General features: G+C 41.2%; 6 protein-coding genes across 9 annotated transcripts; 5 read left to right on the top strand and 1 right to left on the bottom strand.

Annotated features, from left to right (window-relative positions):
- Positions 1 to 6915: 6915 nt before the first annotated feature.
- Positions 6916 to 10532, top strand: wdr45 (WD repeat domain 45). 2 transcript variants are annotated; one of them, XR_002197767.3, is made up of 11 exons: positions 6916 to 7047; positions 7320 to 7475; positions 7600 to 7674; positions 7760 to 7864; positions 8252 to 8357; positions 8670 to 8764; positions 8867 to 8946; positions 9193 to 9401; positions 9570 to 9671; positions 9855 to 9995; positions 10127 to 10235. XR_002197767.3 is itself a non-coding variant. In XM_010878159.4 (11 exons), the coding sequence occupies exons 2-11, from the start codon at positions 7427 to 7429 to the stop codon at positions 10234 to 10236; spliced, it is 1077 nt and encodes a 358-aa protein (XP_010876461.1). In that variant the 5' UTR covers positions 6916 to 7047; positions 7320 to 7426; the 3' UTR covers positions 10237 to 10532. The 2 variants fall into 2 exon arrangements, 1 of the variants encoding a protein (XP_010876461.1); XM_010878159.4 differs by having other exon boundaries at positions 9850 to 9995; positions 10127 to 10532.
- A 2931-nt stretch (positions 10533 to 13463) lies between these two features.
- Positions 13464 to 15749, top strand: LOC109616625 (complement C1q tumor necrosis factor-related protein 3-like). Its single transcript, XM_020053663.2, has 3 exons — positions 13464 to 13803; positions 15094 to 15222; positions 15371 to 15749. The coding sequence occupies exons 1-3, from the start codon at positions 13545 to 13547 to the stop codon at positions 15652 to 15654; spliced, it is 672 nt and encodes a 223-aa protein (XP_019909222.1). The 5' UTR covers positions 13464 to 13544; the 3' UTR covers positions 15655 to 15749.
- A 201-nt stretch (positions 15750 to 15950) lies between these two features.
- zgc:100918 (uncharacterized protein LOC449549 homolog) lies at positions 15951 to 21373 on the top strand. 3 transcript variants are annotated; one of them, XM_010878155.5, is made up of 6 exons: positions 15951 to 16265; positions 16981 to 17052; positions 17277 to 17370; positions 18573 to 18791; positions 18955 to 19083; positions 19507 to 21373. In XM_010878155.5, the coding sequence occupies exons 2-6, from the start codon at positions 17000 to 17002 to the stop codon at positions 19594 to 19596; spliced, it is 585 nt and encodes a 194-aa protein (XP_010876457.1). In that variant the 5' UTR covers positions 15951 to 16265; positions 16981 to 16999; the 3' UTR covers positions 19597 to 21373. The 3 variants fall into 3 exon arrangements, with proteins under 3 accessions (XP_010876457.1, XP_010876455.1, XP_010876456.1); XM_010878153.5 differs by having other exon boundaries at positions 15968 to 16265; positions 17277 to 17403; XM_010878154.5 differs by lacking the exon at positions 15951 to 16265 and adding an exon at positions 16441 to 16545 and having other exon boundaries at positions 17277 to 17403.
- Positions 21372 to 22488, bottom strand: LOC105015199 (EKC/KEOPS complex subunit LAGE3). The gene is made up of 3 exons (XM_010878156.4): positions 22372 to 22488; positions 22122 to 22250; positions 21372 to 21875 (listed from the first exon to the last, which is right to left on the bottom strand). Exons 1-3 carry the CDS (start codon positions 22419 to 22421, stop codon positions 21761 to 21763), a joined length of 294 nt encoding a protein of 97 aa, XP_010876458.2. The 5' UTR covers positions 22422 to 22488; the 3' UTR covers positions 21372 to 21760.
- A 2217-nt stretch (positions 22489 to 24705) lies between these two features.
- Positions 24706 to 45463, top strand: LOC105015196 (cGMP-dependent protein kinase 1). The gene is made up of 21 exons (XM_010878152.5): positions 24706 to 24978; positions 25393 to 25592; positions 25769 to 25901; positions 25999 to 26065; positions 26916 to 27015; positions 28573 to 28686; positions 33245 to 33350; positions 33579 to 33642; positions 38088 to 38165; positions 38247 to 38341; positions 38578 to 38643; positions 40900 to 40974; positions 41263 to 41359; positions 41882 to 42021; positions 42324 to 42413; positions 42581 to 42722; positions 42926 to 43089; positions 43604 to 43726; positions 43844 to 43906; positions 44353 to 44419; positions 45144 to 45463. The coding sequence occupies exons 2-21, from the start codon at positions 25397 to 25399 to the stop codon at positions 45240 to 45242; spliced, it is 2079 nt and encodes a 692-aa protein (XP_010876454.4). The 5' UTR covers positions 24706 to 24978; positions 25393 to 25396; the 3' UTR covers positions 45243 to 45463.
- Positions 45464 to 48934: 3471 nt separating this feature from the next.
- stc1l (stanniocalcin 1, like) lies at positions 48935 to 51197 on the top strand. Its single transcript, XM_010878151.4, has 5 exons — positions 48935 to 49149; positions 49299 to 49441; positions 49610 to 49717; positions 49877 to 49980; positions 50062 to 51197. Exons 1-5 carry the CDS (start codon positions 49029 to 49031, stop codon positions 50354 to 50356), a joined length of 771 nt encoding a protein of 256 aa, XP_010876453.3. The 5' UTR covers positions 48935 to 49028; the 3' UTR covers positions 50357 to 51197.
- Positions 51198 to 53039: the final 1842 nt, after the last annotated feature.

The following is a 53039-nucleotide window of genomic DNA, read 5'->3' as shown; positions in this document are numbered from 1 at the left end:
CAAGTTTTAATACTCAGAATGTTTCAATGTTTGTAGGTGAAATTATAAGGAACAAAACTTATGACGCAACATATACGCGTGTGAAGCCGATCCTGCCCTTGATTATCCTACCAGCTGCTGTTTGACTGTGACAACAGCATTGAAACAATCAATGTAAAATTTGAATACATAATCATTCTGTTAGAGGCCAAGCACAGGCCCCCCACCCGATAGTCATGCCACTGATGAAGCACATCCACGGTGAAACACGTTTTGAAGAACAAGAAACCAGGCAAGCCTAGTTCAGCCAGACCGCAATAGATAGTACTGCCCTTTGAGATTCAAACCCGGGTCCCCCACGTGAAAGGCTGTGTCGCTAACAACTACACCACAGAGGTCTACGTTTGAGGGGTGTCAGTATAGCCTCGTGTCTCTATGAACAAATCCTCTGGGCGTTTTAGCAGCTAATTGACCATTTGTGATTGATATTGATACAGTTAAACTGACTAACGTTTCTTACTAAGTTTACCTCCACCACAAATAGCGCCTACGAACTGTTAGCTTTTGCCACTGGCCGTTTGAACAGCTTATTAGCCAGTAATAGGCTTTACCAGTATCTACTAACTTACTGGAATAGTCATAGAAATTGAGCAATTGCTAGCAAGTCTGCCAAAGCTATTTCAATTCATGGCATAAGAACATGTTTTTTTCTTTCATTCGTGAATGACATTGATACAATAACTATCAAGAAAGGTGATGATATCTAACTTTTTCATCAAGTGAAATGACGAAAGAATTGTGCAATCACAATAGATTAGAACTTGTGCCTTCCACGTGAGAGGCACTGTCTTTAACCATAATGACACAGCATTACGCATTTCACCAGTCGCTAAACACTGTTTATTGAGCATTGTGTTAAACTGACTAACATTTCACCAGAAACAGTCGCTCTATAACCGTAAACTGTTTTATTTCAGGCATACTATATTGTAGTCACAGGAGGTTTTAGCCAGCAACGTTTTCGTCTATACGGAATAATTCATAATACGTACTTCGCTTGCGAGGAGATACAAACTCGGGACCTATAGTTCGCAGGTCCGCTTCTCTAACCACTATGCTATTTAACAAGGGGCAGCCAGTCAATCACTCAGTAAGAGACATTCGTTCTTCTTAGCCGGCTCCGTTGACAGGGTCCGGCAAAAGGATATAAAACTATAATAAAAACTATTATTCTCACACGCACATGAGAATCATATCTAGCATGTAGACCAATAGAAATGGAAGGATAAAAGGTAAATTATCACTCCGCGTCAAAAAGGCTGCCGACCCCGATGGACTACGTTCGATACCACGGTACCACAAGGCAGACATGGCCCAAAACTCTACACAAACACACACATACACTCACAGCATGTTTGTTCATACGTAGTATGAAACCCACGTATACTGATGACCCACCGCTTCTGCTATTGCTACTGTTTATGTGCTATCCATTGCTGCCCTGATCTATATGCACATACACCTAAACAACCTGTATCCCTGAACAACGACCCAGTACTAATGGACGCTATAAATCGTCAAGTTACTATAAGTAAAATACTGAACATTTTTCATATAGGGTTTCAGTAGTGTAGCTAATACACTTTTGTATTTGCTAGCTAGGTTATTATTATGTAAATTATTGGCCGAATTGTAAATAGCCCTGGTCTATGCTGTCTAAATTAATGCCAGGCCAATTAGCCACATGGTGGCGCTAGAGCAAACACTGTGGTGTTTTATTTGCTCCGCCTCCACACAAGGAACAAACTTGCCTCTAGGACCTATTAAATTCACCATGGTGTATATTCCATTTTTGAAATTGTCTTAAGAATACCTACAGTGAATTCTTCAAAGTGTCTAACAATGTTATATTTTCCAATCAACATTAAAAATCATTGCCACTGCAGACAAATACATTTTTGGTCTAACCCACATCACTGCCAAATTGTGTAACCCTATCAGCAGGCCTGGCTGCAGGACGCAATGACTGAGGGGGCATTTTTCATAAATGAGGGGGCATAATTCATATACCATTTGCAGTGTTTATGGGGAAACAAAACTGAGGGGGCACAGAATCTGGAGGGGCCTGCCTATCAGGGTTGTTTCAAGCTAGCTGTGGAGTGTGCTTATTGTACGATATTAACTCTGTTACATAGAGACATAGGGGATTATAGGGAAATGTCTAATTAATTTGCCTTGACGGTGGCACAGTGGGTACCCATTCATTATTTCTAGCAATTTTTTTGCTTGGACCACTGTGAATTTATATTTCTTGATTAAATAGCTTCTATTTTTAATGTTCTTTTTTTTTTTTTTTTACCTACATTTACATAATAGGAAACATTTCAGTTGATTATTGTACCTCAGCTGATTGTCATGTATGAGTTCCATTGAATAAGTTCTATCTTTGCTATATTATTCTGTAAGTTTGTAAGGTAATATAGTAGACGCTGCAGTTTAATGCAAAGCAAGAGAGGAAATAGAATTATGCTAATGAGCCCCAAGCTATTCAGTAGAACACACACCCCGGTAAACCTTCCGAAAGGAGAGGAGGGAAAGTAAGAGCAGGGGACGGGGCTTGAAGGAAATACATTTGATTATGTATGTGTCGCGGAGACAGATTGGGACTGTGTCGCTTTGTACATAGAGAGATGGAGAGGCAGTGTTACAGAGGAGTAATGAGGAATTTGTAGTGGTTATGCAGTGAGAGGAGAAAAGGTCTGGCCTTTTCTTTTATATGTGCTGGCTAGATGTCAGAACCTGTCAGAGAAGTCTTTCTAATGGTGTTGTTTTTTCTGTGCGTTGTTGTGTCTTTGTCCCTTTCAGTTTTGCTCTTCTATTTGCAATTTATCTCTTTTGCTGTTAGGAATGTTGATATCTGTTATAACCAATACTTATTGGGATCTCAGTCTTTCTAGCAGCATAGCAGCACAGCTCACCACCTGAGACTATATCACCCTCTACAGTACATAGAGTATAACTATGGCAAAATTATATAGATTGTTAGAGGATAGAATGTGAAGAAATTGAAGGCGTTGTCGTGGAAATTACCACAAATGATAAAGTAAAGTCTGAATACTCAAATTGAACTTTTATTAATACAGCAATTGCAGCAAGCAGTTATTAGTCCCAATCCAACACACTGCCTGTTGGATGGTGTCCAGACCCTGGCCAAATAGGAGTCACCCCAGAGGGTCGCCCCCCTTCCCAGAGCCCTTGAGCTTTATCTTTGCACAATAAAGAACAAAGAACAAACAGACAACAACAGTCCCTCTGACCTAGCCCTCTGTCTCTCTGACCTGGCCCTCTGTCTCTCTGACCCGGCCCTCTGCCTCTCTGATCTAGCCCTGTGTCCCTCTGACCTGGCCCTCTGTCTCTCTGACCCGGCCCTCTGCCTCTCTGATCTAGCCCTGTGTCCCTCTGACCTGGCCCTCTGTCTCTCTGACCCGGCCCTCTGCCTCTCTGATCTAGCCCTGTGTCCCTCTGACCTGGCCCTCTGTCTCTCTGACCCGGCCCTCTGCCTCTCTGATCTAGCCCTCTGTCTCTCTGACCCGGCCCTCTGCCTCTCTGATCTAGCCCTCTGTCTCTCTGACCTGGCCCTCTGTCTCTCTGACCTGGCCTTTTGTCTTTCTGACCTGGCCCTCTGTCTCTCTGACCTGGCCTTCTGTCTTTCTGACCTGGCCCTCTGTCTCTCTGACCTGGCCTTCTGTCTTTCTGACCTGGCCCTCTGTCTCTCTGACCTGGCCTTCTGTCTCTCTGACCTGGCCCTCTGTCTCTCTGACCTGGCCCTCTGTCTCTCTGATCTACCCCTCTGTCTCTCTGACCTAGCCCTTCATTGTTATTTTGTCAAATATCAAATTTGACTTTCCACAGCATCCACCATTTTACAATAGTAAATGGAGTGGGACTCCACCCTTCATTGGCTCATCCCTCCTCATGACCCACTGATCCCAGTGACTGATCCCCCCTGTTGTCCCAGTTTGTCATTTCATCATGACTCCAACCATGTCATCAGTAAGGATCCACCACTAATTATACTGTGATATAGCTTCTATCAAAACTGTTATTTATTTTATTTTAAAAGCTGACTTGTGGAAGGAAAGTTGTTAAAACTGTCTTTTTCTCAATTTGAAAAACTGACAACAGCCTACTTTTGTGGTTATTCTACTCACATAAATGTGTCCCTCTCACAAGATGCCATAGTCTCCTGGATAGGATTCAGCTGACTCTGCTACCTCCTCATTGCATTTTCACAAGAAAGCTGTACAGTTCCATAAAAAATGAAACATCTGTAACCAAATATTATATTGATCCAACTGTTTTGCTTTATAAGAATTCAATTATGTGGTATGATGATGCATTGATCAGTTATACAGAATAAAACTGTAATATTTTGCATTTTTGCACAAAGTCGGCCTTTAATATTGATCAGTATAAATAGCTGCTCCTTTTATTTCACCTTCCTGAGGCTGTTAGGCTAGTAGGTGGCCATAATGCAGGAGAACTCAATGTACCCCAATAACTCACCAGCTTGATCCCACATACATTAATTTAGGTTGTCCCCTTTCCTCTACATTAAATCACATTTATTACTTAAAACAATCGGAAAATGCTACCGAAACTGTCTAGACTGAATTATTTTGTAACATGAGGGAGTACAGCAAAGCGGAGTAGCCAGCAGTAGGTGATATTAGAAAATGGAATGGCTGCAAATCTTTTCCCAGAACATTACTTCTCTAGACAAGGGCAGCAGATAGCCCAGCAATTTAAGAGTTGGGCCGATAATCAACCTGCTTGTTTGAATCTGTGAAGCTCGCATGATCATTGGAAACTTTGGAAAGCAAGGGGCAGGCAATCAGTTTCTGTTCTTTTCAATGACTGAAGGAAAACTACAATGATTAAATTATCCCAAATGTAGCTTCATTGGTGGTTAAAATGCGACTTGTCTTTTCCAATCTAATGTCTAGCGTGCCCTACATCTTTTACATCCTAAATAAGCCGACACAGAAATGTATTTACAGTGTGTCTATATAGTGAATATATGTCCATATAACATAGCTATAATGTCTATAATTTTACTAAATCTGGAGAATGTGAAGGGGTCTGAATACTTTGAAAAGGCACTGTAAAGACAATATAATTTTTTGGGGAAATGGTGATATGAACAGAAACAAACACTAAGAAGTCCCAGATTGATGGTAAGAGGAATGTGCTGAGAAACAATGGAACTGCCTAAGGTCCACATCATATGGCCTCATGGGAAATACGGTGCACAGGTTGTTATGGCTTAGGGCATGTCTTCATGTCTTCATCGATGATGTAGGCCTGCAGCAAGTGATGCCTGCTCATCCAGCAACATGCCCAGTTGATCCGATCCCCTCCTTCCTCCTCCAGACATCAGTGGGGACCTTCTCCCATTCCTAACCACCTTCCGCTACTCATTCCTACCCACTGGCATTCCCCCCCGACTTCAAGATAGTTGGAGGTGACCAACTCAAGATAGAGTTGGTCACCTCCAAAACATACAACACTTATCTCCTCTGACATTAAAAATTACAGATAGGTATCCCTTCTTTCTTTCCTGTTCAAGCCACGTGAGTATGCGGTCTACAACCAACTCTCTTGTCATCTCTCTGAAAAAGATCTCCTTGACCTTAAACAGTCAGGTTTCAAGACAAGACACTCAACCAAGACTGCCCTCTATGTAATTGAAGCTCTTCTCATTACTCAAGCTAACTCTTTCCCCTCTGTTCTTATTCTCTGTCCGCTGCCTTCAACATCAGATCCTCCTCTCCACCCTCTCAGAGTTGACATGAAGAGGATTCGTGTCTGCCTAACAGACACTTTCTACTGGTGTTCCCCAGCACTCATTTCTTGGTCTTCCCCTAAAAGTGTACAGACACAGATTTTCTCTGTTAAAGTACAACCAAATACCTCTCAGCACGACCATTACTTTCAAACACAAGTGCACTGCAACTAGTCAACATTCAGTTGAACATGCATTTCATTTGCTGAAGATGTGACAAAAAGGCAAAAGTCCTGTCAGACCATCACCAGAGAAGTTCCCCAGCATCTCGGGGAGTCAGTAGGTCATAGATTTCAGGCAGATATTGCTTGCAAAGGACATGCAATAAAATACTCAACAGTAGCGCTTAATCTGGACATTTCCGTATGGTGAAACCAATATGTATACATAAACTCTCAATTGAAAAGCTGAGAAAATAAACTTTAACATAGTAACTGATTAATTTAAGATCCAAACTACAGAAAATAATTCACTGGAACTGAAGTACATTACTAGGCAGAAGGAAGACGCATGCAGATAATGTACCTACTGGAGCTCAAAATGTTGTGGGTACAGATTAAGAACAGAGGGAACTACAAATGCCACACACACACACTTTGCTTTCTGTAGTGTAGTCCTGAAGCTATCCTGTAATTACATTAACATTTTAGTAATTTAGCAAACACTCCAGAGTGACTTACAGTTAATGCTTTCCCTGCATGCAGGAATATACAGGGTCTACCATAAACAAGTAATAGACTGTCGGGTGGGGGGGTGAATGATGGTTGTGGTCCCCAGGGTCTTTATGTGTACCCTTAAGTTAGTAACTGGCAGGGCGTGTAAAAGGTAACATGCTCTGTACAGAGTAGCTCTTCTGTCTGATTCAGCTTAACCTGAAGTGTGAACTCAAGCCCTCTGCTTCGCGTGTAACTGACTGACCTATTGAAACATCTGTACCCATACTGAAAAAATTCCTTATTCACGCTAAGCCTAAGGACACAGTCAGAAAAAAAATCATTTTCCAATAGTTAAATCTTACTCATGTTACGCTAGATGGCGGTGTGACAACATGTTTCCTTTTCGAAACGAAGAAGTCAGAAACCGGAAACACGTTCTCGACGTCACAATTTGCTGTGAAAATAACAACAACAAAATATTTCTTCACTGTGTAGCTTTGTTGTTCGTCTATTTTAGCTGTGTTATAGCCGTTGAGTCGTTTTCCCAAAGTTTTTTGACGCCTCATGGTAAGCTTTTAAACATAATTCATTGGGGTTCCTCAAATATAATACAGCAGCCATAAAACTGAAGCATTAACAGTTTAGTTTAACTTTTGCTTAGCTAGAGATAACAGAACTATCAAATAACGTTAGCTAGTTTGTAGTTAGCTTGTCTTGAGTGTTTGACACTGCCGTGGCTTGTTTACAATCTACTGCACAGTACAGTACAGTACATACAGTATTTTGTGTTAAACCATTCCTGTTGTGTGCCTTGTAAAACCTTAGCCTTCTGTCTTCAGGATGACTCAACCAACCGATGAGGCAAGACACAAGCCTGTTTTCCTCTGATCTGTAAATAACTATAGAACGTTAGCTGGTAACATCAGACCAACAGCAGTCCTTCAACATGGCCCAACCGAGGGGAGTCAATAGCCTACAGTTTAACCAGGACCAGAGTAAGAATAAACCATCTTTTGAAGGCAGACATTTATCTTTAAGAGAGAGCATTGTTTTTTTTACCAGATTTTTTTTCTTTTTCCATCATTGTTTCTCTCCTTATCAGTCTGTGTATTTTTCCAGGTTGTTTCTGCTGTGCCATGGAGACAGGCGTTAGGATCTATAATGTGGAGCCCCTTATGGAGAAGGGACACCTTGGTGAGTGGAATCCAAACTTGTGATACCGATGTGTACATGCGTCCCTGTGTTTGTGCAGTTTACACTGTGTGTTCATGTGTTTCAGACCATGAGCAGGTGGGCAGTGTGGCCCAGTGCTCCATGCTGCATCGTTCCAACCTGCTGGCTGTAGTCGGAGGAGGAGTCAACCCAAAGTTCTCCGAGATCTCTGGTGAGTGAGCGACCACCACGCTTAGGGGTCAGTGACATTTCAGTTTCAGTCAATTCACAAAGTAAACCGTCCTTCAATTTCAAATGGCTGTAATTGAAAACTGGAATATCAGTACACTTTCTCCATTTATTGGAATGGAAATTGGATTGACCCTAACCCAGGTACCCACCTTCCTTTTGAATAGCCTTTTAGAGTTTTATAGGAGTCCACTACTGTCTTGTATCACACTTATGCTGCTCATGTCAATATCTCCCTGCTGGGTCTCAGTATCCATGGTGGCTGTGAATTGAACCGATTGTGTATAGAACTTAGATAAATGGATGGGACATGTAACCCTTCTCATTATGTATTGTTTTCAATTAATAATTAATATTATTTTATTCCCAGTGTTGATTTGGGATGATGCTCGGGAGGGGAGGGACCCCAAGGACAAACTGGTGCTGGAGTTTACGTTTACCAAGCCTGTTCTGGCTGTACGTATGAGACACGACAAGTAAGTGAGCATCAGACAGCTCTTTAACGTCCTCATGAACAAGGGCCAACTCCCAATTGTGCTCCTAGCAGCAGTGGTTCCCAGTTTCGTATACTGTGTTCTGTTGTTACTATTATTACGCCTCTTAAGAGTATTCAAGACGTAATAACAGTACCTCTTTGAATTGGGTTCTAGTCCGGCGCTACAACAATGTGCTCTTAGGGGTATTCAAGGACTGAAGTTAGGAACCACTGACCTATGGGAGAGTCTTAAGAGATGTTGTACTAACCTGCTCAATCTCCACACTCTGCTTTCTGTTTGTCTTTTTCTCAGGATCATCATCGTGTTAAAGAACAGGATCTATGTATACAGTTTTCCTGAAAACCCTTCTAAACTGTTTGAGTTTGACACCAGAGACAACCCTAAAGGTACACACACACACACATGCAGGCACATATACTTACAGATAGGGATATCCATTTGTCTGCCTATCTAATATCTTCGTCCCTCCCCCACTCTCTCCCTGTTAGGACTGTGTGACCTGTGCCCCAGTCTGGAGAAACAGCTGTTGGTCTTCCCAGGATATAAGTGTGGAAGTCTGCAACTTGTGGTAATTAATCCATGTCATTGAATAGTTTAATCCATTGTACTATGCTGTGTTGTATTGGAAGCAGCACAAATGTTGAAATGCTCCCTTGTCCTGCAATATAAAATTCATTATCAAATATCATAACTGCACACCAGGCAGGCCTTTGAAACTTACTGACCCTGGCCTGTGTGTGTTGCTGGTCTTATTACCCACAAGATCCCATTCAATGCTCCTCTGTGGGTTTTCTCATCCCACTCTCCACCGCAGGACCTCTCCAACACTAAGCCTGGCACGTCATCTGCCCCCTTCACCATCAATGCCCACCAGAGTGAAATCGCCTGCCTGGCACTCAACCAGCCTGGCAGCGTGGCAGCCTCGGCCTCCCGCAAGGGCACACTGATCAGACTGTTTGACACCACCACCAGAGACAAACTAGTGGAGCTACGCAGAGGAACGGACCCTGCCACACTCTACTGGTACTGAGGGGTGGCGGGAGCCGGTGCAAAATGTGGAGGTGGAAGTGGTCCTGAATCTCTTCTCTCTCTCTCTCTCTCTCTCTCTCTCTCTTTTCGCCCACCCTCTTTCTCCCTCCTCTCTCTCCCTCCATCTTTCTCTCTGTCTTCCTGCCCGTCTCGCACTTTCAGCATCAACTTCAGTCATGACTCTTCGTTCCTGTGTGCCTCCAGTGACAAAGGCACTGTTCACATCTTCGCCCTCAAGGACACTAAACTTAACAGACGCTCTGCGTAAGTGTGGGGTTGTGGGAGTGAGTGAGTGAGTGGGTGAGTGGGCGAGTGGGCGAGCAAGAGGGATTAATCAGTGTATCAATTTGAGATTGTAAGTTATCTTGTGTACACATCAAATCCAAACCGGACCATTTACTGTTCATTTCTTGTTCAAGCAGCTGGTTCCCTTTTTTTCCAGATTAGCTCGTGTCGGGAAGGTGGGTCCAGTGATTGGTCAGTATGTGGACAGCCAGTGGTCGTTGGCTAGTTTTACTGTCCCGGCAGAGTGCGCCTGTATCTGTGCATTTGGGAAGAACACCTCGAAAAATGTTAACTCTGTCATTGGTCAGTACAAACAGCAATGTCTCTTATCTAGCAGGCAATACATCTATTGTCCTAGCTGGGGAATTAATTGTACAGTAATTGTACAAAATTCCAAACTATTTACATACTTTATACATTCCTCCCATTTTTAGCCATCTGTGTTGACGGGACGTTCCACAAATACGTGTTCACCCCTGATGGCAACTGTAACCGAGAAGCCTTCGATGTTTACCTGGACATCTGTGATGATGATGACTTCTAAAAAGACAGGACAGAGGGGTGGCGGGGAGAGATCTGAGGGTAATACAGGACAGAGGAGCAGCGGGGAGAGATCAGAGTAATAAAGGACAGAGGAGCAGCAGGAGAGATCTTATGGTAATGGAAGTTATATTAATGATGATGTTGAATCTACAATCAAAGAGGTGAAGTTAATGAAGTAGAGATGTTGTACAGGAAAACATAGAGTTGGTCTGAAAAAGTTTGTTTTACATGATTGTTTTATGTTTTTATTGTAATTTTGTGTATCTATATTAAGATTAAAACCATTTAACCTGCAGACTTATCTGGTCACTTGACTGAATGTATATTTTCCTAGTTCTCACTTCATTTTAGGAAAACATAATGACATATAGTGCTCTTTTCCAATGTTAGAGCTAGTTAACAAAACAGAAATAACAGCATAACTACCTCGTCATGGGTGAAAGGGAAGGTAAATCATGCAGTGACCAAGAAGTATAAAATCTAGACGAAAACATATTTTCATTTAGAATCAGTTTAATCTGCCTTTCTGGGAGGAAGTGAAACTGAGAGAACAATTTTAAAAACCAAAGAAATGCTTGAACATGATCTGGTAGAGAATTGGCAGTCTTACAATCATTTGCACAGTATTGGCTATACCATATATATTGGCTTATTATACAATAACAACAGGGTGTATTTAGCGTCAATTATCAATGCTTGTGAAACTGCGCTATAAATTATCTGACTTCATGGAGAATACTTACTGGACTTCACGGCCAAAATGTTACAGGGAACTCAACATACACTGCATGCACAATTATTAGGCAAGTGAGTATTCTGATCGGATTATTATTTCTATGCACATTTTCCAACACCAAACCATATAAACTTGAATGCTCTTTGGATTGAATAATTTTTAGGTGATATGTATTTGTGTAATGAGGGAGGGTGTGGCAACAGTGAATAACACCTTATATCAAGGTGTGCATAATTATTAGGCAACTTCATGAACTCAGGTAAAATGGGCCAAAAAAGAGATTTAACTGACACTGAAAATAGCTGAACTATTGAGGCGTGACCACCGGACACTCAAAGTTTTGTTGCGAATAGTCAACTGGGGGGCAAAAAATGCACCTACCTGGAGTGTCCAGAAGTACATGGTGTACCTTGGACCTTTTCGCATTGAAGATTCAACTCCCATACAGAAATGTATGTTTCTGTAAGATACTTTCTTCAAACAGTGGTACAGGACGAAGTCCTCAGCATTCAAGAAGGTCATGTACTTCATGCAGGACAATGCTCCATCACATGCATCCATGTACTCCACTGCTTGGCTAGCAAGCAAGGGCCTCAAAGATGCCCGAATAATGACCTGGCCTCCTTCCTTAGAGTTTGTGGACCCTTCTCAAACATGAGATTTACTGTCAGGGAAGACAACACACCTCTTTGAACAGCATTTGGGAGGCTGTGGTTGCTGCTTCAGGAAAAGTTGATCATGAACAGATCAAGAAACTGACAGACTGCATGGTTAGAAGGCTCATGGCAGTTATTGAAAATAAGGGTGGCTATATCGGTCACTGAATATTTCTGGCCAGAAATGTTATTTCATTTTCATTTTGTGTTACTTATTTGTTGCACGTACTCTAAAAATTTAGAATAAACAAGTGAGTTGGGGAAAATATTTTTGTAGTTTTGATGCCTAATAATTATGCACACTAATTGTTGCCTAATAATTGTTCACACTTATGTATTCCACTGAGAATGATCCAAACAAATTTTTCCTTTGTTAAACATTCAGGTTTGAGGTTCAATTATATTTTGGATTGTGGAATACGATATGCCTAATTACTGTGCACACAGTGTAGAGGTTGGCCTTTATAAAGATCTGAACAATTTAATCAGAATAAGATAATCTTTTTATTCAGGTATTTCTTTGAAGTATTCCAGCGAGGGTTGATACAGTGAAAACTATCGATTCAAATGTGTTTCAGCCGATTTATCATAGAGTACAGTTACTCAATATTGTGTAGCACAGCGTTTGGCCAAAATAACTCCTATCCGTTACTTCCTATAGCCATGTCACATGTGAACAGTCCAGCGTTGTCTTTAACCCTTTTTGGGTGCTTTCTGAGTGTGTTTGGGGTCATCGTTCTGCTGGATGACCCATGATCCATGACCTTTGACAGAGACTCTCTTTCTGACATTGTGTTGTGATGTACATGTTCAAGGCATTCAGTCCAAGAGGCAGCAAAGAAACCCCAAAACATCACTTAACAGCCTTCATGTACGGAGATTGTGGCATGTTCAAGTGTGGCAAATTGCGGTCAGGCTTTCTTGTGTCTCAGCAGTGAGTCTCGTACCATACATACCCCTTTCATAGAGTTGGTGATGTTTCAAGTTGAGGCTATTATTCCTTGTGACTGAAGTACAGTTCAAATCTGTGTGGCAGTTGATTATGGTGCTTTCTCCACTAACTGAACACATTTTCACAGCGATGTCATCAACATCACAGTACCCCGTGACAGAAAACGTTTCCTTTCCCTCTATTCAAACTGGCTGAATGAATTACTTTCATATTGCAGGCACCTACAGTTCACTTGATTAAAATCTAATTATTTTTATTTACTTCTAGAAGGTGCCAATAATTATTGGGCTATTTTAGGATTTCTTTGTTTTTATGAAAAGATCTTACCTAGTGCAGCTTTAAGTGGTTAACTATTATCAGATTCAAAGTGGTGGTATAAAAAACATGTAATTCTTTGAAATGTTTGTAGAATGACCCTGGAATTATGTTTATGTGTTGTATATAGTGTTTATTTTTATTCATATGTTTTACATTTATGTGGTTTTGAGTGTTGTTCCTTCTCTTGCAACTGTATATGGGGATTGAACATTTTAATTGTATCAGTGAAAAAACGAATAGTGTTTTTATGACATACAGCTCCGGAAATAATTAAGAGACCACTGCAGCTTTTTCTTTCCTTTCCAAAAAAGTTGAAAAGGAAAGTTTTGAATGAGGATCAGAAACTTTCAATTTGCAGTGGTCACTTAATAAATTTTTTCCAGAGCTGTATAGCCTAAATCATTTTATTTTATTATACTAAAAGATATAACAGGTTTAATAAAAGTAGCATCTGCTGTACTTTGTTGATTGTACTACTTTGGATGATTACCAAGAAAGCAAAGAAACAACATTTGACAAAAGTTCCCCGCCCATGAACATGAGATAAGGAGTTATCGTTTATGCTTGGGCTAGTTTCAGTTGGGTTATCTACAGTCACAAAACAACCCTAAAGAAGTATTCTAGAACTAGAAGAAAACAGCAGAAGAATGAAGTGTGTTGTATCTGTGCTAGTGTTGCTGTTTTCCTGTCTACCTGGGGCATGGCCTCAGCAAGACAGGGATGATAGTGTGAAAAACATTCAAGAAACATGTCAACCTGACATCCATACTGTTCTGAGAGAGATGACTGCTTCCATGGCAGAGCAGAGAACAGAGCTGAAACAGACACAGGCACAGCTGCAAACTTTACTGGACCAACTGAAAACCACTGAAAGCCAAATGGAGGAAGTAAGAAAACAGAATAGAGGTAAGCCTAAAATCAATGCAAGGGCGAGGACCAGACAGAAGTGGATCCAGGTCTTCCCAGCTACAATGCTGTCCATGATCAGTGTACTTACTGCCTTGTTTTGACCGTCACCATCATGATTGACATGTTATGGTCTGCCGTTGCGGTTTCTGCGCAGTTATCAATGTTTTATTTTGGTGTTTCTTTTGCAGAAAGTAGCTTATTGAGTTAACGTTATCCCCTACCTACATTCCTTATTACTTCATCATGTCAGACACAACCTTTCTTGATAAATATAATTTAATGGTCAATATCAAATACATTGAAGCACTTTGTTTGTCAGAGGTGCACATGATCTACCCTCAGCCCTTACAAACCACTAGCCAACTTCCTTCATCTCAGACCATGTCTCTCAACATGTCTCTCATTAAAACAAATACCACCCTTGTCCAGCTATCCTGTTGAGTATTCTCAGCACACTCCTGTGCCAGAGCTGCCTCCGTGGTATCTCTGCACACAAAGCATCGTAGGCCACACTATAAAACCTTAAATTCCTGTACCTGCTTTGACATCATCAGCTTTACCTTCCCGGCACATCGGTTCCTTTCAAGGGCTTTTTTCCATGGCATTGTAGCTTCTGCAAGCATTCTTAGGGTCTAAAGATGGATCCAACCTTTAGCATCTGTCCCTTAACCTATATTTCCTTAAAGATGCATGCTCCAATTTATGACCACTGGTTGAAAAAGTGGTGCTGTTGAGCAAAAATAATAATTAAGTAATTCCACTTATAGATTAAGCGCATAAAGTCTAAACAACATATTACACATCCAGTGGGAAGCTTGAACTATTGGTTGTTCACAGAATGCGTCTAGAACAGCTCACTTCCTCATCATGTCAGATTTAACTGGAAGTTCTCTTTTAGTGGACTGCCATCACCACTGCAGTCTAACTCCTTGGCATTAGGGTGATGTCTACCTCAGACACGATTCCAAACCTTTTACACTCCACCCCTCCAGATCATTCATCTAAAGTACCTGGCTTCATCTTCTCCATTCTCCTTTCCCCTTCTGGGTTCTAATTCTCACATTCAGTTGATTTCTTCAATAAATACTGTACTTACATTTTATTGTCTTGTCTTTAAACGCCTGAATTCCTTTATAGAATTAGTTTAATTCAGACCTTTTCAAGACAACATCTTAATGAATTAAATTAAAGGCCCTAAACAGAATTGTGTTACCATGGAATAGTATGCATTTATAGGCAACTGTAGTTATAAATGGAAAAGATTAATTATTGTTAGTGTCATTGCAGAGCAGTCAAATGTGGCCTTTGCAGCATCTTTGGGAGTGCGTGGAAATACTGGACCCTTCAACACAGATACTACGGTGGCCTACAGAAACATCTTCACCAACACTGGCAACGCTTACAATTCAAACACAGGTGCATTTTTGATGTCCATACAGTCTTTTATCCATTTGACAGGAAGAGTAACATTTGATTGCAGAGTGATGTTTGAAAACAGATTTGTCATTAGATTACTTTGTATGATGCTGTTAGTGGTGTTGGATGTGTGTTCCCCTTCCTTCAGGGATCTTCACAGCACCAGTGAGAGGACTTTACTACTTTAGCTTCTCCGGTTGTAACCAATCCTCCAAACCAATGGGTCTGCAGCTGTTTAAGAATGGGGTCAAGCAGGTCACTGTGTACAACCATGCTGGAGGAACCACCTATGAGACTTCCACCAATGGGATCACACTGGAACTGTATGTGGGAGAACAGGTCTACATCCGCCTACTGGCTAATACATGGCTTGCTGATAGTGAGAACAACCACAACACTTTCATTGGCCATCTGCTTTTCCCACTCATTTGAGTGGCAATCCGACTCCATGATGTGTTATCTTCACAATGTATTGTGCATTCTGGTGAGATATAAGAGAACTCAATAAAGCAGCAGCCATTAAATTCCACTGTTGTCCATGTCGTTCTGTACCCACAATTTATCTTCCCTAATTTCCCTTCCCTTGTCCTAGAACTAATTTCAGTAAACTGATGAAGACGGGACGTGTGTCAGCGTCTGCAGGCACGTCATATCATTGCAGTATAGTGGTTTTGCAGATCCATTTTGTTTATGAACTCAGACATTGTTTTCCAGAACTTAGAATTTCAAGATATCGAATGAAAACGAAATATAGTGTAAAAATGTAACAAAACAGAACTAAAACAAAACCTGTCTTTGAAAGGCATGTATTGACTTGGAGACACGTCAACCCCCTCGTGACTCTGCCATATTGAGCAACAGCATAACAAAAAGCGGATGTTCATTGCTGTTACAAGGTTTTATCAAGCTAGCTAACATCCTTAGCTGGTTTGGATTTTTACTTTCACTTCTTAAAAATTTGCCAGAGATCCCGGTAAACTGACGTCAAGGGACTAAGCTGTTCAATTTGTCTGCCGTATTACCGCCGTTTGACTATTGAACAGGTACAGTAATGTTAAAACAGATTGACAATATTATTCTTGGAGTTGGCTACATCATAAATAGCTAGTTACATCATCTGAACTAGCTATGCTAGTTAGCTACAGTACCAAAAGCTAATGTTAGCTTGCTTGCTAGCTAGCTAAGGAATAATTGTGTTAGGCATACTGTAACTTGCTAGCTAACGTTTGGTGTTTTTGTGACATTCTGTTGCTTGGCGTGCTAAGTCGAGGATGTCTTCAGGATATGATGAGCGTGCTTGGTTTCAAAACCCAACTAGCTAAGGTGAACGATTAGCTAACTATAATTAGCTACGTACTGTAGGTAGCTATTTCAGTAAAGAGTAACTTATTTGACAGTTCTTGGAACGGTCTGTCTACTCGATGTGTGTAGTTAGCTCAGTAACGTTGGCTAGTGTAAACGTTAACGAACACTACGAAGCTAATTATACTAAACTAGCTGTTAGATTCCTACTAGAACTCACGGCAAGTTATGTGGATCTCTATGCGTTGACTAGCGTCGATGCCTGTAAAGTTATTAACATTTTGTGTTACGTTAACTTTACACAACAAATCAAGATCACAGTTTTGGGCCTTAATGTTTTAGGTGTTAGTAGTTAGTTTTTAGCAAGCTAACACGCTAAGTCTGTATCACGTGATGTTTCACAATGTACAGATGCAACCAGTTGCCCACTAGTAATATCTGTATTTTTCTAAGCAGAAAAGGGTCCCAGGGAAGGATGGCCTCCCGTAAGAAGGTGTTGCTGAAGGTCATCATCCTCGGAGACTCAGGGTAAGTGTACAGAAGATGAGTGTTTGCACAACTAGGCCGATTTGTACATATTCTGACATATATGTACTATTTTTGTGAATTTATGGTTTTTGTCAAGAAATCAGGACCTTTCTGGCATGGGTAGTAATGTGTTAATTGCAGGATCAGCAAAGCAATTTTTTTTGCTGTTCTCAACCAAATCTCTGTGTGTGTGTGTGTAGTTAATAAGTATGTTTTTTCCTCAGGGTAGGAAAGACATCTCTGATGAACCAGTATGTGAATAAGAAGTTCAGTAACCAGTACAAAGCCACTATAGGAGCTGACTTTCTCACCAAGGAGGTGATGGTGGATGATAGACTTGTCACCATGCAGGTGGGTTGTGTGTGTGTGTGTGTGTGTGTGTGTGTGTGTGTGTGTGTGTGTGTGTGTGTGTGTGTGTGTGTGTGTGTGTGTTTGAAGAAGCAATGTGGAGCACACCACTGCGTAAGTTCAGTCTACTCAATTAATTAGTTATTGATAAAAGTTAATACTGGAATGAATAATAAACATAGCCCACGTTAGTTTACAAAGACAACACAAGGGGTGGCTGTAGTTATTTCAGGTACTCTTTGAAAAGGCAGGGTATTGGATTTGTCCTGAAAATTGGCAAAGATTCTGCTGTCCTAGCTTCAAGAGAAAGATGATTCCACTACTGGGGTACAAGGACAGGGAAGAGTTTGGACTGGAAATCCTGGGTAGGGATGTGGGGTTTGAACATCGCTTGGAGACAGAGGGGGAGCTCCCATGGCTATTTTGTAGGCAAACATCATGGCCTCATAGCAATTTTCAACTGGAGTGGAGTGAGCAGAGGAGTGGGATGACATGGGAGAATTTAGGAAACTCCAACACCAGACGGGCAGCAGCATTCTGGATAAGATGGTGACAACCGCCGGGAGCCCTACCAGCAGTGAGTTGTAGTAATCAAGATGTGAAATAAGTACCAGTGCCATGAACAAAGATAGTAAACCCTAAAAATTATGTCCTCATGCTTTTGGGCAGGTCCCCACTAGGGAAAATGCGATTTTCAGATTGGGGAAAAACATACAACTGAGCATAGTGTTAGAATTAGAATTACTTTTAGGTTTAGGCATTACTGGTTAGGTGTTTAGGCATTACTGGTTAGGAGTTAAGTTTGGGCATAAATTAGTTTGAGGTTAAGGTAAGGGTTGGGTTTAGGACTAAGGAAGAGGGAATATGGATTTCTTGGTTAGGTCTCAGTTCCCCACAAGAATAGAATGACAAATGTTTGTATCTTTGTGTCTATGAATTATATGGTTTCATTCCCTCCATTTCCCTCTCCCACCTGCTTTTTCTTTCTCTCACCCACCCACATTTTCCCTATCTTTCTATCCTACCTACCTGGTCCCCCTACCGTTCTCTTCCGTTCTTTTCTGTGAAAATAGACAAATTTACTTTTCATGATCTTACCACCTCTTTGTGTAGTTCTATATAAAAATAATATGACAAAGTACTGAAAGACCAAAAATGTTTTGTCCTGTCAGATATGGGACACGGCGGGGCAGGAGCGGTTCCAGTCTCTGGGCGTGGCATTCTATCGCGGAGCTGACTGCTGCGTGCTGGTCTATGATGTCACGGCGCCTAACACCTTCAAGACGCTGGACAGCTGGAGGGATGAGTTTCTGATCCAGGCCAGCCCCAGAGACCCAGACAATTTCCCTTTTGTGGTGCTAGGCAACAAGATTGACCTTGAGAACAGACAGGTGTGTGTCTCTCTGTGTGTCTGTCTATTACCCAGCCAGAACAGACGGGTATAGTCAGACTCTGTCAAATGTTTGTTCAGCAGACATGGTTCCATGTAAAATTAGGAAGTGGTTATAAGACAATGGTGGCAATGAGCATATGGTCTGGGTTAATGTTGTGCAGGTGACGACAAAGCGTGCCCAGGCGTGGTGCGCCAGTAAGAGCAACATTCCCTACTTTGAGACCAGTGCCAAGGAAGCCATCAATGTTGACCAAGCATTCCAGACCATCGCTCGCAATGCCCTCAAACAGGTACACGCATGGAAAATATATCCAGTTAACACAGTCCGAATGTAACCACGCTCCTGGAAGCAGTGTTGCTCAACCTATTCAGAAATCACCTCTCTCCCTGACTGGGAAACCCCTGATTGACTGGTTCACGGAGCCTGCTCTGGAACTCACCATGTCATGGCAATAAACTCTGTATTTGTATGCAGCCAATGTTTGACTCACCAAAAACAACAGGGAATATTTCCTTCAGAATTTTGGACTTGTGTGTACTTGTGTCGGGGGTCTTCCGGTTTTGGGGTCAATTTAATTTGAATTCCAGTCAATTCACTTGAACAAATGCCGATTTCAAATGAGAAGCGGAAGACACTTGAAATTCAGTTGGTTTTTGAATTGACTGGAAACAAAATGGATCTGACCCCAACCCTGTTGTGTGTCTGTGTGTAGGAATCTGAGGTGGAGACATATGACTTCCCAGACCAGATCAAACTGAGAGATGACCGGCCGTCCACCTCCAGCGATGGCTGCTCCTGCTGAGACTGAACCAACTGGATGGATGGAGGAGAGGGAGAAGACCAGAAAGACATGGGGTGCATCTCAATTGTCCTCCTTGTCTCCTATACTCCCTCTGCGCTGGTGTGAAAGACTAACCAGTGAAGCTAGTTCACCTAGGCCATCTCCCACCGTGTTCCGTTTGTCACATCAGTGCAGATGAATGAGAGTCTAGAGTAGGAAGTCACTTTTAGACAATTGAGATGCACCCATGGGGTGAGACTGAGACCACACCCAACAGTCCCCCCCCTGCTTTCTCAGCTACATAAGATTCCAGATGGAAAAAAGAAAACACTTAATTTTCTTAACTCTCCGACTCGTGGCAACCTGACCAACAGGAAAGAAAGGAGGAAGCCCACTTGCACAGCTTCACTTTTTAAAAAGATAGAAGAATTGTTGATACTATGGAAAATACAATCATGATGCACCTATTATACGGATATCTTATGTCATGTCTTTTGTTCATATTTTAATTGTTTCTTCCTTGTTTCCTTTTGTCTGTGATCTAGTTAGTAGTCCTTAGCTACAGGTCTAGGGTCAGATGTCTTCTTCCCCAGAACCTAACCTAATCTATTATAGGGGTAAAACAACTGCTCCTGTGTCAGTGGTGCGGGGGAACATGTACTTAATGCCACTCACTCGGTGCCTTTCATCTCATGACAAGTATTATTGCGGCAGGCCTGTCTATATAATATGTGTATTTGTCTGTGTTTATCTGCATTTTTGAATCCTTATGTATGTTGCCAAACTTTCTTTCAACCCTGAACTTTTTTTTTTCTTTTTGAACCAGTTCTGTTTTATTTGTTTGTGCAGGGAGTGCAAAGCTTACTAGACACAATGAAGGTAATGTGCAAACAAGATACAAAGACATGCGTTGATTGTTCGTCAACCCAAAAGCAACCCTTTGCAATACAAGTCCCATAAGTTTGTTCAGTTCCTTTATACCTGTAGTGCGGTTATATCCATACTGCACATGACTATCATTTTATATGTAGAGGTTGGCCATAATAAGATGAGCAACCACTGTGGCTCTATCATGTTAAATCCTAGACCTATAGCTTAACAGTGATGGTCTGTCATACAATACTTGTCAGTTGTATTAGGAGGCTATCTAGATGTGTCAAGGAAACATAGGATAGGAAGATCTTGGTTTGGAACAGAACCATAGAAAAGGATAGACAACTATCTGGTTCAAATTATTCCAGAGTGAAAGGTCAGTGCCATTGAGGAAATCTGTTATAAAGTAGTCATCTATGAATTCCAACATAATTGATATCCAGCTCCAACCAGGTTACTGGATGTAATCATAAGTCCAACTGTTTCATCAGTTGTGATCATGACTATAAGTCAATAAGGTCCTACTCAGTTGACTATATTAAAATTACCCTTACTGGCAATGTCCATGTTAAAACATCCTTTTGGTCACAATAGGTTTCTGTCCTTCTCTATGTCCCGTTCCCTAATAGTAGTGTCCTCCCCTTTGGTCATACGGATTGACTTTGCCAATCTCAGCCCAGATGCTTCCATTCATTCCACTGTGTCTTAAATCTGCCTTCCTATTCTATGCCATCAATTAGTGTTGCTGTATGTAACAGATACGAACATGTGATTTGTTTAATTCATGCCAACAACAAATGAACAAAAATCCATAGTCCTATCTACATGATGATTTTAGCACAATTCCTACTTCAACTGTCATCTTTTGTTGCATAATCTCTTTTTCTTCACCATGAAACATAAATAAATGTTTACTTTACGGACATTTTTCAGTGGTCTTTTTTTATTTACAATTATTGGAATTGCTGCTCAAAAAGTCATTCAGTATGCTGCGATGGGGCTTGCCATTAAAGTAGTTGTTTAAGACAATGCCATTTTTATTCTGCATTACAACCACATTAATACAAAAACAAAAATACTATTCAATGAAAAAATGAACATGTATGCCGAATGACTTAAATGTAAATCCATCTGTATTTAAATAGAAGACTGAAAGCCCCTCTTCTGAGTATGACAGCATTCCTTTGTTGGGTCTACTGAGAGTTCGGCATAAAGTACGGGTATGTACTTTTCCTTCTGGTTGTCTTTACCCCCTTCTCACGTCACTGTGACATTTAATTGCTAAAGCAGATACAGTGAGCAGGGCGTGTGGTCACACAGGGACAGGGGGACCAAAAGCTTCCATGGTTTCCATCACCAAGGTTAGGTGGTCCATAAAAGACCCCACAGAGACACGCAGGATACGGGTCTCATCTGCTCTCCACCTCCTGATGGAATGTGGAGATGGAGAACACAAGAACAGTGAATTTAAACATACTTAAAAGGGGTACTGACAATCCACCTAAAACCGGACATTCCTATGATATACATTGTTAAATTATGCAATTTGACAACGAATGTGTGTAATTTAAGTAATAATAATGTACCCAGCAATGCAAAATTAGTGTAAGAAATATGTTGTAACACAAGTCAACTAAAAACCTGGTTAAAGATTATAAGTAAAACACCCTCACACAGATAGTGTGCTGTCGGATACGGTGATCTCCTTACTGATGCCTCCTTTCCGAGGCTCGCGGTCTGGGATGAGGGACTTAAACGCAATGGACGCTTCACGAGTTGATGGAAACGGAACGTCAAGAGCACTGTGGAAATGTCAAGGATACCTTTAATTTCCATTAAAAATGTGCACACAGTTTCAAATAAACCACACGTTTTAATGTTAAAATAGGCTATATTAAAGCTGTATGTTAGGTCAAAGGATACAATTCCAGTTTGCCTTGTTTGTGATTGTTTTCCTCCCCGGGCACCGCCATGATCTTTTCGTAAGCCTCACTGAAAAGTACTTCCGGAATACGGCATTTCCAGATATTTCTGAATAAAAGTCCACAGCAGTGTTGCCAGATGGGTCGGTTTCCTGTCAGATGGGTCGATTTCCTGACAGATGGGTCGATTTCCTGCAGATGCTTCGGTTTTCTGCCCAAATGGTCTATTTTTCGTGACAGTGTGGGGGCAAAAATTGGCTTGGGTGGGTCGATTTACAGACAGGGTTGTATACAGAAAATAGCATTCGGTCCTTTTTTTGTGGAATCCGCGGGTCATTTTGCAGTTTACAGACAAATACATTTGGCAACCGTGGTCCACATTGTGGTAGAAGGAAGGTGTCAATAAACTATTAATATTCGGTGTGATCTGGTACACCTGGTAAATCTGGTAAAAATCGGTACAAAGAGGGTTGTATCTAAAATAAATGAATTAGCATTGCCAGATAAATAAGCCAACCAACTAGGTGGCACAGAGAGGCGTGGTCGCAAATTGGTAAAACAATGACAAGATAGTTAGCCAGAAATTATTATAGACTTATTTAAAATCTGTGAAAAAAAATTATAATATCCGAAATGGCCATTCAACCATCACTTTACTAGTGAACAGCATATTTCAATATATTTCACATTCACGCTTCAATAATTGCCGTAAAATGCGGTAGCCCAAAGTGTGGTACCCCAAACATAACACCAAAATCGATTATCTAATTGCATTAGATAAACAAATATTCACGTAATTGTAATATTTGGTTGTGAATCATATCACTCCTAACAGGCTTTGATCACACCATTTAAAACAGAAAAAAAATCCCTCTCTCAGCAACGAGCTATTTTAGCTAGCTTAATCTACACAGTTGAACTTGTTTTATTATAGCACCGTGCTGTTGACATTCTGCCCATTTGTTTTGAGCGAATAAAGTAGGAAATAATGCTAGTTTTAGCAACACTGTCAAACGTCCCACATACTGATAATTGTAGCACCTTAACTAGTTGTAAGATGTCACAACTAAGATGTGTTTATCAAATAATATCAATAGGCCTATATCACATTATTTGCAGAGTTTGGTTATTTCAGCCTGTGTCAGGCAATGCACCGCACTGTATTATCTAACTTAACTTATTTGAGCTTATGTTCCTCCAATTTAAGTTTAATATTAAAACAGGTGAGGGTTATGGCGGCTTAACGTTAGCGACAAGCACCTTGGTCAGATGTACACCCTCTCCATTACACAAACCAATCACATTTGTTTCTGCTTTCTGCCTGTAAGTCATGTTTGAGTAAGTGAAACTCCAGCATGCACCCTTTTGGTTAGAGTAGCCTAGTGGTTTGAGTAGTCTATTGTTTAGAGTAGCCTAGTGGTTGGAGTTGCTTATTGGTTGGACAAGCAACACCAAAGGTTGAAAAGGTGAAAAATCTATTGTTGTGCCCTTGAGCTCTTGTAAATAGCTCTGGATAAGGGTGACTGCTAAATTACAAAAATTTAGGTTTTCAAGTTGTGTTTAGCAATCTGGCTTGCAAATTGTCCAAAGGCCACAACAGCAATTATAATACATCTAAAGAAGTTCTAAGTCAGAGGCTTTCTATGCTTATAATAAAACATGTAGGTAGTGGCATTGTTTTTTTTGGGCTACTTAGCTGCACCAGGACCTGGACTTGACATCATTGAGTCAACCATGAATTCCATATTGTACCAGAGAACTATTGTGGGGAATGTGAGGCCATCTGTCAACAAGCTGAAGTTGAACCGAACATGGATGTTGCAACAGAAAGGGCGTATTTTGGGCAAGTCAAAGCCCAAATATCAATCCTATTGAATGCTGATTCCTCAAACATGACACAATTGAAGCAATAGTGTACAGTGGGCAAAAATAATTCCCAGTAGATTTAAGAGCCACATTTACAGTTAAAAGAAACTGCTACATAAAGTTTTTTCAGCCAAAGAGAGCACTAAGAAAATGCATTTGATTTTTGATAAATAAATAACTGCAAAGTATAATCTTTCAGTATTAGTAAGGTTAGGTTTCCTTTACATTTCAATAGTGATGAAATTGAGATTATATATCCAGTATGTCCAAATATGTAAAACTTTTCAGGAGTGTACTTACTTTTTCACCTGAGCGTATATTCTTACAGAAATAAACACAATTCTGTTGTCTATGTTAAATATGTTTGTAGTGTGAGGGTTAACAAATAAAGGAGCTCTAAAATGTCATGCTTACAGCAGAGCGCACAGTCGTGCGCACCAATGTTTCGACTGTAGAAGTGGTTCTGTGAAGGCTCGGTTTAGTAGAGCGCAATGGGCCAAGTGAGAGAATGTGTTTGGCACATTTCCATCATTTGAAGTTTCTGCACCTTTAAAATTAACATTTTAATACACATTCATTTTAGTCTCGGTTTGATTATCTTATCCGGTTCGCTTTTCGCATCATGCATCAACTGACTCATGATGAGATAAACACTGGCACACAACTGCGAATGAAGCATTAACAGCAGGAGTCGGCAAGCTCTTTTTGTTCACCTACACTCAGAACGCAGACTTGGACAGAGGTAGGATGAAATGTTTTACTCTTTCAGATGTATTTATATTATATTAATTTTGCACAAACTTGAAATTCATTGTCAGCAAGTGATTATTTTTATAATACTTCAATTCAGATTCATTCTAGGGGAACCTATATGTACACATGGTAATTGCATGTCATTGTATTTATCAGTTAATGGCTGATAGACAGGATAAACACATTCTTCCCCATTTCTGTGTGTGCTTTTGCCTGCCTGTCTCTGACTGCCTGCTTTCTCTGACTGCCTGGCTCAGCCTGACTCTGTCTGCCTCTGAATGCCTGTCTCTGACTGGCTGCCTGACCCTGCCTGCCTGTCTTTGACTGCCTGTCTCTTCCTGCCTGCCTGTGTGCGACTGCCATGCTGCCGATATGTAATGTTCAGGTTGTATGTGTATATCAGGGCTATGGGCACTTTGCGGGACCTGCAGTTTGCTCTACAGCTGAAGATCGAGGAGCTCCGCCAGAGAGACGCTCTGATAGATGAGCTGGAGTTGGAGCTGGACACTAAAGATGACCTTATCAGACAGCTGCAGACAGAACTGGACCGGCACCGCAATGCTCTTCAACACACGGGAACCACAGGGAATATAGAGAACACAGGTAGGTAGGACACATCACAAATATTCAGTCATGTCAAGGGCAGCTGGGCATGAACCTCTGACCATTCACTCTCAAGACTAGTGTGACTGATAGGGATTTGAACTCAGGTCTCCTGTGTGTCACACGACTGTTTTAGCCTAGTGAGACGAAGCCTAACCCAAATGTGTGTCTACCAGGACTGGCACTGTCCCCATCAGTGCCTGATGAGCCGCTGCGGACGAAGAGACAGGCAATATCAGCTGAACCCACCGCTCTGGACCCTTCACAGCTCACACACATCACACTTACCAACTACAGCAAGAGCGAAGAGTGAGTATACAAACACACATGCAAATAAATGCATACACACAGACACAGACACACACACACACACACACACACACATTGATCCTGTCTCTGTGTACAGGTCTAGAGAGCTGATCCAGAGGGCTCTGTTGGAGAATGACTTCATGAAACACCTGGATCATGGACAGGTAATAATATAATTGTAGTACTACTGTTGTACTACTCATCTCCTCTCTTTTCCCCTCTCTATCGCTCATTTTCTTTTTTGTTTTCCTGTTCTATCTTCTATTCTCATTTTCTCAATTCAATTTCATTTTCAATTTCAACTATATTTAATTTGCATGTCGTTTTAAACAGAGCCAAAGTATGATACTGCAAAAATGTATTGCAAGAAGAAAATGAACAAATAGCAGTGGAACGCAGCTAACCATGCATGCATTAACCATTCATTCAAAAACACAAATTCTCTGAAGTCACTCCATATTGTAGCAGTGCTGCCAGCTTACAGTTCTCTTTGTTTTCTTTTAATAGGATTGAGAGCTTTTACATTTTTTTTGAGTGGCTAGAGTTTTTTTAAACTATTGACTCCAGGTTAAATGTTGGCAAGTAATGTTCTGTTGTTGTTTGGTTTTGTGCAGATATTAGTGCAGATATGTCTCTTTCATAATACGGTGATCACCTAGCCATTACTCTTCACAGAGGCAGGGGTTTCTGCATTTATTGAGTCTAAATGTTTTAGGTTTTAATCATCAGTAACAACTAACCATGGTGATATCATATGTCATATGGACAGTTAATTTATGACCTGAAAATGTTGTGTTTGTTTCCCAATAGTTAATCTAGTTTTGCTTTCCAATGTGTTGTTATTTAGATTGCTTATGCTGTGTGTTTGGGTCCTGATGCCTCAGCGTGTTCAGATTGAGTGTATTCTGTTCCTATGTACTGTCTACCACAGCGCTTTTACACCAAGTTTTATTGTGAGTATGCGTGAATGTGCTTAGTGACTGAAGATAATTTTGGTTCTGTCTCTCCGTGTAGATCCTGACCATAGTGGATTGTATGCATCCTACTCGCGTGGCCCGGGGCTGCTGTGTCATACAGGAGGGAGACGATGGATCTCTGGTTTATGTCCTGGAGGGTGAGAGGCTGGGCAGGAGGTGGTGGGGAGAGCTCGTGGAGAGCTGAAGCGGGAGGTGTAGAAGGGTCAACAATAGGTAAACTAAATCGACCGAGACCAGATATAAAGTGGTAAGAAATTAGGCCATAAAACAATATAAAGGTAAGATTTGAGGATATGGGATTCAGGATATTTTGAAGTATGCAGTATTTGCATTAATACAAAGATTTTTCAAAGATCAAAGATTTCTCCCAAAAACCAACACACGTCTATGAAATTGAAATAGAGAGATAGAGCGAGAGGGAGGGAGAAAGATGGAGGGATACAGAGAGGGGTAGGGAGGAATGTCAGAGGGATGTATAGACATACAACTCTATGATAGGCTAGTCTAGGCAAGAAGAAGACAGATAATACTGTATACATCAGGTGATATCATATGAGATCCCTTCAAGCAGGGGCAGACCGGTCAGACACGCACACGTTTTGGTCTCTCGGGCTCTCTGAGTCATCTGTTCCTTTCACCTCAAATTCTCTCCTCCTAAAAAAGATCTGTTAATTTCCTCTCTCCAACTCTTTGTCTCTCTCCTTTTCATGTGCAACTGCTCTCTGAAGATTTCACTACCTTTGTTTTCCACTTTAAATGAATATGAAAGCAAAATTGACTGAATCAAGAAATGTTGCCACTGACCAACACAAAGTCCATTATATCAATGTGAAATCTAAATTAACTAAAATCATTGATTGCATAAGTATTCACCCCCTTTCCCCATTCCTGAATGACCTCTGGTGTAACCAGTTGTCTTTAGGAGTAACGGAATTACTTGAATTCATTCAATCTGTGTTGCAATTAATCTCTGGGAGGTACCACTGTTGATTAGCACAATTCTTAACAAAAACAAGATGAAGATAAAATATCTGTACAATTATTTGTTTTTCACCTAAATGTTGTTGGTTACAAGATCTTATTAAAGTTGACAAAGGTCTTGACATGAGTTCTCGTGATATACACACACATATATTTACATAATGTTTACACACATCATATTTACATATACAGTACACACACACATACATTTACATCATGTGTACATACATCATGTTTACATATACATACACATACATTTACATCATGTATAGACATAATTCTTTTTAAATTATGCAGACACATTTACATCATGTGTACACATATCATGTTTACATATACACACACATACATTTATATAATGTATACACACATCATGTTTACTTATACACACACATACATTTGCAACATGTATATACCCCCCAACACATAAACATGCAAACACACACACACACACACAAACACGTACAACGTTAATCCTTCCTGAATGTAACAGAACTCACTATTTCCCCACTCAAACTCACATAAAGGCATAAATGTTCCCTAGTCATTATCTGTTCCATTAACACATCTGATGAATACACTAATCTCTTTCAAGCTGAAATGCCCACATTATCTGAATCACTTGAGGATTTTTATCAAAGTGAGTAGACTGTATGATCAAAATGGTCTTATTGTGTGTGTCTTTATGTATGTGTGTGTGTGTGTGTGTGTAGAGGGGAAGGTGGAGGTGACAAAAGCGGGAACGAAGTTGTGCACAATGGATCCTGGCAAGGTCTTTGGAGAACTGGCAGTGCTCTACAACTGTACCAGAACCGCCACAGTTACAGGTAAAACCACGCATGGCTTATGTTTTAGTTAGGAGACCCAGCGTGCCCTTTGACTGAGTTCAGGATTTGGATTTGTTTTGGTAATGTTTCTAATCTCTTTATCCTCCTCCCTGCCTGTAACATTTAGTCTGATGGATTGAAGTGAGATTTACTGTCAGATGTGTGTGTGTGTATTTTAGGGCTGAGTAATTGGGGTGAGGTGCGGTGTCATATCTATGCTGTTAAAAGTATTTAATTTCAGCCCAGTTACACAGTCATTGAAAATCGTCCTACAGGTCATTTAAGTCATGCACACACACACAAACATACATACATACATACATACAAGCAGGCCGTGACGGGCTGTAACAGTCTGATATGATGTAATATGCCAGTCCTGTTAATAGGCGTGTGCTGGTGAACGTGTGCTTGTGAACCTCAGCAGTTCCCAAAGAATACGGACATCTCTATACTTGCCTTTATTTCCCCCCTCACTTTCTAAACCCCTCCCCATCTCTTTCTTTCTCTCTGAGTGGTGAAGTGTTTGCAGTACAGCGTTTTTTCAGGGTCAGGCATTGGTATGCAGAGAGAGAGAGAGAGAAAGAAAGAGAGAGAGAGCAAGGGAGAGTGAGAACGACAGAGTGGGTGAGAGAGAAATAGAAAGAGGTGAACAGAATGGAAAAATAAGTCGTTCTCTCTCGTTTAGCACTTCTTTCACCTCTCTTGAATCTTCTTCAGTCTGTGTCAAAAGTCCTCTTAGGGCTGGGGTGACAGTAACTGTTCTGTATATTCACATGTGTAGAGTTCCAATAATGATTATTATAGAAACAATCCAGACACCTACTCATTATCACTGCCAGAGGCAAAAAGAAGCCTGTGTGTGTGCGTATGCAATGCGAGTGCGTGTGTGCGCATGCATTTGTGTGCGCGACTACCTGTATATGTATTCGTGTATGTGTGATATTTGCCAATAATCACAGTGGGATGAGAAGGATGTTCAATTACCACCAGGTTTGTGTGGATGGAGAGCTGTTGACATGATTGGTCTTTGTATGGAGAGCTGTTGACATGATTGGTCTTTGTATGGAGAGCTGCTAACATGATTGGTCTTTGTAGGGAGAGCTGTTGACATAATTGGTCTATGAGACATTTTGACAACCTGATTAACTGCAACATGTGCTTCTGCCTGCGTGTTGTTGTCTGTATGTTGTTTCAAAATACTGTGTACTTTTGTTTGTCTATTCATTTGTACATCTATAATTCTTCTGCATAAAGTGTTCATACATATGTATGCTTGTAAACGTGTGACTTTGTTCTTGTGACTGTGACATCTGTTGGAGGATGAATATATTTGCAGTGTATAGTCGGAATTTGTAATATTCTGAGGACTTGATGATGTTATGGTGTAGGCAGCACACACAAGAGAGAAAAAGAGAGAGAGAATTAAAGCTAGAGAGAGTTAGCAACCTTGAAATATGCCTTGTTCATTCTTTTTAGCAACCACACACGTTCGTGTGCACGCAGAAATACACACTCACACACACACTCCAGTGTCTGTGTATATACGGCTTTAGTTAAGCCTCTCTCCACTGGCTACTTGCCATACGGTTGAATCATCTGTTAGACACTCCGTCCCTGTTGTACTCCAAATGTTTCATAACTCTTTGCTCTTGAAGTTGTTCTGTTCTTTGTAGAAATGGATGGGGAGTGTAAATGTGAGCAGCAGGAGCCAATATGGAGGCGTTGCAATTCACTGAAATTGCAATCTCTTAGATCTTTCCACCCCTTTCCAATGTTTCCCTTAATCTTTCTGACCACTCAATCTCACCCTCCTCAGACATTCTCTCCTCCCCTCTCTTTCCATCTCTCTCCTCTCCCTCTGTCTCTCTCACTCCAATTCTCTCTTCTCCCTCCATTCCTCTCACTCACTCCCTCCATCTCTTTCTCTTTCTCCTGTCCCTCTCTCTCTCTCTCTCTCTCTCTGTCTCTATGTGTCTTGCTCCACTCTCCCTCTCTCTTATCAGTTTACAACACATTTCCAAAAAAGTTGAGACGCTGTGTAAAATGTAAAGAAAAAGCAGAATGCAATGATGCGCACATCATTCAAACCCTATATTCAATAAAAATGTAGTAGAAAGACAACATGTCAAATGTTGAAACTGAGAAATGTTATTGTTTCTTGAAAAATATATGCCCACTTTGAATTTGACAGCAGCAAATGTTTTAAAAAAGGTGGGACAGGGGCAACAGAAGAGTGGGAAAGTTGTGTAATACAAAAAAGAACCTGGTGGAACATCTCACAACTATTTAGGTTAATTGGTAACAGGTGAGCAACATGACTGAGTATAAAAAGAGCATCACAGAAAGGATGGGCCTGTCAGAAGTAAAGATGGGGAGGGGTTCATCACTCTGGATGCGTGGTCAAATAGTGCCACAAGAGTTTGGGGATCTAATAATCAACGCTAAGTAATATCATTAAAAGATTTTGAGAATCTGGAGAAATCTCTGTACACAAGGGACAAGGGCAAAAATCAGTATTGGATGGCCATGATCTTCAGACCCTTACTGCATTAAAAACAGACACGATTCTGTAGTGGAAATCACTGCATGGGCACAGGAACACTTCCAAAAACCATTGTACACACACTACGTTGCTACATTCACAAATGCAAGTTAAAACTCTACCATGCAAAGAAGAAACCATATACAAACAAGATCCAGAAACACCAACACCTTCTCTGGGCTGAAGTAGAAAACTGTCCTGTGGTCTGACCAATCAAAATGTGAGATTATTTTCGGGAATCATGGACGCTGCAGCTTGTTATCAGCGCACAGGTCAAAAGCCAGCATCTGTGATGGTATGGAGGTGCATTAGTGCACATGGCATGGGTGACTTGCACATTTGTGAAGGCACTATTAGTGCTGAACAATATTTAGAGGTTTTGGAGCAACATATTCTGCCATCCAGACAATATCTTTTCCAGGGAAGGCCTTGCTTATTTCAGCAGGACAATGCCAAACCACAATCTGTACATATCACAACACTATCGCTCTGTAGTAAAAGAGTAGTAAAAGGTGTTAAACTAGCCTGCCTGCAGTCCAGACCTGTCACCCACTGAAACCGTTTGGCGCATTATGACACGAAAAATATAACGAAAAGGAGACCCCAAACTGTTGAGCAGCTGAAATCCTATATAAAGCAGGAATGGGAATACATTACAATTTCAAAAGTACAGCAATTGGTCTTCTCAGTTCCTAAATGCTTACAGAGTGTTGTTAAAAGAAGAGGTGATGCAACACAGTGGTAAACATGCCCCTGTGCCAACTTTTTTGACATGTGTTGCTGGCATCAAATTCAAAATGAGCATGTATTTTTCCAAAAACCCTAGATTTTCTCAGTTTTAACATTTCATATGTTGACTTTGTACTATTTTCAATTGAATATATCGATACATTATTTGTACGTCATTGCATTCTGTTTTTATTTGCATTTTAAGCAGCGTCCCAAACTTTTTGGAAAAAGGGTTGTATTTTTTATACATTGCCACAGCCAGTTGCAGGAAATATGTATGAACACATTTCAATTTTGTTTTCACACACACAAATAGCTTAATTTAATGTGTGACCAATACCATCTGAGAAAAGGGCCAACCAGAGCATAATCAATATTGTAAAAAATAAACAATATTTACATTATTTCAACTATTTGCATATTATTACAACACAGTACATACAGTACCTAATATTATAATATTTGAAGTGTCAATGTATACTGTATATATATACATAGTATTCATAGCAGATGTTGAGAAAGCCTTTGATCAATCCATCAATTTGTAATGCAATCTTGGAGAATCTCTCAAAATATAGATAAAAGTAATGTACCACATGCCTCTATCTAAAATAATAAATGATTTCTGCTTGTCTGAAACCTTTGAACTACCAAGCTATGTGAAAAAGGGTAGCATTTTTTTAATTATAACTGATTTGCCAGTGATGAGAAACAGAGGTAAAAATAACTTGAAGTGGCTGAAGTTATATGTTTAAGAAACAAGTGACAATGTAATTCAAAGTTTTATTGAGAGTCCTTAACTGCCAACATTGAGTGGTCTTATTGAGGACCTAGATAAATTATTCAGCTTTTTAGGTCTCATTATTTGTTATTCCAAATTAATCCAATCATTTTGGGTGGATTAAAACTAGATCCCTATATCCAAAATTCTTAATGACTTAGACAGAGTTGTAGAAGTAGTTTTCTTTTTCTACTCCAGCTGGGTGTGTTAGGAGGAGGGAAAATCATGACTGTTTACAGGTCTGTGTAATCTGTGGTAAATAGGTCGGTAATATGGTCATACTTCAGACAGGCGATTAGGAAATGCAGCTCAGCTTCCAACTCATCTTGTGGGCTGTCTGTGGCACTCTCTCTGTACCAAGGCTATGCTCACACTATCATCTCCTCTTCCTCCCACACTGTACCATTGTATCTTCTCTAGCTCTGTCTTCATCTCACTCTTTTCCCCCTCTTTTTCTGTCTCTCAATTCCGTAAAAAATCTATTCCCTTTCCATCTCCCCTTCCAGCTTTGACGGACATTAAACTGTGGGCAATAGACAGACAGGGTTTCCAGACCATCATGATGAGGACTGGCCTCATCAAACAGTCCCTGTATCTGGAGCTCCTACGAAGGTGACACACACACAGCTAAAACCCACATACACATACACACCCACACACACACACACACACACACACACACACACAAACACACACACAGCTAACACAAATACAAACACACACCTAACTCACACATGCCTGACTGAATACATAGACTATTAAGATCAGTTTCTGCCCTGTCTCAAATTGTCATTGACACAATTGTTTTATGCAGCGCTGTTGTTGTTCTCTGTCTGTCAGTGTTCCCTCCTTTCAGTCACTGCCTGAGGACGTTCTAAGTAAAGTGGCTGATGTTCTAGAGGAGGTGAGGGGTGCACATACCCACATACACACACACTCACATACACACATAAACACACCCACCCACATACACACACCCACATGCACACACACACCCACATACACACACACACCCACACACACCCACATACACAAACATACACACACACACCCACATACACACATGCAAACATTCAGGCCAAAATTGCGCAAACACACAAACATACCTTTAAAACTAAAAGTATGAAAATTGATATACTATTGTAAGTCTTTTCATGAGAGCATTTGCTAACTTGCTTATAAGTGAATACGTGTCAAATGAAACTGCATCTGAACATCATGAACACTGTCACCATCTGATCTCTCCAACAGATGCAGTATACGTGTTGTACACACATACGCACACACATTTTTGATTATGTCTATAACCCAGGCTCACTGAAGGGAGGAAGGTGTATCACATACAGGGCCTTTGGGAATAATTCAGATTTCCCTCAGATTTTTTGCCATCAATCTACAAACTATAATACATAATAACAAAGGAAAAACATGTTTCAAAAAGACCTCACATACTGTACATAAATATTCAGACCCTTTGCCATCACAATCCATATTGAGATCAGTTGCATCCTGTGTCTTTTGGTCATCCTTAAAATGTCTATAGAACTTGGAGTCCACATGTGGAAAACTAAATTAATTAGACATCAAGATAACAAAATTCACAGTGCATGTCTGAACAAATACCAAGCCATGAGGTCAGAGGAACTCTTTGTAGACCTCTGAGATTTGTTATAGACATGGGTAAGGTAATAAGTAAAAATGTTAGGTACGGTAAAAAGTTATATTGCATGAAAATCCCCAGCAGCACAGTGGGCTCCAACACTGGAACATGTAAAAGGTTTGGAACCACCAAGTTGATTCCTAGAGCATGAGGTAAAAGATGATGTGGTCTGATGAAACTAAAATCAAACTATTAGAACTAAATGCTGAGATCAACAAATGGGGAAAACAAGGTACCAGTCATCACCTGGCTAATACCATCCATATGGTGAAACATGGTGGTGGGAGCATCATGCTATGGGGATTCTTCTCAGCAGCAGGGACTGGGAAACTGTTCAGGACTGAAAGAAACATGAACGGAACAAAATACAGAAAGTTCCTTGAAGAAAGCCTGAGCACACAGCACTTCAGACTGGGGCAAAGACTCCATCAACAACAAATTAATAAACGTTCCCTCCTTATCTTTATCCATTTTGTACCCAAAAGCATATACAGTGGGGAGAACAAGTATTTGATACACTGATGATTTTGCAGGTTTTCCTACTTACGTAGAGGTCTGTAATCCAAAAATCCAGAAAATCACATTGTATGATTTTTAAATAATTAATTAGCATGACAATTTATTGCATACAATAATTTATTGTATTTGATCACCTACCAACCAGTAAGAATTCCGGCTCTCACAGACCTGTTAGTTTTTCTTTAAGAAGCCCTCCTGTTCTCCACTCATTACCTGAATTAACTGCACCTGTTTGAACTTGTTACCACTATAAAAGACACCTGTCCACACATTCAACCAAACAGTCTCCAACCTCTCCACAATGGCCAAGACTAGAGAGCTGTGACATCAGGGATAAAATTGTAGACCTGCACCAGGCTGGGATGGGCTACAGGACAATAGGCAAGCAGCTTGGTGAGAAGGCAACAACTGTTGGCCCAATTATTAGAAAATGGAAGAAGTTCAAGATGACGGCCAATCTCCCTCGGTCTGGGGCTCCATGCAAGATCTCACCTCGTGGGGCATCAATGATCATGAGGAAGGTGAGGGATCAGCCCAGAACTACACGGCAGGACGTGGTCAATGACCTGAAGAGAGCTGGGACCACAGTCTCAAAGAAAAACATTAGTAACACACTACGCCGTCATGGATTAAAATCCTGCAGCGCACGCAAGGTCCCCCTGCTCAAGCCAGCGCATGTCCAGGCCCGTCTGAAGTTTGCCAATGACCATCTGGATGATCCAGAGGAGGAATGGGGGAAGGTCATGTGGTCTGATGAGACAAAAATAGAGCTTTTTGGTCTAAACTCCACTCGCCGTGTTTGGAGGAAGAATAAGGATGAGTACAACCCCAAGAACACCATCCCAACCGACCTGAACCCAATAGAAAATCTTTGGAGGGAGCTGAAAGTCTGTATTGCCCAGCGACAGCCCCGAAACCTGAAGGATCTGGAGAAGATCTGTATGGAGGATTGGGCCAAAATCCCTGCTGCAGTGTGTGCAAACCTGGTCAAGAACTACAGGAAACCTATGATCTCTGTAATTGCAAACAAAGGTTTTCTGTACCAAATATTAAGTTCTGCTTTTCTGATGTATCAAATACTTATGTCATGCAATAAAATGCTAATTAATTACTTAAAAATTATACAATGTGATTTTCTGGATTTTTGTTTTAGATTCCGCCACTCACTGTTGAAGAGTACCTATGATAAATTCTACATGCTTTGTAAGTGGGAAAACCTGCAGAATCGGCAGTGTATCAAATACTAGTTCTCCCCACTGTAAATGCCTGAAAAATATGGAATATATTTGCCTTAAAAAACCACTGTCCAACAAATTAACTTTTAAAGGCAACAGAGCTTTTGCAACTAATCAAAACGCTTAGCTAGTCTCTGGCTCATTCCAAATGTTACAGTCATATGGAATACACCTCCCTTGCATGAAAGGGATAGTGAGGGTGCTTCCAAGTAGCTCTCAGCTTGTCATCAATGTTTGACCGAAGCTGGGCCTGAGAAGCCCATTAAAAACTGGACTATTTTTGCTAGACTTTATAGCATGTCTATGGCCCTGAGGGAAACACTTCCATGTAGCCAGATACAGCTCCCACAGGCTGAGACAGCTCCCCGATACCAGCATGTTTCCTTTCTCCCTTGTCTGTAACACTTGCCTTGGACATAGCGGAAGCTGGCATCAGGCAGAGACATTCATATAGGTTTTCATCTCTATCAGTAAGACAACCTACATCATGAATATAATTGTGCGAAGTTGGTGACAGTAAAGTCTACAAAAAACTATGCTGGACAAGGGCAGCAGAAGCATGACCCAAGCTAAAACATCAAGGCATATCTTGTGATCACTCTATTGATGGTGATTTTCAAAGCTGCATGAGAAGGAAAATAATGTTCTAGAATGCGAACCAACTCTGTAGCCGCTGTCAGCTTGTTTTTGAGCATTTATTCAGTGCAATGTAATGGGGAGGATCACTGTGGACAAGACCAAGCTGGGATTTTTACACCTGGATAGCAAGGCTTCCAGGTCGACTTCAGCACTTAGTGGCCTTGAAAGGCATGATTGAATTTTGTGTTCAGTTTGTACAAAGTGCATGTGTCATACTGAAGTGATCAACTAAAAGGGTACAAGCACAAACACACAAAGACACACACAGACACACATTTAATTCAATGAAAGTACATCTAATCAACACTGACTGTCTACTCCAGCTGATTTCTCTATCAGATACAGTATGCACTTCACACACGCACACACTTTTAAAACAATGAAACTGCATTTAATCAACACTGGCTGTCACTTACAGGCTTTTTTCTCCATTGTGACATGCTTGTGCATGTGTATGTGTTTGAATAGGTTTTACCATGTATTTTATATGGAGACATAGTGTATATCCCCTAAATTTCCCTGTTCTCATTTTTAAAATGCTATTTTTGGGCATGTGTGTGTTGTGTTTAGGGAAACACTTATTATTCAGAATCAGAGGTTAGGGGTTAGGTTTATGGTTAGATGTTAGTGGTTAAGGTTAAGGCTTTTGTACTGGGGTTACTGTTAGGGTTGGGACATGATTTCTAATGGGAAATCATTCTTAAGGTCCCCATTTATAGTATACAATTAAGTTAGATGTTTGTGCAGACGTGTGTGTGTATTAACTGCATATACACATAGAGCAGTCCAGATTTTCGAGGTACTCGGAATGCTTCTCCTTGTGTTTCTAAAGTTTTTCTGTCTGGGAGCATCATGTTTACTAACATAATCCCCCCCTTGTCGCCTGCTGTCCTCTCACACTCCCTCCCTATATCTCACCCTCTCCCTTTGACTCGCCCCCCAATTCTCTGTCATCTGCTGTTCTCTGTCTCCCTCGTTCTCTTTTGTCCCTTCCTGCTCCACTCTCTGTCACTGTCCTTTTCTCACTTTATCTGTGCCTCCGTCTCTCTCACCTTTCTCTCCCTTTCTCCCTCTATCTGTATTTTACGCTCTTTTTCTCTCTCTTTCTCCCTCTATCTGTATTTCACTCTTTTCTTTCCCTTTCTCCCTCTATCTGTATTTCACGCTCTTTTTCTCTCCCTTTCTCCCTCTATCTGTATTTCACTCTTTTTCTCTCCCTTTCTCCCTCTATCTGTATTTTACGCTCTTTTTCTCTCCCTTTCTCCCTCTATCTGTATTTCACGCTCTCTCCTTCAGACTCACTACAGTGAAAGCGAATACATAATCAGGCAGGGCGCTACGGGAGACACCTTCTTCATAATCAGCCAAGGACAGGTGAGAGAGAAGGACCATTGAAACTGCCACGGTGTGGACGTGTGAAGCATTGGAAACATTTGTTCTCCTGTCGGCCTACAGGTTAGGGTTACACGGCAGAAATCCACCAGTGAGGAGCCAGAGTTTCTGACCACTCTAACTAGAGGGGAATGGTTTGGAGAGCAGGCACTGAAAGGGTATGACAGCAGCACTGCTAACCGCCATTAGCTAACCAAGTGGTTATAATGAACATAAAAACACAATACAACTGATAAAGTGTGCACAAGATGTAAAGCACTAATCAACTCACTAATTAACATATAGTTAGAAATAACCGGAGTTGTACTGGGGAAATAGGATTGCTTGATATTTATGTTTATTATGAATGAATGAATGAATGAATGAATGAATTAATATTTCTTCCACTCTACAGTGAGGATGTTCGTACAGCCAGTGTCACGGCATTAGGAAGAGTCACGTGTCTGGTCGTCGACAGAGAGTAAGACCCCAAAACAGCAAGAGAGAGATTAGTAAAAGGGTTACGGGCTTTTGTGTGTGTTTGTTTTATCAGGGTTAGCTAGGTTACTTAGTAATTACATTACATACATTAATTGTAATTACATGTAATTAAATGTAATTACATTACATACATACATACTCAGTAACATTACATTACAGTTACTAGTAGTTACCTGTTTGAAATATTATTTCAATTTAATATCTTATATTAATGGCAATTGGTATAAAAGGGTATTTGTAATTATAAGACAATATGTTAGGTTGTTAATCATTAGGCTGCACAATTTCAGATACATCACATGCCTTATTTGTATTTTGGAACAAAATTTGTCAACAAAAGTTGCAACAGAAATTGTGGGGGATTATGGCATAGCCCCTTTTGTCATTAATTCAATCTCTGTGGTTGAATGGAGGCTATCTAGTCTGTGTCAAGGCGTGACCACAACAATAAAAAGAAACACTGCAAGACAGAGAATCTGGTGATGGACAAAGAAACTGAGTAGTGATTCTATGACTCTAGGTTTACTCTGCATTAATCTTCCCAGATGCGTTTCTTCAAATTTGCAGAAGGTCTGGTAGAACACTTTGACCAGCGTGTCCTTCATTAGCCAATACGAAAGCTGTGAGAAATCCCAGCAGCGATAGACATTGTTTTAATTGGCTTAGTCTACCAACCAGTAATTTCTCAAAAAGTGTTATTCCAAGTGCTTTGTGCACCCAATTACCTGTCAATATGTTGTAATGCTGTGCTAAAGCCAGACTGGATGTAATCATTTATTTAAATGATCAAACTTTGGAAATGCATGTGATGCCACACCATGCAGAATTTGATTAGCTACAATGGAAGATGACAAATACTTTACACTCCAATTGAATATGATTTGTTTGGCACATCCTACATGAATCACGGCAACAGTCTTTTGCCCAATACGAAGACTTCTCCGCCCTGTGTAAATACACTCACCTAAAGGATTATTAGGAACACCTGTTCAATTTCTCATTAATGCAATTATCTAATCAACCAATCACATGGCAGTTGTTTCAATGCATTTAGGGTTGTGGTCCTGGTCAAGACAATCTCCTGAACTCCAAACTGAATGTCAGAATGGGAAAGAAAGGTGATTTAAGCAATTTTGAGCGTGGCATGGTTGTTGGTGCCAGGCGGGCCGGTCTGAGTATTTCACAATCTGCTCAGTTGCTGGGATTTTCACGCATAACCATTTTTTCTAGGGTTTACAAAGAATGGTGTGAAAAGGGAAAAACATCCAGTATGCGGCAGTCCTGTGGGCGAAAATGTCTTGTTGATGCTAGAGGTCAGAGGAGAATGGGCCGACTGATTCAAGCTGATAGAAGAGCAACTTTAACTGAAATAACCACTCGTTACAACCGAGGTATGCAGCAAAGCATTTGTGAAGCCACAACACGCACAACCTTGAGGCGGATGGGCTACAACAGCAGAAGACCCCACCGGGTTCCACTCATCTCCACTACAAATAGGAAAAAGAGGCTACAATTTGCACAAGCTCACCAAAATTGGACAGTTGAAGACTGGAAGAATGTTGCCTGGTCTGATGAGTCTCGATTTCTGTTGAGACATTCAGATGGTAGAGTCAGAATTTGGCGTAAACAGAATGAGAACATGGATCCATCATGCCTTGTTACCACTGTGCAGGCTGGTGGTGGTGGTGTAATGGTGTGGGGGATGTTTTCTTGGCACACTTTAGGCCCTTTAGTGCCAATTGGGCATCATTTAAATGCCACGGCCTACCTGAGCATTGTTTCTGACCATGTCCATCCCTTTATGACCACCATGTACCCATCCTCTGATGGCTACTTCCAGCAGGATAATGCACCATGTCACAAAGCTCGAATCATTTCAAATTGGTTTCTTGAACATGACAATGAGTTCACTGTACTGAAATGGCCCCCACAGTCACCAGATCTCAACCCAATAGAGCATCTTTGGGATGTGGTGGAACGGGAGCTTCATGCCCTGGATGTGCATCCCACAAATCTCCATCAACTGCAAGATGCTATCCTATCAATATGGGCCAACAGTTCTAAAGAATGCTTTCAGCACCTTGTTGAGTCACTGCCATGTAGAATTAAGGCAATTCTGAAGGCGAAAGGGGGTCAAACACAGTATTAGTATGGTGTTCCTAACAATCCTTTAGGTGAGTGTAGTTCTATACTGGTTGAAATGGGGACGTGTAACCCTAGCACTCCCCTGTTCAAGGTCTTTCATGCATCTGACTGGAGGGCTGGATGATGTGAACAGCAAACCGTACGAGAGTGATGATATCAAGGCCAAGTAAGTTACACAACAACACAACAATGTAAAAACATGTACCACATATAAACATACACTTTTTGCAAAGTGTCATATAGAGACAGCAGGGATAGCTAGAGGAGAGCGTTTATGTTGAAAGTGCAGTAGAACAGATTCAAATCCATGTTTCAGAGATAAACGTGCACTGGACGCAGCAGCCTAGACCACCAGGTTACCTGTGCCAAATTCACTACATTCTGTTACACATCAAACCATACAGACTGGCTTACTACAGAAACTGAAAGATATTGACTGCGCCCTTGTCCCCAGGTTGGAGGCAGAGTCTGTGTTTTTCTCCTGTCTGTCTCTCAGTGATTTCGATGTCATCTGCACCCTCGGCCTGGGAGGCTTCAGTCGTGTCCAGCTAGTAAGTGTGAGTGTGTGCAAACTGTATGACGTGTACAAGCTTACATGAGTGTGTACTCATGTAAGACATCTAGACAGGTCGTCCCACAAACCATAAAGTATGGAGGTGGTGACATTTTGGTTTGGGGCTGCTTTGCTTCATCAGGGCATGGCCAAGTTGCCATCATTGAGTCAATCATGAATTCCATATTGTACTAGAGAATTCTTGAGGAGCTTGTGAGGCCATCTTTCAGAAAACTGAAGTTGAACCCAACATAGATCTTGCAATAGGACAATGATCCAAAACACACAAGCACAGTTGAAGCAGTAGTGGAAAGAAAGATTCCTGAATGCCAGTGTGAGAGACAAATACACATTCCTGAATGAATGAATGAATTATTGCCAAGTATGATCATTCAATGTAATTTATTAAAATGTCAGTACCGTTGAAGTGAAGATTGTCCAAATATGTCTAAATATGTACTTTCCAGGTGTACCTACTTTTTCAAATGGATGTCTGTGTAACGCGTCTGTGTGGGTTTAGGTTCAGCTGAAGAATGACCCCAGTCAGTCATTTGCTATGAAGGTTCTGAAGAAGCGTCACATTCTGGACACCAGGCAACAGGGCCACATCCTTTCAGAGCGAAGTATCATGATGGAGGCACACAGCCCCTTCACTGTCAGGTACAAACACACATATTATTTTTAAAATATATATTATTGGTGATCTGAGACCCAGACGTCCATGGCCCTTAACCTTAAATCCAACACTTACCATAACCTTACCTAGAATAACCTAACCCTTATGCCTAAACTTAATGTACCCCTAAATACCTAGCCATAAATCTAGACTTCCGGTCCCCAAATGTGTGCATGGACCTGGTTCACTCACTCACACGCAACCACATACACACCCAGAAACAGTTTTTTCACTCTTTGGGGGGGGGGACACATACACATTGACTGAAATGTGGTGTCCTGTCCAGGTTGTTTCGAACGTTCCAGGACTCTAGATATCTGTATATGCTGCTGGAGGCTTGTCTAGGAGGAGAACTGTGGACTCTACTGAGAGACAGGTGGGTGGGTCCATCCAGAATCTTGTAGAACCTACCCCTAACATCACCTCTAACCCTAGCTTTAAGTCCACATCCCCCTTCAGCTCTAATCCTAGCCTGAAACCTAGTCCAACCCTAACCCTAGCATGTTTCGATTTAACTCAACCCTGTCATGTGTCCCGCTCCAGGGGCCCATTTGATGACAGCACCACGCGGTTCTACACTGGCTGTGTGGTAGAGGGTTTGGCCTTCCTCCATGCTAGAGCCATCGTCTACAGAGACCTCAAACCTGAGAACATCATGTTGGACCACAGAGGATATGCTAAACTGGTAAACACACACTCATGCACTCATGGACAATACATACAGAAACACACATTTTGCTGCAGTTAACACTTCAGACATAGCATTCTGTTTCTCAATTCACCTGCAGTGGTTTTCCCCCCGAGTTTGCAGTTAACTGAATTGGGGTCACTGACAGAAACTGGAAAAGCACCTAATTTAGTGTCTGTGCATGCGGGCATGTGTCTCAGGTGGACTTTGGTTTTGCTAAGAAAGTGGGTCTGGGTCAGAAAACATGGACTTTCTGTGGGACTCCAGAATATGTGGCTCCGGAGATCATCCTGAACAAGGGACATGACGTCTCCGCTGACTGCTGGTCTCTGGGGATACTCATCTATGAACTGCTCAGCGGCAGGTACACCTATTCACTTATTCAATCCACCTATGCACTTATCCTATCCACCTATCCACTTATCCTATCCACCTATCCACTTATCCTATCCACCTATCCACTTATCCTATCCACCTATCCACTTATCCTATCCACCTATCCACTTATCCTATCCACCTATCCACTTATCCTATCCACCTATCCACTTATCCTATCCACCTATCCACTTATCCTATCCACCTATCCACTTATCCTATCCACCTATCCACTTATCCTATCCACCTATCCACTTATCCTATCCACCTATCCACTTATCCTATCCACCTATCCACTTATCCTATCCACCTATCCACTTATCCTATCCACCTATCCACTTATCCTATCCACCTATCCACTTATCCTATCCACCTATCCGCAAACTCGGGAGTGGAGGGTGCTATCATTGTTAACAATGTTTTCTTTCTCTCCTCCTTCTCTCTTTCCCTCCCCACCTGTCGTCACGCTCTCTCTCTCTCTCTCTCTCTCTTTCCTTTCCCAGCCCTCCATTCACTGCTTGTGACCCTATGAACACCTACAACATTATCCTGAGAGGAATCGACATGGTGGAGTTTCCAAAAAAGATCTCCAAAAGTGCTGCCAATCTCATCAAACGCCTCTGCAGGTTATACACACACACACACACACACACACACACAGCACACCCAAACACACTTTCAATTGAGCTTGAGTTGGTTATTATATGTGACAGTGTGTGTTTTTGTGTTTGCACGCTGCTCAGGGACAACCCATCTGAGAGGGTAGGGAACCAGAAGAACGGGGTGAAGGACATCCAGAAACACAAGTAAGCATTAGCATGGTAACTACCTACCAATAGGACTGCATAGACCAGAGAAGTGGCACAGTGAAGGCTCGGACCTAGACTATGTTGGTCAGCTTGGCATTTCGATACTTCTGATTTACTTCTAATAAGTTTACATGGTGTGTCTGGAGGATCCAGGGTCTAGTCTCCATTTTCTGATTTTAAAAAAATTGCAGTCGATTACTCAGAATCAAATTTACTGAGCTTGACCAATTGTGACAAAAACAGCGTCCCTGAAAAGTTGGCTAATTTGATATTATTCGATGTAAGGGTGTGAAAAAACATCTATTATCCTTTTTTAGATTGAAGACTATGGAATGAGTTTGTAGACTTTCTCTAGCAACTGTAACCCTCATTCATTCTGTAAATTATGCTGCATAAGAAAAGCATGATTCAAATGTAAAGGATCGTTTCCTGTTTTTCTCTAGGTGGTTTGAAGGTTTTAACTGGGAAGGACTCCGACAGGCAACTCTAGCCCCTCCCTTCACGCCTACTGTGAGTATACAAACACAATCGATTAGCGTTGAATGTTGTTAAACTACAATAGTTATTTTATATTAACAATACTTGTTGACATTTTTGCATCACAATACAATTTTTTAGAGGTGCAAATGAATGAAAATGTAAATAGTTGCCCATCGCCATCACCAACTTATTTTCAGACAGAAACTCCCTGCGGTTATTGAGGTTCAGCTGGTGTAACTGACCCCTAGACTCCAAGTAGACAGCCCTGAAACCCTCCTCCCTCAGCTCACATCACATGGAAATGTACTTGCAAGAACACTTGCCCAAGCACAGGAGAGTGATGATCACTACCACCTTAACTCACTAGATGACAGATTTGTGTCTGAGATATTAAAAAACCATTATCGTGTGAACAGGTTGAAAACTTAATTGTTGCCCGTCTCCTTCTCAAGGTTACGTGGTAAACTACCTGGCAGAAGCTCCCCGCAGCTACTGAGGTCTAAAAATGATTGTTCATCCTGCTCCATATATGAACAGATAAGAAAGGATTTGTCACTGGAAGCAACTGAAAACACCTCACCACTGGCAAATATTCTACTCTTACCAGCAACAAAATGTTTCAATGGTGCACCTTCCAGGATAGGAGGCTAGCCAAAGCACTGTGCGTGCGTACATGAGGCTTTATCGCATACCCCTGGCCCAGCGCAAGTTTGCCTAGTGTGCCTAAATAGGCTGTTTGTCATCTCTGTTCCAGGTGGAGGGCCCGCTGGACACGAACAATTTTGACTGTTTTCCTGATGACAACGAGGACCCGCCTCCAGACGAGGACTCTAGCTGGGATCTAGAGTTTTGATCTGTCTTAGAGCAAAACTTTCAGCTTCAGATAGGCCTAGCCATTATGAAGTGACCAAGTGGTAGCCTTAATGAACAGTATTGTTGTGATAATGCCCAATGCTTACGCATCCTCTTTATAAAATAAAACTTATGCTCCCTCTTTATCCCTCCCATCATTGTAGACGACAGTGGTTGGACGGGCAATAGGCGACTGGTGAAAGGGCTTTTCTCATATTGACATATTGAAGACACAGACTAGTAGGCCACAGATTTATTAGGCAATGGTTACTTAGAAGAGACCTGCAGGTCGATTAACATCATACGTGGAACATCTTCATCCTAATAATAGTTTTCTTTAATAAAATATGCATTTTCTAGTTGGTTTGTGTTGATCTGTTTTGACTGGGTGTTTAAATTACCACATTATGGGGGTATTTCAGAAAACGAGTTATGTGAAAATGTTTGTTTGATGGAAACTCTGGGTTTACAGTTTCAAAGAGCCAGTTCAGCGTTTCTCTGAGTCAGTTACTATGGCAGCATAGTCTATGAAGCTAATCTTCTTGCTAGCAGGTCCAACTAACACTGAGTTTTGCTACTCTTGAAATGAAACCTGCCATCTGAATGTGTCAGAAAGGGCGTGTCCTTTTCTCGAAGAGCCAGTTGAAGCACAAATACTCTGCAGAAATCTCAGTCGGGAGAAGGTGATCAGCCCCGCTTGGATGATTTATCATTCCCTAATGATTATCTGTTTGAGCATTATCGTTTTTCTGCACAGTCGATCATTTATCAGAACAATATTCTCAGCCCTCATCTCGTTCCTATGACACATCGTGGACTTGCTCTCAGTTCAGAACAAATTATTTGTGTTGCAGTTTTCTGTATAACGTTTGTGACACTGAGCATATGTCTAAGGCAACTGTCTCTGTCGTGCTGTCAGAGATGTGACTCTTTTTTTCTGTACACTTTAGTAGTGTTCCCAAGTCACAGACCCACAAGACTCATCAAAAAATGAATCCCACAGAATTGCAGTTATCAGTCTAAGTAGTAATCAGTTGATTTAGTATGAAACTTTGAGACTTGAAGCACTAATCTGCAAATATTTTAGGGTGTCCAGGGGTGATTGGCTGCATAGATGGCACTCATACCCGTATCACAGCTCCTTTCCACAGTGTTAATGAGCAGATTGGCCAACAATGAATTTTTTGAGAATTGTACTTATGTTTTGCTTAGAAAATTTCACTTACTACTTAAATACACTCACCTGAAGGATTATTTGGAACACCTGTTCAATTTCTCATTAATGCAATTATCTAATCAACCAATCACATGGCAGTTGCTTCAATGCATTTAGGGGTGTGGTCCTGGTCAAGACAATCTCCTGAACTCCAAACTGAATGTCAGAATGGGAAAGAAAGCAATTTTGAGCATGGCATGGTTGTTGGTACCAGGTGGGCCGGTCTGAGTATTTCACGATCTGCTCAGTTACTGGGATTTTCACGCACAACCATTTCAAGGGTTTACAAAGAATGGTGTGAAAAGGGAAAAACATCTAGTATGCGGCAGTCCTGTGAGCGAAAATGCCTTGTTGATGCTAGAGGTCAGAGGAGAATGGGCCGACTGATTCAAGCTGATAGAAGAGCAACTTTGACTGAAATAACCACTCGTTACAACCGAGGTATGCAGCAAATCATTTGTGAAGCCACAACACGCACAACCTTGAGGCGGATGGGCTACAACAGCAGAAGATCCCACCGGGTACCACTCATCTCCACTACAAATAGGAAAATGAGGCTACAATTTGCACGACCTCACCAAAATTGGACAGTTGAAGACTGGAAGAATGTTGCCTGGTCTGATGAGTCTCCATTTCTGTTGAGACATTTAGATGTTGGGTCAGAATTTGGCGTAAACAGAATGAGAACATGGATCCATCATGCCTTGTTACTACTGTGCAGGCTGGTGGTGGTGGTGTAATGGTGTGGGGGATGTTTTCTTGGCACACTTTAGGCCCCTTAGTGCCAATTGGGCATTGTTTAAATGCCACGGCCTACCTGAGCATTAAATCCTATAAACCTGTATCAAATGTCTCAATTACTGAACTCATTGTCAAGATGAACCAACCCAGACTATATCACGGGTGAATTGTGATTGACTAGCTTATCTACAAATAATGATGTTGTTTTTGATGCAAGGTGACCTCTCGAACACAACCACTGTTGTGCAGACTCCCCCAAGCTTGGGTGTTGACAGAGTGTTTGACAGGACGAGTGAGAGACGGAGTGTGAGAGTGAATGAGGGGAAAGTTAATGTTAAGTTAAGTTAAAAAAGGATCATTTCCTTTTTCAGACGTCACAGCTCTGAGATCCTTATCAGACCACTGAACCTGTTATAGGCTGACCAGGTGAGAGTCAGTCAACTTTGAGATGTTATCAGATCCAAAGGGGTTGCAAGGGGTTGTTAAATGTCCATGGTAACAAAGGTCATCATGGAAACCCTGCCGCTAACAGCCTCTTTCCCCCTAATAACACTACTCCCGCTCACTCCTACACACACAAACACACACTCTCTGAATTACACTCATTGTTAAATCTCTTCAAACCTAGGCTGGCTTAAATAATAATGTAATAATACATCTAATAGTAATATCAAACATGTGTTGTAGCCAGAAAAAGTCAATCTTCTCACTGAGCTCAGATAAACGGATGGATTACAAACAATATTTGTCTCTTTGTCCAGATCATTGTCCAGATATTTGTCCAGAGTGGACATCATCTCCTCAAATAAGTGATTGTTCTGGAGTTTATTAAGAACCAACTCAATAAATAAATTAAAAGGTCTTCACACATTCTGCATGAATAGTATTAGTCAATATTAGTCAGGTCTGTTGACACATTCTGTATGAACAATATTAGCCAATATTAGTCAGGTCTGTTGACGTTAGTCTGTTAGTCAACAGACCTGAGTAAATATATTTTTCCAAATATCTCAATTAGGCTACTTTCTCTGAAAATAAGTATTCTGACATTTTCATTTGAATTTGTAATGCACTGTTGCAGAGGCTGGTCCAGAGATCTAAGCTGCTGTCCCTGGTGCAGCATGGGTTTCATTCTGCACCAGCAAAAACTCTCCTCTCTTTCCCCAGTTACATGACCAAAAAAATCATAAATATGCATATAAAAGTTTCCTCTTAAATACAATTTGGTCCACTATGTTTTTACAATAATAAGTACTTACACAAATAATACACACACACACACACACACATACGTGTTGCATTACATATATACAATAAGGAAAGGTGAATTGGATTGTTAACAACTAATGCTATGCTTTGCAAAGTTTATGCCATGGGACTGATTCTTATGTCTACTGAAATGTTTCTGGTTTTGCTTGGTTCTTCCTGCACGACATCACCTGGACAGTGGTCTCTCACCACACCAGACCCCTGTTAGTTCATCATAGCTATATATATTATTCACGTTACTTAAAATTTCCACAATGAAAGTTCTATCATGAATAAATATGAGAACGGAAAGTTTTCAAGTTCCAAGACCTGTCAGCTCAGTTAACGGAAGCATAGGCTACTATCAATTAACGCGTGCCCCGCGCCCCCACTGGAGATGCTTGGCGCTGATTGGTCAAACAAGCAGTGGGTCCAGTGATTTGTGTCAAAAACTGATATAAAAAACGCTTGTAAAAGTAACTCTAACCAGAGAACAAGCAGTGAGGTACCGTTCTCCATCGACAAATCCAACCCACATATACTACCTGCCGCACCCGAAGAACATCACTCTCCTCGGACAAGATGCTCGCCAAGTTCGGTCTGTTCGCAGTCGTCCTCATCCTGGGGAGCTCTGCCACCGCCTACGACGCCGACCTGGAGGAATCCTCTCCTCGTCGGGCTCGCTTCTCCTCCAATAGCCCATGTGAGTTTAGTTTCCTATGTTGGTTAGCCAATTGTAATAATATATTTTTTAGCGAAAATAGTTGCGTTCCAATGGATAGAGAAATAACCATGGACACGTAGCTAACTCCGGCCTCGGTTTTTGGGGCCGGCATTTCTCTCTCTCTCCAGCTGAGGTGGCTATGTGTTTAAACGGTGCTATAGATGTGGGTTGTGGAACGTTTGCATGCCTGGAGAATTCAACCTGTGACACGGATGGCATGCACGACATCTGTCACCTGTTCCTCCACACTGCATCGATCTTCAACACACAGGTAAAAACACATACACGTTGATATCACTATACTTGGGTCACCCAAATGTCCTCACTTTGCTGATTGTCCCATGGTTTTATTAATATACTTGTGAGGACTATGCACACACACACACACACACAGTTTTATGATCCACTGCAGTGTTTCTAAACCTGTGTGTATGTTCAGGGTAAGACATTCGTTAAAGACAGTCTAAGATGTATTGCCAACGGGGTCACGTCTAAAGTGTTCCAGACCATCAGGCGCTGTGGAGTTTTTCAAAGGATGATCTCTGAGGTATGTCCCTCTGACTTTGTTAAAGATGCACATTGTGTCTGCCTTTATGTCAGCCTGTAACATATACCGGCCCCAAAAATAAGCTATGGTTACCTCTATTATGTGAAATAATTCATCTCTAGTTTCTGAGTGCCCCAACTCCAGTTTATGTGTGATTAGGTCCAGGAAGAGTGTTACAGTAAATTGGACCTCTGTGGTGTTGCTCGCTCTAACCCTGAGGCCATTGGCGAGGTAGTACAGATACCTGCACACTTCCCAAACAGGTGAGTTCATTAGTGTGTGTCTATCTAAACATGTATGGATGTGAATGGATGTGTGTCTTTAACATGGTGTCTATTTTCTAGATACTACAGCACTCTCCTTCAGTCTCTGCTGGCCTGTGATGAGGAGACCGTGTCCGTTGTTAGGGCGGGGCTTGTTCCTAGGCTTGGGCCAGACATGGAGACCCTTTTCCAACTCCTGCAGAGTAAGCCATGCCCTCAGGGTTCTGACATGGTGTCCAAATCCGCCCCTCCCGGCTGGCGCTGGCCAATGGGGTCACCCTCCTTCAACATCCAGCCCAACATCAGAGGAAGAGATCCCACCCACCTGTTTGCTAGGAAACGCTCTGTGGAGGATTTGGAGGGAGAGATGGAGTAGAGAGGAGAGGACACATGCATACACAACGCTTACACCTTAAACCCCCCCCCACACACACACACACACACACTAAAGGTACCCTAAACACACAAACCAAGACACATCACTGTCTATGCACACTGACACAAATGCACTCAGACACACACATAGATACACACGTGCATGCAGCTTTGTCATGAAATGATTAATGCTATATACATATGGGAGGTTTGGGGCTATTGTGAGGTAGTGGTTGATTTGGGTGTGCGTTGATCTGTAACTGCTGTCAAAGGTATTTCTGTGTTGGTTGATGATGAGGGATGGGGGATATGAAATCTGTTACCTAGAGCTTTGATGTGGAGTGTATTACCTGGTCAGAATAGACTCAACTGAAGATACAGAGCTGTGGAAATGAAGTCGTTACATTTAACATTTATTGATTACAAGAAATTCCATCTAAATGAACCATCAGTGTAGTTCCACCTGATTTCCAAGCGGCTGTACACCCATTACGCCCCAGGTTTGATCAATGATTAAAAAGACAATCCTATTTGAAAAGTACCTATCGGTATATTATTATACGATTATATTTAGTATTTATTTTCTTACAAAGTCTTTATTTATGATGTTAATGTATTGAATCCGGTTATGATTGTGTTATTGGATGGAGTTTTCGTTGACATCCTTATACTGCGTCACTGGCTGATGACATCATTTATCCTCTGCTGAAGGACATTGTGATGTCCCTGCGCTGGCCGTGGGGCTTACAGCAAACCGCTCTCTGTATTTGCCTAAATTAATGTACGAACATATTTGGAGTAATTCTCTCTGCTATGAATAAATGTTGTGATCTTCATCTTTTTGTCTGACCGAATGTGTTGAGTCACTGGCAATCTCCCGTGGGCAGAGTCTATTTAATACAGCAAAGCTGACCACGTCCTGTAGTTCAGGGATCGAGACACTGGCAATGGAAGTTCAGCCTAATTCTACTATGTAATACCTATTTACATCCACTAGGTGGAGGTATACTGTTGTGTGTGTGATTGGTCCCCACACTGCAGAGTTGCTGCCTTGGTAACATCTCCAGTCCAACTCTCCAGTCCCAGACAAACATCCCAGGCCTATGAATTTACCAGACATTTTTACATGGAGCCAGCAGTCACCACTTCCTCACAGCCAGTCTCTATGCTGCTCAAACATCTGTAAAACTTATTTAGAGCTGTTTCACCCAACAAATCTGTGTCCAGGAAACCAGCCCTAAATGTACAACAGTGATTCGAAACTTCTTGAGTTTTTGTTTGATCAACTATGTTGACATAATAATATTGATAATGTAGCTAATCATAATGATCGAATAATCAAGTAATCCAGTTTATTTCCAGCTAACACTTAACGCAATAATTTGCGACCTAGAAATAAATGTTTCCTGAATAAACATTTTGATTTCCGTTTCAACGTTTAGGAAATGTATGGTGGCATTCCCACAACCAAAAACATAGGTTCCCGCAACTTTTAAGGAACCAGTCTTCTATTTGAGTTATGGTGACATAAATAATGCTAATGAGTGTGGGAAATCAAATTGGCCCCAAAATTGGCCACCATGGGGTGAATGAAGGGAAGAGAGGTGTGCCACAGGGAACAATCTAGGCCGCAGATGGCTCTGTAAGTGTTCTGCAATGACATTAAAGATATGATTAATCTTTCGCTCCTCTTCTCTCTTCTTACTCTCAGCGTTATTGCCTATACCCCACATGATCCACTGTGCTTAAGAACAGATCTTTATGATTCCACCAACAGGTTTATGTGCCAGTGCACCACACGGCCAATGAGCAAATGAAAACGTCATTCTGAAGACCGACCATGAGTGTTTCTACATCATGGTTTGCATTTTCAACACCACAGTCAGTTTAAGAAAAAGAGAAATATACAGCAAGATGTTGTAAATTAGGTTAGGTAACAGTCTTGGCAGGCAATCTGACAAGTCTGACTCTATACATGTAATCAGTCCTTCACCAAGTCCCTGCACGGTGTGTTTTGCCTACATTGATTAAGAAATGCTTAGAAGGGTGGCAACAAACCTTAAGTCATCTACCTGTCTTGTTGAATCTGTCACCACCCATTTTGTAAATAGTTGTTCACCTAAATAAACGAGGACATGAGGAAACTATAATAAATTACTCTCTGTTTACAGACGCATTTCTAACTGCATTTAACTACAGTTTAACTACAGTTGTAGTAATAAAAATGTAAACACTACATCCAGAAGGCCTTGATATAGACCAATTAACCTACCTTTTATAATGATGCAGTCTGGGACTTTTCTGAATAACATATATATATAACATAATACATATATATATTAAAACCTTTTTAGACTGGATGTGTAATATGTTGTTAGTCAGTTAGTCATAAAATTCCAAGTTTTATTTTTGATGACATTGGGCAATTGACATATACAGTGGCCAACATCCTTGAATGCTTCTTTAAGTAAAATCCTTGAGGAACTTGTTTTTGTTGTTAAATGACTGTTTAAGTAAACATTCCACATTTGAAAAATGTCCGTCTGGTTTTCCTGTCCAGCATAGTATTTGGACAGCACTCATCAAGTTAGTAAATTGAGTTGGCCTCAGGTTTAGTTTTGTTGCTCTGGGTGACCATACACACCGTTATGAAAACAGAGCTCAAGGTTCGGTTTTGCTGTTGA

The sequence above is a fragment of the Esox lucius genome, chromosome 14 (genome assembly GCF_011004845.1).
Source record: "Esox lucius isolate fEsoLuc1 chromosome 14, fEsoLuc1.pri, whole genome shotgun sequence".
Classification (NCBI taxonomy): domain Eukaryota; kingdom Metazoa; phylum Chordata; class Actinopteri; order Esociformes; family Esocidae; genus Esox; species Esox lucius.
The sequence above is the reverse complement of the archived record's forward strand: the minus strand, read 5'-3'. Positions and strand labels throughout refer to the sequence as shown.

Bases quoted from the DNA above. Each gene is read 5' to 3' on its own strand.
- wdr45 (XM_010878159.4), top strand. From the start codon at position 7,427: ATGGCCCAACCGAGGGGAGTCAATAGCCTACAGTTTAACCAGGACCAG. The intron at 9,672-9,849 runs GTAAGTGTGGGG...CTTTTTTTCCAG, and splicing joins AAACTTAACAGACGCTCTGC to ATTAGCTCGTGTCGGGAAGG. The intron at 9,996-10,126 runs GTCAGTACAAAC...TCCCATTTTTAG, and splicing joins AAATGTTAACTCTGTCATTG to CCATCTGTGTTGACGGGACG.
- LOC109616625 (XM_020053663.2), top strand. From the start codon at position 13,545: ATGAAGTGTGTTGTATCTGTGCTAGTGTTGCTGTTTTCCTGTCTACCT. The intron at 13,804-15,093 runs GTAAGCCTAAAA...GTGTCATTGCAG, and splicing joins AGTAAGAAAACAGAATAGAG to AGCAGTCAAATGTGGCCTTT. The intron at 15,223-15,370 runs GTGCATTTTTGA...CCCTTCCTTCAG, and splicing joins CGCTTACAATTCAAACACAG to GGATCTTCACAGCACCAGTG.
- zgc:100918 (XM_010878153.5), top strand. From the start codon at position 17,000: ATGGCCTCCCGTAAGAAGGTGTTGCTGAAGGTCATCATCCTCGGAGAC. The intron at 17,053-17,276 runs GTAAGTGTACAG...TTTTTTCCTCAG, and splicing joins ATCATCCTCGGAGACTCAGG to GGTAGGAAAGACATCTCTGA. The intron at 19,084-19,506 runs GTACACGCATGG...GTCTGTGTGTAG, and splicing joins CTCGCAATGCCCTCAAACAG to GAATCTGAGGTGGAGACATA.
- LOC105015199 (XM_010878156.4), bottom strand. From the start codon at position 22,421: ATGGCGGTGCCCGGGGAGGAAAACAATCACAAACAAGGCAAACTGGAA. The intron at 22,251-22,371 runs GTATCCTTTGAC...ACATTTCCACAG, and splicing joins AAACAAGGCAAACTGGAATT to TGCTCTTGACGTTCCGTTTC. The intron at 21,876-22,121 runs GTGAGGGTGTTT...ACATTCCATCAG, and splicing joins TCCGACAGCACACTATCTGT to GAGGTGGAGAGCAGATGAGA.
- LOC105015196 (XM_010878152.5), top strand. From the start codon at position 25,397: ATGGGCACTTTGCGGGACCTGCAGTTTGCTCTACAGCTGAAGATCGAG. The intron at 26,066-26,915 runs GTAATAATATAA...CTCTCCGTGTAG, and splicing joins AACACCTGGATCATGGACAG to ATCCTGACCATAGTGGATTG. The intron at 44,420-45,143 runs GTGAGTATACAA...TCTCTGTTCCAG, and splicing joins CCCCTCCCTTCACGCCTACT to GTGGAGGGCCCGCTGGACAC.
- stc1l (XM_010878151.4), top strand. From the start codon at position 49,029: ATGCTCGCCAAGTTCGGTCTGTTCGCAGTCGTCCTCATCCTGGGGAGC. The intron at 49,150-49,298 runs GTGAGTTTAGTT...CTCTCTCTCCAG, and splicing joins CTTCTCCTCCAATAGCCCAT to CTGAGGTGGCTATGTGTTTA. The intron at 49,442-49,609 runs GTAAAAACACAT...GTGTATGTTCAG, and splicing joins CATCGATCTTCAACACACAG to GGTAAGACATTCGTTAAAGA.